Source organism: Dysidea avara, chromosome 12, assembly GCF_963678975.1.
Source record: "Dysidea avara chromosome 12, odDysAvar1.4, whole genome shotgun sequence".
Taxonomy (NCBI): domain Eukaryota; kingdom Metazoa; phylum Porifera; class Demospongiae; order Dictyoceratida; family Dysideidae; genus Dysidea; species Dysidea avara.
Window position 1 is genome coordinate 24251170 of NC_089283.1, and position 61206 is coordinate 24312375.

The window sequence follows — 61206 nt, forward strand, 5'->3', positions numbered from 1 at the left end:
TCAATCTTATCATCCTTGACTTTTGTTTTTGTAAAGTATTTGATGCAATCTCTCATTGTTATCTATACTACTCAAACTGTTATCCTACAGCATTTAATAGAACCAATACAAGACACTTTCTTGGATCAAATCATAGCTAACACAAAGAGTACAGAGAGTTGACCATGTTCTATGTAGTAAAATCTGTAAGGCACAGTATTGGGACCACTTTTATATATCGATATATCAATGATAGGTATTACAGAAGACTTATCTTCCAGTTTGCTGACAACTGTCTGTTGTATCGTGTGATCTCATGTGAGGAGGACATTGCTGAACTTCAACACTATCTCAATATCTTATTAAAATAGTCACAATTGTGGCAAATGAGATTAAAATTTTGAAATATGTTCCACTGAAGTATTCTAGAGTATGGATACACTTTTGTCAAGCAGCATTCCAAACAATGTCTTTTATCCACATCCAATTTCAATACATCACAGATGTATGTTAATTGTATATAGTGTCATTGTTATATACCAACTCTACATACAGAAGAACCTCTCATTAATATGCAGCGTGTACCACATGGCACAGTAGTGGCTCATGCTAGAAATGTATATAGCTGTATAAGACAATTGGAGTCCTTGAATGATATGTATGTATGGACAGGTTATTCCATAATATATGTGTCAATGTGCAATTTGGTTCCATTACAAGTTTCAGAAAGGTTGTAACAGGGTTTACATTTTATGGCTTTCCTTTTGAAACTATTGATTTGCCATCAAAGTATCAGACATTTGATTTTTAGCAGGTCAAGCATTCTTACAATAAACCAAATTTCGAGAACTTGCTTAGTTCCATCCTTGGGTTATTATCGAGGGCTCAGCTCAACGCATACATATTACAGGTAGAATACTACCAGTCCTGTTCTGCTGCTGGTTGGAGATAAGATCATATGATTCGATTACGCTGACATGAGTCATTCTTGCGATTCAGTGGTACATAGAGATGTTCCCAGGGACTTAAGATTTGAGTCTGTGGACAATTGTGAGTTGAGATCTGAGCTTCTCAACATATAGAAATCCATTCACCTGGAGTAGTTACAAGATAGTCACATACCTACATGTCTCAATATGATCATAACTAGTTGAAACTTTTTTAGTGGTACATGAGTCACGATTATGAAAACCATTAGACTGATACTGGCTAAACTCATTTTAATGGCATTGTATGATGAACAACTGATGGTGAAAATGAGCATGAAATATGGCATCTACCCAAATTAGGCATGCAATGATACCACAGGAGAGTAGATTGAAAATCAAAAGATCTGATTCATAAATTTTGTAAGTGATTTCAGAGTCATGAGTCAAGTACAGTGGCTACATGTTTTCTAGTTTACCATATCATACCCTAATGAACTTGTTTTCTTGTGCTTCATCTAGGTAGAATGTTACCATGGTTGGAGATAAACACAGTCATACAATTCAAATTCCCTAATTGGACAGTCACAATGCACATGCAAGAACACAGCTAACAATGCATGTGTATGTCATGAGGATTGTGACATACAAGAAGCTTCTACAGTTATCCGAACCCCTTGGAGCCAGGGGTGGTTCATAAGTCTGAAAAGTTCATATTTCTGAAACTGTGTATAAATAACCAATTAAAAACATTTTTAAATATCAATATTATCAACTACCCTAATAGAACAGTCATTTCCGTAGTTCAGTTAACTGAGAATCCGGATAAGTTGGGGGGTCCCACTGTATCAATTCTCAGCTTAAATAGAGTAATCATGTAAAGCATCTTGCAGCCAAAGTATCCCATACATTGAGCTATCTACATCACACACTAATTTCAAGTCTCCCAACAGTTTATAAAGTGATTCAGCATCTAAATCCATTGTGAGACCGATGCTGTACCTGTTTGGTGTTTGCATTTAACAAAGATTTATAAACAATTCAATGATGTGTAAAATGATGGTCTGTCATAGTAGATGGAACTTATGGTATATGGAATAAGTCTTCAGGCTCTCATCTTAAAGAACTGCCTTCCCTTATATTTGTCTGACTCATGATATTGTGCACAACAGAGTTGTCACTCCATAGACATTTTCAATCATCACCAGATTACATCCATGCACTGTCAACTATTAATCCTTATATTACTCTTTCTTTGTCAACACTCCTTTTCTCTAGAACACTATTCTCCTTCACAGTCTACAGCTGTCAAATCAAATTCCATTTTGGTCTGTTCTTTGTTGCTTTTCTTACTGTAACTTTAATTGGATATTTAATCTATTTTGTGGTGTATTTTGAACTGTTATTTCTGTGTATTTCGCAACTGTGTAGTTACTTGTACTGTGTATGTATATTGTTTTTTGTTTGCATGTGGGAGCACGTACACAAGCCTTGTGTGTACACGTTGTTTTGACAAAATTAATAATAGGTAACATACACAATGTTTAGATGAATGTCTTGTAAATTGAAGAGGTTTAATTTCAGCTGATAGAAGATTTTCTTTGTTCTTGTCTGAAAGCTGTGACCATGCACAATATTTCATGCTAACACTTGATCGTTCTATTAGAGTATTTGAGTGACTGTTCTATTTGAGTATATTGATCTTTAGTGGCTTATCAGTCCCAAACAAACCTTGGATGTATAGAAGTAGGGCTTGGTGCTCCATTCCAGATAGGAGCAACCTTAGTCACTTAAGAATGGCTTTCAGTATAGCCCCTCCCCTTTCTGCCAATCAGCATGCAGCCCTGTAATGTGGTAATACTGATAGTCAACCTGATGATGTGGACACTCCATCTTGACACGTGTAGTGTTACTGTAGGTATGGGTGTACCTGGAGGGTATTCAGGAATTTACATTTGAGAAATTGAAGCCATAACTTTCCAGCACATTAGCCTCTATCTTAGTAAAGTAATAGTTTTTCACATGATAGCATCACTTGTAGCATTTTTGATTGAACTATTCTAATAAAACAGTCAGAAATATATATAATTTACCCTAATATAACAGTCACTTAGCCCCCAGTACTACTGGGGGCTAAGTGACTGTTATATTAGGGTAAATTATATATATTTCTGACTGGTAGGGTCCGCAATCCGAAAAATCAACTTTTACAAATCGATCCCCCTACCATTGTGGGATGTTCATTGTGGTATCCCATTGCAAGATTCACCATGAAACCGGAGGCACGATTGTTGTCTTCACAGAAATATCGATTTTAGTATTTCGTGAGATGCAAATATTATTTTTTAAATTTCGTGCTCCACACAAAGAACAGGATAGAACTTGCTGCTTAACTAGATATTATCTAGAGTTAATGTAGTTAAAAAGTACGCATAGTAATAAGCAAATGATTCACTGGGTTCCCGGCACAGGGTCGCTTTCTCTCAAAAAGCAGAAAACGAAACACAAATTTTCAAATTCAAACTGCCCTACCAGCCAAGACAAGAAAAGCCAACTCTTCCTCATAGTGATGTGATAAGGTTGGATGCATAGTCTGTCTATGCTGTTAGTCTGGATAGGATCTGAGACTTCTCACCATCTGGGTGAAGAACGTCAAAATTTTCGTGCGTCATTTCAAGGGACTCTCTCAATGGTACCAAAGTGCTTTCCAGTACTTCTGATGCCACACTGGTCACTTAATTTTGTTTAGAATGATGATAAATGATGGATCAAAACGTTTGGTAGTAGTTGTAGTTGGTGTTTCTGTGATTTTATATGATGCAGTATACCAGCAGCTCACCAGGAGCTCCACCCAGCTCGAATCAAAAATGACAGATTATGTGCTTTTTTCGGTTTGTTTTTGGATGTTTTGCAGCATAATGGTGATGTGGGGTGATCTAGTGAAGATTTGAAGCCGCTGTGGAGCGTAAGAGGTGAAGTCAAATTTGGATGATTTTGCTGCCCAGGCTCCCTTGATGCATAGCTTAGAACGAGGCGTGGAAGCCGTGGATGAAATAATAATTGACAACGTCTGCTACCAAACGTTCAGGGACATCTTTTGCCATAGTTTTAGTTTATAATTGATGATTGTTGTGGCTGCAGAGGCGCTGGAATTGGCTAGAAAGCGCGACACAATTCTTTGATGCTGCAGAAAATTTTGATGTTCGTCACCCAGATGGTGAGAAGTCTCAGATCTTTTCCAAACTAACAGCATAGACAGACTATGCACCCAACCGTATCGAAACACTATGAGGAAGAGTTGGCTTCTCTTGCCCTGGGTGGTAGGGCAGTTTGAATTCGAAACGTCGTATCTCTTTGTCTGTTATTTCAAAGAAAGCAGCCCTGTGCCGGGCACCCAGCGAGTCATTTACTTATTTCTGTGAGTACTTTTCAACTACAACAACTCTGGATACCATTTGGCTAAGTAGCAAGTTTCCTCCGGTCCTATGTGTGGAGCACGAAATTTAAAAAAATAAAGTTTGCATCTTGCGAAATACTGAAAACAATATTTCTGTGAAGACAACAATCGTGCCTCCGGTTTCATGGTGGATCAAGCAATGGGATACTACAATGGACATCCCACAATGGTAGGGGGATTGATTTGTAGAAGTTGATTTTTCGGATTGCGGACCCTACCAGTAGTGAAAACATTCTTGTGTACACACCTGGTAGAGTTATTCTGGAAAACAAAGGTCATCAACAGTGTTGGGAGTAATGCGCTACTTATGTAACGCGTTACGTAATATTATTAGCTACTTTTGTGGTAACAAAGTAATATAACGAAATACGCTATAAAAACAGGTAATATAACGCAAGCTACTTTACTTACAAATGTAACGCGTTACCTAAGTAATATAGTTACTGTAACGAATCTAATATTACGTAATATTATTACTACAAGTAATATGTAATATGTAACTAGTTACTTTTACAAAGTAACTTGCCCAACACTGGTCATCAACACATGTGACTGGGTATAACCTGAGCACACCAGCAGGGCTGACTGCTCTGTAATAATTCCACAATCACTAGAGCAGGCTATTATTGTTCATAGCTTCAGATCAGGAAGAGTATATATATATATATATATATATTAGACGGATGAGATCAGGAAGAGTATATATATATCTTATTATTATTATTATTATTATTATTTATTACAGGTAATTTATAAGGCTAAACAGCCTGTTACACCTGATCAACAGGTAAAAAAAGTACAAGTAGACTAATTACATACATTTATACATAGTGTTAGATGAATATTGGTCAATCAATTTCTTAAAATCATCAACTGATGCTGCACATGCTACTTCTTGGGGTAAATTATTCCATGGTATATCCCATCCAAAATCCAAAAAACAGCTTATAGCTGTAAAAAAGTGCGCGTCCAAGTAAAGCAGAGTTAACTGCAACAAAAAGTAATGATATCATAATGCGGCCATGTACGAGGTGTGCAAGTTGTAAAATTCATATTAGCTAATCAGATAATACAATGTTATTGTTAAAGTGTTAATGAGAACTATGTGCTGCTAGTTTATAAGTGTGTGAGCATCTTCATAAATGCCATACAAATTTAATTCTCAATAAAGCAATCTGTATAGATTCTCTGATAGCAATAAATAGTTTGAGTTTGGCCACCTTTCCTTTGTTCGTAGCATTGCCGCATACAGGAAAGGCGGCCAAACTCAAACTATTCATTGCTATCAGAGAATCTATACACATTGCTTTATTGAGAATTAAATTTGTGTGGCATTTATGAAGATGCTCACTCACTTATAAACTAGCAGCATCACATAGTTCTCATTAACACTTTAACAATAACATTGTATTATCTGATTAGCTAATATGAATTTTACAACTTGCACACCTCGTACATGGCCGCACTATGATATCATTACTTTTTGTCGCAGTTAATGCTGCTTTACTTGGACGCGCACTTTTTTACAGCTATAAGCTGTTTTTGGATGGGACTTCAATACTTTTTGTTAGAATAAGCAATGCACTGTTGATAACAGTAGGTGAGTTTCCATGGTTTTGACAGAAACCCCAGATTACAGTGACAGAATATTAAAATATAACTGTAATTTTAGTGGCCAGGGCCACCCACATGGGGGTATTTTGCCCCCTGCCCCAGCCCGAAAGGGCCCCTTGAATACCTGTTTAAAGAAATATCGATATACTCTAATAGAGCAGTCAGGATCTAGACCCTTCCTTGCCCCTGGGCCCCTCTTTAACTCTTTTCCCTGGGCCCCCTAATTTCTTTGGGCGGCCCTGTTAGTGGCATACAACTGCAGTCAACTAACACCCATTTTAACTAGTAAACCCTTAATATCACTTTGCCTTTCATCTTGTACTGCATTGAAATACTCTATTAGAGCAGTCACAAAATAGCTGTAACACAGCAATCAATATTTAGCATAGTTACAACTTCTGCTTAGCATTGGATTGTATAGTTTAAACTACTAGCTACTAACACACTTTACAATATAAAAATATGGCACTTGTAGAAATGTGACTGTTCTATTAGAGTATCTCGATCTACTTCAAGCATTGACTAATTCAAGTGAAGAAGCTACGCCCCTGCCAAGAGATCTTGTGAAATGAAATGAGAATAGTAAAGAAAAGGCAAGTATGTACAGAGACAATAGAGGGGCGCGTAATTATGTCCTGTTGTAAATAAACGCCTTTAAAATTTATATTACTACTAAATAAGCGCACCAGAATAGGCTTGTGAGGCTGTTGTCTCCAAGGTTGTCTCATTACTTGTCTTTTCGTGTTGAAGGGATTTAGTCACAATTGGTGAGTTTAATTATATGTATTTGTGTTGTAAAACTTAATTGTAAAAAGGCGATTAGCACATATCATGATAAACATGTATTTGTCACTGTAGAGTCTCTCACGATTATTAGACATTGGACCAGGGTAAAAAAATTTACTGCTATATTTAGAGGTTGTAGCGTTTGTATATCTTAGTATCTTAATAAATAATCCTCCATGATCACTAATCACTAATAGTACAGTGAAAGCTGGTCATTATTCAGGCCATAGGGACAAAAATTTTCTGACCTAGCTTTTTAAAGAGGTGGCTGCATTTTGCGCCTTAAAAAAGGTAAGAAGCATGCTGTTCTAACTGGCTATAGAGATAGATTTAGTGTGTGACAACGTATGAGACAGTGAGTGCTGGCAGCAAGGGGGCAGCCAATCTGTTAGAGCACCAAAGGCACTGCTTCAGACTTAGGCAGTTGGCTGTCAGCCCAAAGTGTAAAAAGTTTCACTATTGGTCCTTATAAGCTCCTGATGAAGAAAGTGATGAAGTCATTATCCATAGGATATATTTTTCACATAACACAGCATTCCAGTGGTTTAGTGGTGACCACAACACTGCCTGAGTTAAACTGTGGTGAGATTTGAGACTACCGGAAGCCCTGGAATGCCTTCAACCATGAAATTCTAATGCCTGGCTTTCATCCACAGTGGACCTGTCTTGGTGGCCACTTGTACAGAAGGGAAACAGCTGCCACACAGTCTTTCAAGCAAGCAGCTAGTTTCCACACCCCTTAATTATCAATTTGTAAAATCTTGAGCAAAATTGTGTGTGCGAGCAAGTGCGATGTTGTGCATTGGCGTGTATATGGTTGCTGCCTAGCAGTGACACATCACGAGTATTGAAGTCACAATGCGTTACTGTATCATCCATCTAAATACAATCTCTGAATGTGTCATTTTGTGTAGAGAGCAATCTTCCGCAAGTGACCTGCAGGTTTCAGTGTATATTGTTAACCATTAATATTGTTCACCATTGTGAACTGTATGTACAGTGAAACCTCACTTAGCGGCTACCTCTTTAATAAGACCACCTTATTATATTGGCCACCTCTAGTAGATCCCAAATATAGCTAAGCAGTACTTTATGACCTCATTCATAAGGCCACCTCGTTATTCAGGCCAAATTTTTTGGTTCCATAGCTGGCCATATTAATGAGGTTTCATTGTACTTATGTGAATTTTTATTTTTCGTAACTTTTCTTCAGGTTTACTGATGGGCACTATGAAGCATTGTTGACTGGTCCGTACATAATGTGGTGACTTGAAATGCTAAAACAGTACGTAGCATGTCTTGTATGTACATGTAATGTGTTGTAATGTGTCCACACATCCACACATCTTAGAAATAAATTCTTTATACTCAGTTCCATTGTGCCACTGGGTCATAAGTGGGTTGAGTATGGATCATCCAGGACATTTGGGTCACATTTTGTCCTGGCCAAGAGGATCTCATCCACTGACAGAATATACAGATCAAATCACGTGTATAAATTACGGTGGAACTTGTTTATTGCCACCTTCACTCAATAAGCAGGTAACAGTGTATAAATTCTCAATTGGAATTGGCTTTTCAAGAGAGGTTGTCTTTCTATACTGGTGGCCATTAAGACAGGTTGTACTGATAGAGTGTACATACTAGAGATGCAACAATATCCTCCACTTAGTGTCGTTTGATAGTGATGCAATGGAGACTATGTATTGTTGCATTTAAATACTATACTATTATATTGCAACTCTAGCACGTATTTATAACAGGAATGTTTGTTAACTGTTTAGACATACTGGAGCCACACCCACTCATATGGATTCTACAAATGAAGTCATACCAACTTGTTATCGTACTTACTCATTACTCCCATTGTGTTTGGATGAATATACATGCCGTCATGTGAGACCTGCTACCATGGCGGGCCACTGGAGAAGATTTTCATAGCAGTTATATTACAGTCATTATTGTACAATTCTTACATTATTGTTGTGAAAAGTGTTTGGTATTCATGTGTCCTCTGTATGTTGTAATTACACGTGTAGTTTTTGTGTGGGGGTGCTATAAAATGCAATAATGCATGGTGACAATTGGCTAGCTACATGTGCTAATTACTCGCAGCTCGTGTCAACAACTGGTAACGGCAGTTGTACTCTGTGTCATTCTTTAAGCCACGCCCTTAGAGGACAAATTACGTCACGGTGGGGGCGACTAAATTCAAATTTAAAAACGAACGATGGTATGCAGCACCATAGATTATATCTGTGGACTACAATCTATGGCAGCACACTTCTTTGTGGCTATATGCACTGATTAACTACATAGAGCACCAGTTCATCAATACCCAGTGACCGCAGTTGTGCTCTGCGTCATTCTTTAAATTCCGAGTAAAATTCTTATAGAGAGCAAATTATGTGGGGGCGACTAATTTCAAACTAGCCATTCTCGAAAACATGTTTCAATCTGAACGAAACTTTTAGATCAGTTTAAAGACACATTGCACTACATGCCAAGCGAGTATTTCGGAAAACAACAATCTGGGTTTTGTATTTGGCCTCTAGGTCGACTGAGGACAACTGAAACTTTGTTTGGTGCTGAAATTACGACTGTAGAGTAATCATGTATGGTGAAATCGATGATGTGAATCTTGAGGCGATTGAGTGAATACTGAAGAGATAACAGGGCAATCAATGTTTGGAATGCACAAAGGAACGCAAGGCATACACCTGCGGTTACATCTAACCGCATGCGATAAAAAAAATAAACTTCCCCTTTGATGTCGGCAATCTCGATCACGAAACAATCGGCATGGATTTGCTTCACTGCTTGTGTGGTAGTTACTAGTGACACGATGAGTTCAACTCTAGAGTTTCAGAGGGATAGCGTAAGTGGCGGGTGAGTTACAGGACGGCCGAATTTGACAACGTTCGTTCCTGTAAAATCCTCACGTAGTGGTCGCGTCATTTGTCTGCGGCGCGCGTTTCTGCTTTACTGGCCGCGCGACTCACTACCGTGAGTCTTGATTAGATGGATGCTAAACAATATCATGGGTGAGCCTGAGTGTGAGATTTCCATGTTTGTTATGTAAACTTTGGGGAATAGTCAGACTGGGAGGCTCTCTAAGGCTCCCCAATAATACAGGCATGGCATTTGGTAAATTATGGAATCAAGTGATTACCACAATTAGCAACTTTTAGATTATTGCCAACAATTATTAGAAGTTACCACAAACTGCCAAATTTGGCAACCCAAGGATTTCAACAAACTATTTCAATATTTGCTAATTTAAGCAACTCTCTTATTAGTAGCCAAATGTGGCATCCTTTGACCTTGCCGATTTAGAAACATGTGCACACTTATATAGTATACCATAGACCTTTTGATTGTGGGTTAAAGTTTCCACTATTGGCAATAATTTATACAGAAGTACTTTAGATTTGACTTTCTTCACAACTCACTAACCCAAACCCTCCTAGCACATTTTCTAACATTATTCTAATAAAAAAGCAATTTCCTAGGAAATTTGCTAACCCTACTAGTAAAATTTCTAACTCTACTGGTAAATTTGCTCACTTCGCTAGCAAAATTTTCTTAAAGTACGTTTCTAACACTAACATCCAATACTGGAAACTGACACACACAATTGAATTTCCCTTGCTATGCTATATTAGCAGAGTAAACAACTAGCCAATTGTGGCAAGGCTTGGAAGACGCCACATTTGTTTTGTAAGTTTACAAAACTGGCCAAAAAAATCTGATTTTCTGGCTAAACACAATTTGTACAATAATACTTCCCAAATTTGCTAAATTATTGTTTGCCATAACTGGTATCAAATAGGCATACTGGAATTTGCATACCTGAAAATACTGTATATAACTGTTCACAGAATACTCTACTAGAGTATTTCAATGTAAATACAGAAACCTCTTCTCAATACTGTTTTGTGTATGTACAAATGATAATGTAGTTACAATATTATGTATACTGTATGTGTTGTAGTGTGTGTCTGTTAGTGTGTATGTTTACATTAATTATATAATTGTTACCTCACTTATAAGAGTTAACTATGATGAACAAAACACCAACCAGTGGTTTATGGATCATCAACAATCATAATCATGTTTTGTCACACAAAAGATGGTGTCATACAGATTTATGTTGAAGCCATAAAACAAAATATATTTCAAGTAATCACACTGTACCTAGTTTATAGTCTACTTGAAGGAAGATACTATCATCTTTGAGGTACTGACATGTGGGAGTGATCTTCTGGAGGTGTTCATGGGAAATGAATTTAATAGAGAACCACATGGCATAACTACACCTCTCCCCACTAGTGACCCTCTTATGACCATTATCCTGATACCTCCCATTCTCTAAATGATGTTCACTGTTACTGATCTGGTTCAACAACTTCATCTCACAATGTCCCTTCAGTGGCCACCTTAACTGATCATCATATGGACCCTCCATGAGGATCAGGAAGATTGTCATGTAACCATCATAGCCAGTAGCATAGACAAGCAAACACATTTTGTATCCCTTGTGATGAGTATAGAATGAGTCACTGTACCATCTAACTCCATCACTCTTCTTCGTGGTATACTCTGACATCTTCACAATCACTGGGACAACTTGATCACCTGATGATAACTTTGATGCTTGATAGTTAACAGTGTTGTACCAGAATATCCTTGGGTCAGATATTATCAGTTCAATTTGTTGTGTCTTCTGTTCCAGTTTAGTTTCCAGTTCAGTGATCCTCTTCTGAGCAGCAGTTTCAATCTCTGTGATCTTTGTTTGGAATTTGGTCTCCAGTTTAGCTAGTACCTCATCAGTATTGGCAGCTAGTGTGATGTGTTCCTTTTCAGCTTTTGTAAGATTTTGACAAGTTGTGGCTACTTGTTGTTTTGTAGTGTTAAGATCTCTTTGTGTGTTAGTCAGTTTTTGAGTGAGTTCATCTTTTGTCTTCTTTGCTTCTTGTTTAGTTACTGCAAGTTGTTGAGTAAGATCATCCTTTGTCTTCCTGGCCTCTTCTTGGGTAGACTTCAAATCAGCTTTAGTATCAGCTAGTTCTTTTAGTGCATCAGCAAAAGATACTTTAGTTGATCTTACTTCGATTTTAGTAACAGTTAATTCTTGTTTGGTTATTGTAAGTTCATTCTCTGTTCTTTGAAGCTTTAGAGTAAGATCATCTTTAGTGACTGCTAGTTGTTCTTTGGATTCATTTCGCTCTTGTTCAATTCTCATAGAAAACTCATCTTTATATTTCTCCAGTTGAGATACTGTATCTCTTTCTGTTTGTTGTAGTCTCTGTATGAGTTGATCAATTGTCTTCACAGCACTGCTCAGGTGTTGTTTAGTAGTAGCCAGGTCTTTTCCAGTCTGTGTAATCTTTGTTGTTAGCTTATCTTTACTGTCTACTGCCTCAACTTGACTATTAGCTAAATTGTGTTGAATGTTAGTAAGCTGATGTGTAGTAAAGGACAAGTGTTCTTCCATCTTCTCCTTATTGTGTTTCTTCTGATCTTTACGAGCCATCCTCTCCTCACAACCCACCACGTGATACTCACACTGGACTAGTTCCAGTGGGCACATCTTCATGTGTTCTTCTACATCATCTCTTGGGACACTACCAACCTCACACTTGTTGGGACAGGCTATTGGGAACTTGGGACACTGTTCCTTGTGTTCACTCTCAATAAACTGATGTTCTCCTGTAATGTGGCAATACTGACAGTCAACCTTGATACGTGGACACTCCTTCTTGACATGGGTGGTTAGATACTGTTGTTGTAAGGTCATTCCACAATCATTAGGACAGGTAACTTCTTCAAGTGGACACATCTTCCTGTGTTCATCAATATCCTCACGAGGTATGTTATCAGCTTTACACTTGTTGGGACAAGCTATGGGGAACTTGGGACACTGTTCCTTGTGTTCATTCTCAATAAACTGATGTTCTCTTGTAATGTGGCAATACTGACATTCAACCTTACGACGTACACACTCATCCTCAACATGACCAGTCAGATATTGTCGTTGTAAGCACTTTCCACAATCATTGGAGCATGTCACATCTTCAAATTGACAACCGTCACTGTTTCCAAGGTGATTGATGATGTTATTCACTTCACCCTGCCACTCACATCCTTTCTCCTTGTTAGTACAGAACACATGAAGACTCCTGATAGCTCGGTCAGCTTGTCTGTTGCGAATGGTAACGAATTCTTCATCTCGGCAAATGGGACAAGCTTTGGTAACAGTGGTAACTCTCCTTGCAGCCTCAAGACAAGACTTACAAAATGTGTGACCACAGCATTCACTAAGATAAGGCTCTCTACTCGGGTACTGACAAATCTTACACACAAACATATCCAATGGAGTGTCTACAAACTGATATTCGTACCCGCCCCCGCCATAGGGGGTGGTGGCTAGTGCCATTCTTTCTCTCCTCAGTACAATACCTGATAATGATAAACACGGTGTAATATTGCGATACAATAAGACGCGGGTACTTTACCGCTCAGTGCATGTTTTTCTATCGATGTTCGAGAAACAGAAATACACGTTGGGGCTGTGATCTCATGAGCACGAGGACTTTGCTAGTTTACGTACAATTACGAATTATGCGTCTCGTGCAGTGCACGTGGCATTGTTTATAGTTCAGTATGATCACAGTAATTTGTTATGATGTTGAAAAAGACAATGTTAGTGTATGGTACAATCACAATAATCCTCTTCCCTCCAGACTTAAAGTGGCTGCATGCATTTTGTTACGGTTGTTAGTAGTCTCGCGCAGCCAGATCACTATTTCTCCCCACGGCGCTTATCGATTAGAGATTATAAGCGCCGTGGGGATAAAATAGTGGTCTGGCTGCGCGAGACTAGGTTGTTAGCTGCTCGACTAGGTTGTTAGCTGCTCGACTAGGTTGTTAGCTGCTCGACTGTCCTTCACTTTCTGCATGTGTTTCTCATATCGTCCAGGAGCCTTCTTTGATGATCCCTACACCACATGAAATAGTTGTAACTATGTCATCATGTGTGTTAAACTGTGATACATACCTTAACACTCATTTCTTGGGATACAGCTGATTTTGGTCGCACCACATAATCCTTGTGGGAAGGCATGGGAATACGAGCCTTCCCCACCCAGCCTTTGTCACCCGGCTTCTGTGGACTGTTATATAACAATGTGATATAAAGTGATCGCTTGCAAGTTGGTGTTAATCACACAAAGGTTCCAAACATATACTTTATGATCTCATTATGGTACAGTCCCAGCAGCCTTACCCATCATCTTCCATTCCTGTTTTACGACTACTGCCATCTCCACCAGAACTAACAGTACAAGAAGCAAAATGATAATGAGAGGTGTTATCTAACTAACCTCAGTCTCCTACAAGCAGCTACAGACAACAGCTCATAGTCTCTCTCATTCTCTCTCTCCTCACGACTAAAAATCAGACATCAATCCAAATATCGGCCTCGCCCACTCATCTAATTGAGAACATTGGTATAACACTACTGACATGACAGGATTCACTAACTGATCAACTTTCCAGCCTTTTCCTTATTCTTGCGTGTTTCCTTAGGATGTTTGTACAACATCATCACTCCCTTACCAATACCACTTTGTTTTAGTATGTCACTATTTAATGTTGGTAGCTACAAGTAGAGTTATTAGCTTGAAAGTGTAACATGTTCGAGGGAGGTTACATACAGTACGAAGGACATCCAATATTCTCTCCCTTATTTGGATGTGTGGCAAGGAATGATCTGGCAACGGTTTCAACCATTCCTAGACACCACAACATGTTGTATATAATACCAGACCAATCAGTCCACCATGACAAGACCACTAGTTCACAGTGTGAGATAAGAACTCTATAGTCATTACATAATCTTCTTTGACCAACAAAGTGGTTAGCCAAGGGGAACATTGACAGCCCACAAACATAACTTTTAACTACTGACATATTTCTAATACTATAGTAGTAGTGGTCTTGCTATGCTAGACTACTAGCCATATATACTCACATTCAACACTGTTAACACACCACACTCCACAAAGGCATGTTTCAACTCAGCTCTGCAAGAACAACAATTATCATGCAGTTTAAAAGCAACCTGAACAGTACTATACTTTTGTAACTGGGCTAGCACAATGGGTAACAATTTTAGCTTCTTAGTTGCTGCCTTTTGGTCCAAGTTTAGTTGATTATCTTCCTACAGGAGAAGATATTTAACTGACACACGGTGTTAGGTAACCTCATGTTAGCAACTTGTCTCATCTTGTCGATCATAGCCATATATGATCTCATCATCATTAGTGGTGACATCATAATCCTTCCTTCTCCGATGTCTTGCATGCTGCATCTCCTACAAAACAATAACACACAAACCAATGAAGCAGTTAACACAAAACAATACTATACACAAATATGGCATAAGGTCACTAATACAAAACCTTATAGGACCTACACTGGAACCATTTTAAAAGAAGGTAGAATTTTACAAGTAAGGAAGAATAAGGACAGGTACTCTAGATTATACCCTGAAAAGCTCAACTGTCTTATATACTAGCCTTACCTCTTTCCTTCATTGCATCATCAAGTCAAAGTCAGAAACTCCTTGTGTATAATAGTGATGCATAGTAAGACCATAATAATTGTATGGGAGAGAATAACAGTTCTCTAGGATAGTATTCCACAGTTAGCCATTTTTATAATGGGGTCAGAAAATAAGGACCAAAAATTCCTTATTTCCCAATCTCAGGAAAAAGAAGCTAGTTACATAGATTTGATACAAAGTTAATACAGTGTTTGTACAGGTATATTGGAGATAATTAGATATACTCCTCACATACAAAATCTTCTTGTTAGCTCACATTGAACTGCTGGAATGAGTTCCTGCTTGTTTTTCCCTTACTCATCTTCATTGAGATCTGGTTCTTGTTCATCTTCTTCTTCATTAACCTCTGGCTGCTTGTACATCTCTACCTCCTCTTCTTCCTCCTATAACCCTTTCCCCTTCTTTTTGCTGAGCTCCACATGCACACTACATACAGTGCTCCCTCTATTATCCAAACTCATTGGACCCTGAGGGCGTTCAGATAATCGAAAAGTTTGGATAATAGAATCCCATTCATTTATATAGAGTCCTGTACAAATACTCTAATAGAACAGTCACCTCCATAGTTCAGATAAATGAAAATTCGGATATTCAATGGCCAGATAATCAAGGGACCACTGTACTCTTAATCAAGGTGTTGTCTCTTCTGAGCAACTAGTAAAATAGTAAGTTAAATACTAGCAGGAGCTAGTAACCATAGACTGTAACCATGTCAAGTGGGTCCCAAATGTAGCTAAAGGTGTACTTCATTAAAAAGACCACCTCATTATAATGACCATGTAAGTCCCAAATCCATGTCTAGTCTTGTGTGGCCAAACCACTTTTTCTTGGCACGGTGCTTATCAATTAGCCTGCTCAAAAAGGTTCTGGTCCAGAATTAATGTGCCAACTCATTTTCACACCCTGAGCAGGAGCTCGAGGTGTTTAATCAACTTTCGTCATAAAACAAATACTTCCTTTTATATTTCAAGCCATGTACGCACTGGAACTGCAATGAACAATTGCAGATTGCACTGGAACTGCAACAAACAATTGCAGGTTGCACTGGAACTGCAACAAACAATTGCAGGTTGCACTGGAACTGCAATGAACAATTGCAGGTTGCGGTGATGAGAGATGCTAAAGCAGTTTTTCTAATGGCTAAAAAGGGCACGGATCAATTCCTTGCTCAGTTCACCCTTAGCCTTATTTTTCACAAGGAAGCAATCTGTGTCCTTTTCAAATAACCTTAGTGTCTCTCATCACGTGCGTACATGCCTTGAAATTTAAAAGGAAGTATACGTTTTATGATGAAAGTTGATTAAACACCTCGAGCTCTTGCTCAGGGTGTGAAAACAAGGCAAATTGATTCTGGACCAGCCGGAGACCCTTCTTTGAGCAGGCGCTTAGGCCATCATTATTATATTGTTTGTTTCCCATCACCTAGTAGAGTAAAAACTGATGTGATTATATTGATTATTAATCATACAGTTGACTCTTATTATTTGAGTATGTGACTGCTCTATTAGAGTATTTCGATCTTGAAAGGTGTAAAGTCTGTGTACCCATGCACCCTGTTGAACCATAGATAATATAGGCTATGGGCAGTGGCGATTCTAGACCTGACCTACAGGGGGGGCCCAGTAGGGAACAGCATAACTATTGTTGTTTGGCTATAGTATAAAGTAGAATTTTCAGGGGGGTCTGGGGGTGCAACCCCCAGAAGCTGCAGGATTTTTGCGATTTAAAGGCTTGGAAACAGCCTAAAATTTGTTCTAAAAACATGAAAAATGCTAAAAATAACAATGCCAATCTATACAGCAACTTTCCCCGAAGATTTTTTAAAAGTTATTTTTTAACAGGGGGGGCCAAGGCCCCCCCTTAGAATCGCCTATGGCTATGGGTAAACACCTCGAACAGGCTCTGCCTTCTGTGTACACCCTCCAGTGCCTAACTGGTAAAGTAGATAATAACAATAATAATATACCCCCCTGGATTGAGAAACTGCGCCGCGCGCCCATAGACTTTATACAAGAACCAGTGTCCTTAGGCTGGTTTCGCGCCTCAACAAATTTAATCCTATTACAGCAGAACGGTGGCATAAACGACTTTATTTTGTAACGAGAATGACTTGTGGTGTTGTTATGATAATTGTTCTGGTTAGTTGGACCACTTCACGTCACTTGGTCGGAAGGCTTACAATGGCGGATTACATGCTTTTTTGGAAGCACATTCTTGGCTAAACTAAGTGCTGTAGATAGAAAAAGAAAGTATCACAAGGTTAACTATGCTATAAAGAATTGCTTCGGCTAAACAATATGCCTTCCCATAACTTCTTTGGTAGGTTTTTGAGATGGTATTTTTGGCAAAATTGGAAGCACATTCTCTCTGTGATTCTAAACAGTATCGCTACACAATTTATACTACGAAGTCATCAAATAATGCTCCATGGTATGGTCTGGGTGCAAAGGGCATACAGGGTTTTGGTGTTTTCCTTGAATGTGTCCAAACCAGCCGAAACCAGCTGATCTTGCGTTCAGTTTCGCCTCTACCGTTCGCACAATAAAGAGCCAATTTGCCTCGAAACTCGCTGTTGGCTTCCAAAACATCTTGAGAAAGAACCTTTTACCAGTAGTGAGTCTTGTTTCGCCCAGAGAAACTTGTCTTGTTATTGAAGGGGGCGCGAAACCAGCCTGTAACCAGGGGCGCTTACTAGTTTCCAATCCAGGGGGGTATATAGACCTTATTCACTGAATTAATTTCATAGCGCTTATAACTCGTTGCGAAGGAGTTGTCCGCCAATATTCGCCATTTGCAGTACCAAAACCATAGTAACATCACAATTCTCCGCCAAATTCGCCATTTGCAGTACCATATCTATGGTAACATGATAGCAACCGTCGTGCTCGCCAGTTTTTAGAACTCAAAATGGCGTCCGAAACACTATCGTCATGGTAGTCTCGTGCCCAGACCCCACCCACTGCGTTGAGTAGGGTCTGGTGACATTCGCAGGAGTTTTGGGCCCTACGCCATTTTTCTTTTCTGACCAATCGGACGTCTTGATTCAGGTACAACGCGATTTGATAGGCTGGAACTAGGAAAATGGCCGACTACAGCTATGGATACAAATGCGTAAACAATATGGCGGCAGGCCCAAAAACATAGCGTAAGTCACCAGACCCTACTCAACGCAGTGGGTGGGGTCTGGGCACGAGACTATCGTCATGGTGAATATGGACCCTTGTATGGCTTCGCGTGACATCAGAGGGCGCTTACTGTTCTAAATGAATAAGGTCTATTATCTATGGTTGAACCATAGATAATAGACACCCATACTGGATTGGAAACTTGTAAGCGCCACCTAATCTATCCGCGCTTCGCGCCCCTTATACTATACACAGTACCGGGAGTATATTTTATAAGAACATGTTTTGCTTACTGGTGAGTAGTAAACCTACCGCTATGGAATATAAGGTTTGGCCTATTCATAGTGGGTGTACTGATGTGTATTAGCTAGAAGTTTGACAAGCGCGAAAGGTGATACTTGACTAAACTGGAGCGAATATACCATGAAACACACACCAGTACACGTAGCATTAGTTAGTAATAAGCATCAGCCTTAAACTAAACTTGTTCACCCCGCCATTTTCACAAACATGTTCATATACTTTTTATACGGAAAGCGCCTATACCAGTAGTAGGCCAATCGCCACCCAAGAAACAATCTATTAAACTTACTAGTTAAAGCAACCAAGCTGTATCCAGACAGTAAAACAGGATCTTCGAATGAAAAAGAGTGTTTGAAAACTTCAGGCGCGAAACGCGGATAGAACAGTAGTTTTGTATGGGCACTATACGTGTGCTTCCAATCCAGGTAGGGGTGTCTATTATCTATGGTTGAACAGTCTCCAATCCTCTAGTTACTCTTTATATGTACAACTAATAGTACAACTAATAGAACTATTAGTTGTACATATAAAGAGTAACTAGAGGATTGGAGACTGTTCATCTCACGAAATACTAAAATTTAAAAATAAATTTTAAAAATAATTTTTGCATCTCACGAAATACTAAAATCGATAGTTCTGTAGCTGACCATTTGCAGTACCATATCTTTATATGTAAATCGATAGATCCACCATGAAACCGGAGGCACGGTTGTTGTCTTCACAGAACTATCGATTTTAGTATTTCGTGAGATGCAAAAATTATTTTTAAAATTTCGGGCTCCACACAAAGAACAGGATAGAACTTGCTGCTTAGCTAGATATTATCTAGAGTTAATGTAGTTAAAAACTATGCACAGTAATAAGCAAATGATTCACTGGGTTCCCGGCACAGGGTTGCTTTCTCTCAAAAAGCAGAAAACAAAACACGAATTTTCGAATTCAAACTGCCCTACCAGCCAAGACAAGAAAAGCCAACTCTTCCTCATAGTGATGTGTTAAGGTTGGATGCATAGTCTGTCTATGCTGTTAGTTTGGAAAGGATCTGAGACTTCTCACCATCTGGGTGAAGAACGTCAAAATTTTCGTGCATCATTTCAAGGGATTCTCTCAATGGTACCAAAGTGCTTTCCGGTACTTCTGATGCCACACTGGTCACTTAATTTTGTTTAGAATGATGATAAATGATGGTTCAAAACGTTTGGTAGTAGTAGAAGTTGGTGTTTCTGTGATTTCATATGATGCAGTATACCAGCAGCTCACCAGGAGCTCCACCCAGCTCAAATAAAAAATGAAAGATTTCGTGCATTTTTTGGTTTGTTTTGGGATGTTTTGCAGCATAATGGTGATGTAGGGTGATCTAGTGAAGATTTGAAGCTGTTGTGGAGCATTAGAGGTGAAGTCAAATTTGGACGATTTTGCTGCCTCCCTTGATGCATATAGCTTCAGAGCGAGGCGTGGAAGCTGTGGATGAAATAATAATTGACAACCGCTATTACCAAACGTTCAGGGACATCTTTTGCCATAGTTTTAGTCTATAATTGATGATTGTTGTGGCTGCAGAAAAGCTGGAAATGGGTAGAATTCGCAACACAATTCTTTGATGCGGTAAAACATTTTGACGCTCGTCACCCAGATGGTGAGAAGTCTCAGATCTTTTCCAAACTAACAGCATAGACAGACTATGCACCCAACCGTATCGAAACACTATGAGGAAGAGTTGGCTTCTCTTGCCCTGGGTGGTAGGGCAGTTTGAATTCGAAACTTCATATTTCTTTGTCTGTTTTTTCAAAGAAAGCAACCCTGTGCCGGGCACCCAGCAAACCATTTACTTATTTCTGTGCGTAGTTTTCAACTACAACAACTCTGGATACGATTTAGCTAAGTAGCAAGTTTCATCCAGTCCTTTGTGTTGAGCACGAAATTTTAAAAATAAATCTTGCATCTTGTGAGATACTGATAATGATATTTCTGTGCAGACAACAATCGTGCCTCTGGTTTCATGGTGGATCAAGCAATGGGATACTACAATGAACATCCCACAATGATAGGGGGGTTGATTTGTAGAAGTTGATTTTTCGGATTGTGGACCCTACTTAAGGTGGCGCTGAAGTAATTATGTGAAGCCGTACAATGCCATTTATCAATTAGCCCACGTGCTTAATTAGCTATTTTAGGGTGGTGGAGAACTCCGCTTGTGAACCATGTAGTCTACATTTAAAGGGTTCTTATGATAGTCTTTAATGTTGTAGCTTAGCATGCCAAGTTCTGTGAAATCACCCGCTTTAATTTCGTGGCTATTAAACTCTGAGAAAACATACATTGATGTTAAAGTCTTTAACCCACACGCTCCTAGTAATCGTATCACCAGTGCCAGTGCCATTTACAGAAGACACGAATTGTGTAAGAAACGTTCATACGAAGCTCGCATACGTGAAGTTGAACAGAGTTCCTTTACTCCTTTAATCTTTTCAGCCACAGGAGGAATGGCTAACGAAGCAACCATGTTTTACAAACGCCTTGCTTCCTTGCTATCAGATAAATGGGATTCAAATTATGCTGCTGTAATGGGGTGGATCCGGTGCTGCTTGTCCTTTTCACTTTTGAGGTCAGCAATTAGGTGTCTGCGGGGTTCTAGATCCTCAAAGGGCTCCTTTGGCCACTCTTTAGGATCAGCACCAATTGACCTCATTCAAGTAGAGTCAAGACTCCCATTAATTAAGCAGTAACTTATTGAATTTTTTTTTTCTCTCCTTTCTTTGTATGTTTAATTTGTTGTTTCTATTATGAATTTGCAGTACTTTACTGCAGCGTAGAGTGATTAAACTCTGAACTTACGAGCCGATTTTAAAAATAACTCACCCCAGAAACAACCTAGCGCTAAGCCGCCTTGGCTCTTAAGGTTTCTCACCTTGTAGAACAACTCTATGGAATCCTTTTTAACGATAACAACGTGGAAACTGGTTAAAATGCAAACCCGTATTTTTCAACAAGTGATATCACGCCCGTCAACAGCGAATCGCGAAAAATCTTTCCATAGCCCTGTAAAGAAACGCTTCACCAGTGCCTCTGCCAAATTTTGAGAGTCTATGGTAAGTAAATATGGAGTTATTTCACGAATTGTGAGACAGTGTAACTGGACAGGGTACGCTCCGTAAAGCAGTAATCACGCGATGACAGCTGGTGTTATTCGCTGTGAAGTTACAAGGTGATGAAGTCAGTACGTGAATATCGTTACTTGTATCAGCAATAGTAGCCTGACAGTCTGATAGAGCTGGTTCTTACAATATTTCGAAGCGCTTCGCTTTGTTCTATTAGTTTTTCGTGCATGACCACAAACGTGATGTCCCATTGGCCTTGTAAGGCTTCATTTGATTACTTCAGCACCACCGAAATAGTGCATTCACATGATCTATAATCAAATAATTAAACAGGTACTTTAAAAATTGATGCTGGCGGTGATGGGAAACAAGGAATAAAATAATGATGGCCTTATAATGATAAGTGCCGTGCTGAGAAAAAGTGGTCAGGCCACGTGAGACTACTTCATGATTTCATTTCTGTAATAAGAGACTATAATAGGCCTGTTGGGGTTTACAGAACTTGTCCTAGACTAATACAACACAAGATGAACACTCACCAAGTGCTCGACAGATCAAGCTAGAGTACCACACAGTGGCAACTCACCCCCTATCTTTGTCCTCCTTCTCTTTGCTCAAGACAAGACTTACAATGTGTGATCAAACACCCAGAGGCTCTCTGCTCGGGTTCTGACAAACCTTACACGCGATATTCATACCCTCCCCCGCCATTGTGTATAGCCGCTGTTGCCATTCTTTCTCTGCTTTGTCCTGCCACTGTCAGTATAGAGTAACAACTGATAATGGCAAAAATATAGTACAACAAGACTTACCATTAGTCTGACCTGGGGTGGTGCTTCTCATTAGAGATTGACCGTTAGAGATATATCATAGATTACACCAAGAGTTCATAATACAAGTAAGGGATTTACTCTTGATTACACCAGCTCCCCACGAAATCACCAGAGTAGTCTCATGCCCAGGCCGGCCCGCGTTAATAGTGCATGGCACGAGCCAGCCGGATGTACATGAGATTAGACTGTAACATCATTCTGTGAATCTATCCCACTAGAAGGCTTAAAGCCTGTGATACAGAGTCAGAAACATGTAACTAAAGTAAAACGTGAAGTAATGTAACTTTGAGAAAAATTAACTGTTTTACTGTTGTATAGCTACCTCACATGCCTAGCTTTCTTTATCATGCCCACACTGATCGTGGTCCTGTTGATATAGGTGACTGGGCCTGCGAAAACAGGGCATGTGGGTTCACAAAATTTGCCTACTTTTCCTAACTTTAACCACTTAAAGCTATGGCCACACAATTTTCAGCATTACCGACTTTAAAATTTAACTGGTAGCTATGTTATAGAATGTAAATAGTTTACTCCAATATGGAGATATGACCTGTTGTGTGATGAGGTGTAGTTTTTGCCCACATGTCCTGTTTTCACAGGCTCAGTCACATAGGTTGAGTGTGTTAGAGGACTTAACATATGTGATTTAGTATTTTTTTAATGTATATATTCTGTGACATCATTAATCAATGGTTGCAGGGTTTCGTCATCATAGCTGTTGGTTTGGACACAAAACTATAGTTTGGTTCGTCAATTTCAGCATCTGTTTTAGTGTTTGTGAGGGGTATTGGTTCTCTTGATATATCGGCTATTTGATAGTCTGGAATAGCCTGACTGTTGTTTTGTTTTTTGTTGTTGTGTGTGTGGTGAGGCCACCCACACACAAAAGGGGAAAACTAAGAGGTCTGGCTATATAAATTAGAAACTATGCACTAGCCTAGCTAAAATCAAAAACATCTCATGGTATACCTGTATAATATTGTAATGATCACAATAATCCTCTTCCCTGCAGACTCATCTGCATACAATTTGTTACGGTTGTTAGTTGCTCAACTGCTTCTTCACTTTCTATACATGTTTCTCATACTCTTCAGGAGCTTTCTTTGATGATCCCTACATCACACCAAACAATTTTATCACCAAAATACTGCACATATCACCTCCATTATGGAGTAGCTATTTAGGAACAGAATTACAATAGCTACAATCCTGCATGGTTAGCTGCTATAATATTATGTGACAAAATTTATCCCTTTCTTAACATCAATAACAGAAACTGGCATACTGTTCTATAAAAACTGAAGGAAAAGTGTAAAAACACATGTCATGTAGCTATTAAGATATTAACTTGACTGTAATACAACAAAGTATAGTTATTATATGATCAATTGCTACGAAGATATGCAGTTTTGTTTCAAGTGGGTCCCAAACATAGCTAAGGTGTACTTCATGACCTCATTAATAAGACCACCTCATTATAGTAACCATGTCAAGTAGGTCCCAAACATAGCTAAGGTGTACTTCATGACCTTATTAATAAGACCATGCACCTCATTATAGTAACCATGTCAAGTAGGTCCCAAACATAGCTAAGGTATACTTCATGACCTCATTAATAAGACCACCTCATTATAGTGACCATGTCAAGTAGGTCCCAAACATAGCTATAAGGTGCATGTACTTCATGACCTTATTAAAAAGATCACTTCAGTATTGAGGTCAAACTATATTGCTAGTCCAATTAATGAAGTTTCACTGATGATGATATACTTAGTATATGTTATAGTTATATCACAGCAGGAGCTTAGCTATTGATACGAGTCTGAGGCAAAGCCAAGGATGAGTGGTAATAACTAAGATATTGTACAACTGCTGTGATATATAGCTGGCTTATATCCAAGTAAAGACTGTAGGCACTTTGATGTATATTCAGCTTACTGATAAACAAATTAGACTGACACAGCATTTTGATTGCCAATTGCACATTAACTGTTTAACACCTTACTGGACAATGTGGTAGTTATTGCCCAGGAAATAGCTACCATATTGTCCAAGTAATTTCTTTAAGTATGGCTTTACTGATTGTTGGTAGTTACAAAAACGTTGATAGTTTGAAAGTGTCACATGTCACATGTTTGATAGTAGTGACTTACAGCACAAAGGACAACATCCAATAATATACCTCTCTTAATTGGATATGTGGCAGGGAATGATCTGGCAATGGTTTTGGTTTCAATTACTTCTAATGATACCACAGTGTGATGAAATAAACTGATGCTATCCCTGTTATTCAAGCATAACAAGACCACTTTACAGGGATACTGTACCAATGAGCACCCTTGAAAGGGTTCGCAGAATTCTGGGAATGGAAAGCAGTAATGTGAACAACTAATGGAAAATGTCTGATAAAGATTAAAGTGTCAATATACAGGTTAGGCTTTACAGCACAATGCATACTTCTTTGCAGCATTGCTGGATCGTTACACTGAACACTCTAATAGAACAGCCACTGTGCACTATAATATGCTAATAGAGCAGTCAAGAATATTAAGGACTTGCATTGACAGCCTGTGAAATTGATGCTGGCAAAGATTAGTAGCTAAGCTGTCAACATTGAAAGTTAGTTACTCCCTTACTAATCACTGGCCCATCTGCTTACTTCAGTATTACGGAGATTGTTTTATTTGTTTAAACTCCAAGTACTCAACCAAAGGTTGGTCTTCCATACATAGAACATTACAACATCTATACAGTGATCACATGCAGCATACAAAACTAATACAACCAAAAATACAACAAAACAAGCAAAATGAACAAAAACAAACAACAGAATTAATTAACAGCTTCTTGTAAACATTACGAAAGTGTAGAGGTTGCCATAAAATTCATTGATATCCTGAAATATGCTAACAGGAGTCTAGTTTTGTAAAGAACGTATGCATCTAAGCTGGAAGGCAGGGTTGAGAGGAATGCCACCACTAAAATAATGGTGTCAGAAAAGCATGTTATTAATTATACCACCCAGTTATTGGAATGAACATCAGTCTTCAACAGCATCAAATATTAAATCAGTTTTAGTATGGCTTTAGACAGGGTTACTCCTGCTAGCAACAGTAGAAGAAGACATTTCACATAATTTAGAGCACCAGAAGCAGACCAATATTATATTCCTTGACTTTTGTAAAGCATTTGAATACAATCCTTCATTTGCTGTCTACTACTAGCTCAAACTGTCATCATACAGCATTGAAAAAAAACAAGACACATTCTTGGAGCAAATTATTATATGGGCTACACAAAGAGTACGGTGAGTTGTAGTTAATAGGTATTTTCTTTCTACATGGTTACCCCTAAATCCTGGAGTACTGCAAGGCACTTTCTTGGGGACACTATATTGTTTCTTAAATATATCATTGATATTACAAAAACTTATCTTCCAGTTTAATACCGTTTGCTGCTGTCTGTTGCATCATATGAGGAGGACATTGCTCTCTTCACAACATAATTCATATGTTCACACTTGTGGAAAATAAGATTTAACATTTGAAACATGTTACAGTGTTGCTCTAAAGTGTTGTAGAATATTATATAGAGTATGGAATCCAAATTAACAGTTTCAGTAACACCCACCCAAAGCATCATCCATATCATGGTATACCAAAGCCAAAGAATGTCTTTTATTCAACATTGAACATTCAATTTCAGTATATAAATCACAGATTAAATTTAATGTTTTGATTGTTGTAGTATCATTTACCAACTCTATACAAAGAAGAACCTCATAATAAGTTGTGATAAATGCCACGTCATTGCTATTCATGCATGAAGTGTGTGCTTTTTAGATTCTAATAAATTGGTAGGTTATAATACCTTGATATTAGTCATCATGGTTTACTACCAGATTTCTTATGTGTAGCACACTTTCATCCCAGCTACCATCCTTTTGCTCTTGCAAGACTGACTGCATTATACAAAATTCCGAGCAAAATTCTTTCTATATAGCTATAGTGACATATTTGCTATGAAGGTTTTTTGATCATTGCAATATTGTTCTGCAGAATTCTGATTGGTAGCTACTATCAGTGCTGAAGGCTGCATTAAGCTGTGACTGGACTGTGCATGCACACACATGGACAGTGTGTGCTGTCATCATTTTATTTCATTTGCTGTATATAGCTAAAGCTGTATTACAAGTATACATGTACAGTACAACTGAAAAATCCGAACACATGCTCTTCAACAGATTAGCTGTATAAGACAATTAGAGTCCTTTAATGATATGTATGTACACACAGGTTATTCCAGAATATATACAGATAGTAACTAGCATCACTACATGATAACATTTTCTTATCTGAAGCAAGGTGGAAATTTTGTGTTCTTGTAAATGTAAAACTTATTACTGCGCCGGTAATTAATTATTGGAACAACCTACCAGGCCACTTCAAAGATGCTAAACAATAATCATGCTGCAGCAGTGGCGGATCTGGGATTTTTTAAAGGGGGTTTCTGAAAGTTGGTGTTGCTGAATAAGGCATTTCTCCGGAAAATTTTGAGGCTTTAGAAGTTCTGAGATTGGATTTTAGGCTATTTTTAGTTACCAATTGCAATAAATCCCGCAATGTTTTAAATAAATGTTATATAGCTAACTATATAGGGCAAAGATGGTGACTACAAGCTGTAGCTTTGATTGCTCTGTTAGAGTAGTTTCTCGATCGTTTTTAATGTAGTGAGAGATGAAAAGTGAAGTGTTGTTGAGGGTTTAATAGCTATAATTGGTGTCAGTTAAGTGCAACTGCATGCATGCTACTGAAATACAGTGGTATATAGTCTAGTTGTTTGCTATGACAAATTGTCAGTGCAACAATGTTTATATAATTTAAACTGCCACTGAGCTAAATTTAAAAGGGGGTTTCTGTCGAAACCCCAGAAACCCCTCTAGATCCGCCACTGTGCAGCTAACAATCATGTTATGATTGTATATTGATTGCTTTACAAAGTTATATTAGCACAGGCCTCAACATATAGTTATCACTAATGGTCTTATCTGCTGTATCCCGGCAATCTCTCACTTTGCATGAGCTGAGCTCAGAAACAACTAAAAATAAAGGTAGATTGTTTTCTTAAGAGAATAATTATAGCATTACAGCCAACCTATACAGATAAATGATGACAGTAAATGTGTCAATGTGCAGTTTGGCTCCATTACAAGTTTGGGAAAGGTTGTAACATTACATTTTATGGCTTCCCTTTGTGAAAACTTTGATCAACGTACACAAATTATAGGTAGAATACTATACGTGTTCTGCTGCTGGTTGGACATACAAACAATTCAATTACTCTAATTGAGCAATCAGTCTTGAAATTTGATGGTAGATAGAGATGTTTCAAGAGGCTTAAGATCAACTTCCAAGGAGTACTTACAAAACAGTTACATATACTTGTCTCAATAATGATAACTCACAAGTCATGATTATGAAAATGAGTGGTACTGGCCAAACTCTGCCAATTATTATGATGACACTGCATGATAAACTGATGGTGAAAATAAATATGGAGCATAGTAGCTACCCAAATTAGGTAGTGATACCACAAGAGAATAAGATCTGGATTTTAATAAGTGACTTGAGAGTCATAAGTCAAGTACAGTAGTTACATGTTTCCTAGGTTACCATATTATATCCTAATGAACTTGTTTTCCTGTGCTTCATGTAGGTACAATAATTACCCTCTTATGTGGTTGGAGATATGCACATACAATTTAAATTCCCTAATTGAGCAGTCACCCTTATGACTTGAAGTAAGTTTCCAGTACATGGCTACAGATAACTCTATACCCTTTTATGGTAACTGATTACTAACTGTGAGTTGAGCTTGAGGTTACAGTAATTTCTCAATATGTCAATATCTTAGGTCACATGTAACTTTCAGGTATAATTTTGGTGGTTGCTGCTGGACTGATGTAACTGTTATACTTTTAGGCCAGGGACTAAGTAAATTTAGTAGGTACACAATGCATAATTATGTATGTGTAGGTCAAGAAGATTGTGACATGCAAGAAGCTTCTATGCATAATAAGTTTCATGTTTTTTTTATGTTTCATAAACCCAGCAATTTAAATATTGCAAGTGTTAGACAAAACGATTCTTCAAGAGTACTAATCAATAACAGTGAGGCAAAATATAATGGAAGAACTTTAGCCTTAGTATTTTTCAAAACCATCTCAAGCAAAAGGTGTTGTCGCATATTCATAGTTCAGATACTAGGAATTGGGTTATACACTTTACTGTAGTATGTATAGCTAACATTTCATGTCGTAGCAAATAGTTTAGAATTTAATAATGGTAAGAGCTGAGACTATAATTTCCTGGGTGGCCAACTTAAGATCTAGTAATCTTTATTAATTCTCAGCTTAAATAAAGTGATCATGTGAAGCATCTTGCAGCCAAAGCATCCCATACATTGAACTATCTACATCACACACTAATTTCAAGTTCCCCAACAGTTAAAGTGATTCGGCATCTAAATCCATTGTGAGACCGATGCTTCACCTGTCTGGTCTTTGCTTTTTAGCAAAGATTTAGAAACAATTCAATGATGCGCAAAATGATGGGTCTGTCATAGTAGATGGAACTTTATATGTAGAATAAGTTTTCAGACTCTCGTCTCAAAGAACTGCCTTCCCTTCTATTTGTCTAACTCATAATATTGTGCAAAATAGAGTTGTTATTCCATTGACATTTTCAATTTTCTTCTACCATCACCAGATCACATCCATGCACTGACTCTTTCAATTCTGTTGACTATTAATCCTTATCGTTACTCTTTAATTTCTTTGTCAAAATTTCATTTTTTTCTAGAACACTATTCCCCTTCACATTCTACAGCCATCAAATCAGATTCCATTTTGATCTGCTTTTTGTCGCTTCCCTTACTGTAACTTTAATTGTGTACTTTGATCTATTTTGTGTTGTATTTTGAACTGTTACTTCTGTGTATTTTGTAACTGTGTAGTTACTTGTGCTGTGTATGTATATTGCGTCATTTGTTTATGTGTATTTAATTTAGGTGTGTGGGGAACACACTTGCAAGCTATAAGCCTTCTGTGTGTACCCACGTCTTTTTGACAAAATTGATAACCTAATCTAAATAATAGGTAGTAGGCACAATGTTTAGATGAATGTCTTGTAAATTGAAGAGGTTCAATCTCAGCTGATATAAGATTTTCTTTGTTCTTGACTGAAAGCTGTGACCATGCACAATACTTCATGCTAACATTTGATTGTTCTATTAGAGTATTTGAGTGACTGTTCTATTTGAGTATATTGATCTTTAGTGGCTTATCAGTCCCAAACAAACCTTGGATGTATAGAGGTAGGGCTTGGTGCTCCATTCCAAATAGGAGCAATCTTAGCCACTTAGGAACGGCCTTCAACACAACTGATGGTACATACATGCTCCCATACATGCACACAATACTTTGTCAATTGTTCGATCCAACAGTTTCCACACATGTATTTTAGTCACCCTTAGACGAGCCTGACTATTCAAGTGTACACACAATTCATGTGGTTTGCTACCATATCCTCAACATTAGCACATCATGCACTACCAAAAATTAACCTCATACATAGTTCAGCCCTGTAATGTGGTAATACTGATAGTCAACCTTATGATGTGGACACTAACATCTTGACATGTGTAGTGTAACTGTAGGGATGCCGGAGGGTATTCAGGAATTTACATTTGAGAAATTGAAACCACAATTCTCCACCACATTTAAGCCTCTGTCTTAGTAAAGTAATAGTTTTTCACATGATAGCAACGCTTGTAGCATTTTTGATTGAACTATTCTAATAAAACAGTCAGGGAATATATAATTTACTCTAATATAACAGTCAATTACCTGTAGTGAAAACATTCCTGCGTACACAGCTGGTAGGGTTGTTCTGGAAACAAGGGTTATCAACACATGTGACTGGGTATAACCTGAGTACACCAGCAGGGCTTACTGCTCTGTAATAATTCCACAATCACTAGAGCAGGCTAAAGGAGTCTTCTTAATAACACTTATAGCTAGATCAGGAAGAGTATATATATATATTAGACGGATACTAAACAACACCATGGGCTAACCTTAGTGTGAGGTTTCCACATTTGTTATGTAAACTTTAGGGAATAGTCAGACTGGGAGGCTCTCTAAGGCTTGCCAATAGTATAGGCATGGCATTTGGTAAATTATGGAATCGAGTGATTACCACAATTAGCAACTTCTAGATTATTGCAAACAAATTAGAAGCTACCACGAATTGCCAAATTTGACAACCCAAGGATTTCAACAGACTATTTCAATATTTGCTAATTTAAGCAACTCTCTTATTAGTAGCCAAATGTGGCATTCTTTGACCTTGCCAATTTAGAAACATGTCCACACTTATATAGTATATCATAGACCTTTTGATTGTGGGTTAAAGTTTCCACTATTGGCAATAATTTATACAGAAGTACTTTAGTTTTGACTTTCTTCGCAACTCATTATATTTAACCCAAACCCTCCTAGCACATTTTCTAACATTATTATAATAAAAAGTAATTTCCTAGGAAATTTGCTAACCCTACTAGTAAATTTTCTGAACAGTACATTTCTAACACTAATATCCAATACTGGAAAGTGATATCCACAATTTCTCTTGCTATGCTATATTAGCAGAGTAAACAATTCACCAATTGTGGCAAGGCTTGAAAGATGCCACATTTGTTTTGTATGTTTACAAAACTGGTCAAAAATCTGATTTTCTGGCTAAAAATGCTCTACAATTTGCACAGTAATACTTCCCAAATTTGCTAAATATTATTATTGTTTGCCAAAACTGGTATCAAATAGACGTACTGAAATTTGCAAACCTGAAAATGTTGTATTTAACTGTTCACAGAATACTCTATTAGAGTATTTCAATTTTGTGTAAACACAGGAACCTCTTCCCAATACTGTTTTGTGTATGTACAAATGATAATGTAGTTACAATATTATGTATATTGTATGTGTTGTAGTGTGTGTCTGTTAGTGTGTATGTATACAGTAATTATATAATTGTTACCTCACTTATAAGAGTTAACTATGATGAACAAAACACCAGCCAGTGGTTTATGGATCATCAACAATCATAATCATGTTTTGTCACACAAAAAATGATGTCATACAGATTTATGTTGAAGCCATAAACAAAAATTATTTCAAGTAATCACACTGTACCTAGTTTATAGTCTACTTGAAGGAAGATACTATCATCTTTGAGATACTGACATGTGGGAGTGATCTTGTGGAGGTGTTCATAGGAAATGAACTGATTAGTGTACCACATGCATGATCTCTTGTACCCACTAGTGGCCCTCTTATGACCACTATCCTGATAATTCCCATTCCCTAAATGATGTTCACTGTTACTGATCTGGTTCAACAACTTCACTTCACAATGTCCCTTCAGTGGCCACCTTAATTGACTATCATATGGACCCTCCATGAGGTTCAGGACCACTGTCATGTAACTACTAGCATGGCGAACACACAAAAACATTTTGTATCCCTTGTGATGAGTATAGAATGAGTCACTGTACCAGTTAACTTTATCACTCTTCTTCGTGGTATACTCTGACATCTTCACAATCACTGGGACAACTTGATCACCTGATGATAACTTTGATGCTTGATAGTTAACAGTGTTGTACCAGAATATCCTTGGGTCAGATATTATCAGTTCAATTTGTTGTGTCTTCTGTTCCAGTTTAGTTTCCAGTTCAGTGATCCTCTTCTGAGCAGCAGTTTCAATCTCGGTGATCTTTGTTTGGAATTTGGTCTCCAGTTTAGCTAGTACCTCATCAGTATTGGCAGCTAGTGTGATGTGTTCCTTTTCAGCTTTTGTAAGATTTTGACAAGTTGTGGCTAGTTGTTGATTTGTAGTGTTAAGATCTCTTTGTGTGTTAGTCAGTTTCTGAGTGAGTTCATCTTTTGTCTTTTTTGCTTCTTGTTTAGTTATTGCAAGTTGTTGAGTAAGATCATCCTTTGTCTTCCTGGCCTCTTCTTGGGTAGACTTCAAATCAGCTTTAGTATCAGCTAGTTCTTTTGCAAGAGATACTTTAGTTGCTCTTACTTCGTTTTTAGTAACAGTTAATTCTTGTTTGGTTATTGTAAGCTCATTTTCTGTTTGTTGAAGTTTTAGAGTGAGATCATCTTTAGTGACTGCTAGTTGTTCTTTAGATTCTTTTTGTTGCTGTTCAATTCTCATAGTAAACTCATCTTTATATTTCTCCAGTTGAGATGCTGTATCTCTTTCTGTTTGTTGTAGTCTCTGTAAGAGTTGGTCAATTGTCTTCACAACACTGCTCAGGTGTTGTTTAGTAGTAGCCAGGTCTTTTCCTGTCTGTGTAATCTTTGTTGTTAGCTTATCTTTACTGTCTACTGCCTCAACTTGACTATTAGCTAAATTGTGTTGAGTGTTAGTGAGCTGATGTGTGGTAAAGGACAAGTGTTCTTCCATCTTCTCCTTATTGTGTTTCTTCTGATCCTTACGAGTCATCCTCTCCTCACAACCCACCACGTGATACTCACACTGGATTACCTCCAGTGGGCACATCTTCATGTGTTCTTCTACATCATCTCTTGGGACACTACCAACCTCACACTTGTTGGGACAGGCTATGGGGAACTTGGGACACTGTTCCTTGTGTTCACCCTCAATAAACTGATGTTCTCCTGTAATGTGGCAATACTGACAGTCAACCTTGAGACGTGGACACTCCATCTTGACATGGGTGGTTAGGTACTGTCGTTGTAAGGTCATTCCACAATCATTAGGACAGGTAACTTCTTCAAGTGGACACATCTTCCTGTGTTCATCAATATCCTCACGAGGTATGTTATCAGCTTCACACTTGTTGGGACAAGCTATGGGGAACTTGGGACACTGTTCCTTGTGTTCACCCTCAATAAACTGATTTTCTCCTGTAATGTGGCAATACTGACAGTCAACCTTACGACGTACACACTCATCCTCAACATGATCAGTCAGATATTGTCGTTGTAAGCACTTTCCACAATCATTGGAGCATGTCACATCTTCAAATTGACAACCGTCACTGTTTCCAAGGTGATTGATGATGTTATTCACTTCACCCTGCCACTCACATCCTTTCTCCTTGTTAGTACAGAACACATGAAGACTCCTGATAGCTCGGTCAGCTTGTCTGTTGCGAATGGTAACGAATTCTTCATCTCGGCAAATGGGACAAGCTTTGGTAACAGTGGTAACTCTCTTTGCAGCCTCAAGACAAGACTTACAAAATGTGTGACCACAGCATTCACTAAGATAAGGCTCTCTACTCGGGTACAGACAAATCTTACACACAAACATATCCAATGGGTTGTCTACAAACTGATATTCGTACCCGCCCCCGCCATTGGGTATGGTGGCTACTGCCATTTTTTCTCTCCTCAGTACAACACCTGATAATGATAAACGCGGTGTAATATTGCGGACAATATGACGCGTGTGTTTTACCGGTCAGCGCATGCTTTTCTATCGATGTTCGAGAAAGCTGTAATCTCAGGAGCAAGAGAACTTTGCTAGTTTACGTACAATTACGAATTACACGTGTCTCGTGCCGTGCACGTTGCATTGTTTGTACAATAAGTTTCAGTATGATCACAGTAATTTGTTATGATGTTAAAAAGACAATGTTAGTGTATTGTACAATCACAATAATCCTCTTCCCTCCAGACTTAAAGTGGCTGCATGCATTTTGTTACGGTTGTTAGCTGCTCGACTGTCCTTCACTTTCTGCATGTGTTTCTCATATCGTCCAGGAGCCTTCTTTGATGATCCCTACACCACATGAAATAGCTGTGACTATGTCATCATGTGTGTTATTAAACTGTGTTACACACCTTAACACTCATTTCTTGGGATACAGCTGATTTAGGTCGCACCACATAATCCTTGTGGGAAGGCATGGGAACACGAGCCCTCCCCACCCAGCCTTTGTCACCTGGCTTCTGTGGACTGTAATATAACAAGATGTGATATAAAGTGATTGCTTGCAAGTTGGTGTTAATCACACAAAAGGTCCCAAACATACACTTCATGATCTCATTAATAAGACCACCTCAATATTGACACCATGGATGGGCCCTATCATGGTACAGTCCCAGCAGCCTTACCCATCATCTTCCATTCCTGTTTTACGACTACTGCCATCTCCACTAGAGCTAACAGTACAAGAAGCAAAATGACAATGAGAGGTGCTATCTAACTAACCTCAGTCTTCTACGAGCAGCTACAGATAACAGTTCATAGTCTCGATTCTCTCTCTCCTCACGACTAAGAGTCTTAAAATCAGATGTCAATCCAAATATCGGCCTCGCCCACTCATCTAATTGAGAACATTGGTATAACACTACTGACATGACAGGATTCACTAACTGATCAACTTTCCAGCCTTTTCCTTATTCTTGCGTGTTTCCTTAGGATGTCTGTACAACATCATCACTCCCTTACCAATACCACTTTGTTTTAGTATGTCACTGTTTAATGTTGGTAGCTACAAGTAGAATTATTAGCTTGAAAGTGTAACATGTTTGAGGGTGGCTACTTACAGTACGAAGGACATCCAATATTCCCTCCCTTATTTGGATGTGTGGTAAGGAATGATCCGGCAATGGTTTCAACCATTCCTAGACACCACAACATGTTGTATATAATACCAGACCAATCAGTCCAGCATGACAAGACCACTAGTTCACAGTGTGAGATAAGAACTCTATAGTCATTACATAACCTTCTTTGACCAACGAAGTGGTCAGCCAAGGGGAACACTGACAGCCCACAAACATGACTTTTAACTACTGACATATTTCTAATACTAGTAGTAGTGGTCTTGCTATGCTAGACTACTAGCCATATATACTCACATTCAACACTGTTAACACACCACACTCCACAAAGGCATGTTTCAACTCAGCTCTGCAAGAACAACAATTATCATGCAGTTTAAAAGCAACCTGAACAGTACTGTACTTTTGTAACTGGGCTAGCACAATGGGTAACAATTTTAGCTTCTTAGTTGCTGCCTTTTGGTCCAAGTTTAGCTGCTTATCTTCCTACAAGAGAAGATATTTAACTGACACATGGTGGTAGGTCACCTCACGTTAGCAGCTTGTCTCATCTTGTCAATCATAGCCATGATCTCATCATCATTAGTGGTGACATCATAATCCTTCCTCCTCCGGCGTCTTGCACGCTGCATCGCCTGCAAAACAACAACAACACACAAATCAATGAAGCAGTTAACATAAAACAATACTATACACAACTATAGCATAAGGTCACTAATACAAAACCTTATGAGCTACACTGGAACAACTTAATAACAAACATTAACCACTCAATACAAGAAGGTTGAATTTTACAGGTAAGGAAGAATAAGGACAGGTACTCTAGATTATCCCATGAAAAGCTCAACTACTTTATACACTAGCCTTACCTCTTTTCTTCGTTGCATCATCAAGTCAAAATCAGAAACTCCTTGTCTATAATAGTGATATATAGTAAGACCATAATAATTGTATGGGAGAGAACAATAGTTGAACAATAGTTCTCTATCATCAACAGAGGACAGTATTTCACAGCTAGCCCTTCTTTGATTGGGGTCAGAAAATAAGGACCAACAATTTCTTATTTCCCAACCTAAGGAAAACAGGCTGCTATACATTTGATACTTAACACAATGTGTTTATACAGGCTATATAAACTGGGGGTAATTAGATATTACAAAATCTTCTTGTTAGCTCACAATGAACTGCTGGACTGAGCTCCTGCTTGTTTCCCTTCCTCATCCTCATTGGGATCTGGTTCTTGTTCCTCTTCTTCTTCGTTAACCTCTGGCTGCTCGTACATCTCTACCTTCTCTTCTTCCTCCTCTAGACCCTCCCCCTTCTCTTTGCTGAGCTCCACCTGCTCATCATCAGACACTACATACTCTTCATCAAGGTGTTGTCTCTTCTGAGCAACTACAAAAAGTGTGGGAAATAGTAAGTTAAATACTAGCAGGAGCCAGTAACCATAGACTCCTTTTCTACCACCTCTCTAAGACCACTTCATTATAGTGACGATGTAAAGTATAACTAAGGTGTACTTCATGACCTCATTTTTGTAATAAAGGAGGCTTGAGACTATTGGGACTTACAGAACTTTCCCTAGAAAGACATTGAGGGACTAATACAACACAAGGTGAACACCAAGTGCTCTAGGCTCCACGGTGTACCACTCACCCTCAACTTCATCATCATCATCCTCTCTTGATCTCTTATGAGGAACGTTCTGTTGATGGACAATGTCAAAACACATCAAGGAAGCTACGACAATGTTACTACCTCAGTGTCATCTTCATCTTCTATTATTTGATTTGTTGGAGAGTTCTCCTCATGTTGATGGGCGTCTTCATCAAGGTGAAGGCTGCTATTAACCGAGTCATCTTGTCCGAACACATCACTGACTTCAGCAAATAGTTTGTCCTCATCCTTGCCGAGTTCAAGACGTAGTTCCCCAACATCTTCACTGGCAGCTAGCTCCTTCTCCAAATTCCATTCACCAGAGAATGTCCTGCTGGTGTCCCCTATAACAAGCAGTAGTACAGATTGGTTGATTAAAAGTAACATATAGAACTCTTCAAACAGGATATTCTAAAGTGTGGAAACCATTATAATCAGAACACTTGTCCATGGTCCCATTTATATTAGTGTATTGTATACAATTATGTAGATCGAATGTAGCCAGATTGGTTTTGTGTATGGGTGGGAAAAAGAAAGCGTCTGGTAGGACATGTCATAACGTGTGCGTTTCTGCTGGTAATTACATAATGAGACTAATGTAGCAGACAGTGTAGACGCCAAAGTCGATTGCATTTATTGACTTAGCAACTAAGAATACAGTGAAAAATAACACAGGCACATGAAAATACGATCAGAATTTACTCTAAATAATGTGCTATTGCAAATTTCACCATAAAAACAATGGAGCTCAATGAAGCTTAATGCATGAAATGATTTCTACACTAGTGAATAACTATCTCTGACAATAAAGCCAACGCTAAACTTTACGATTTACTAGAACTACACCTATGGTAAAATGTACAGTATGCACATGTCATGCAATTATTGTTACATGATGGGGTCTGATTAATATAACTTGATCTGTAGTCCACAGATTCTGGGGTCTCTATTGCGCTGCTTCTGATTGGTGATGGATTGCAGCAGAGAGGCTCTTTGATTGGTGAGCACATTACTCACTATTATACAAACTGGTAATAAATCAAACCTCTGCTGCAATTTATCACCAAGCAGAAACCTAGTCTCACATGGTCACTTTTTCTCTGCCATAGCGCTTATTGATTAGAGATTATAAGTGCCTGCTCTGAAAAAGGGTATGAGCTAAGTCTCAAGTCCTATTTATTTTTGCCACTGACAAGGTGAGCCTTTAATCCTTTGAAACAAAGAGAACAAGGCAATCAACAGCTTCCTCAAGTGTCATGTGAAATGATCAACACCCACCATCCTCCAATGGCCCCAGTATGAGAGGAGCTTGTGACTTGGCCCAGACCTTTTTTTGGAGTAGTCACTTATAATCTCTAACTGATAAGTGCTGTGTTGGAGAAAAAACAGTCTGTCCATGCAAGACTAGCAAGAAATCATGCAACAATGCTCCCAAAATCTGCTGGACCCTTCTCTTTTATTGCCATAAACAAGAGAAAAGGCTCCACAAGGCTAACTGGTAATGCAGTTTATTTCCAATTGACTGTTGGCCCTGGCAGAGTTGCAACAGTCTCTTTTTAACACACCATAAAACACTGGGACATGTTGTATTTGTGCACAAAGTTCACTCAAGGGACCAATGGAGGAACTCTGATAACATCTATTACAGCATATAGAGGATTAACCACATGAATAATGTTATATAACACTTGAATATCAATATACTTGTATCAGGTTAGAACCTAGATTACTTACTAAATAGTTGTAAAAAGCTGTATGGTTAGTGGAATAGGAACTGACTGGACAAAAAAAAATCTATTCTTGGTGCAATGTAATTTACAAATTACAATGTAAATTCCAGAAGAAACCTCGCCAAATTGTATACAAGTTAAAACTCTACCCAACTCATCACACACCGTATTACGTACGAGACGTGTGCGTTAACAATGCTAACTCACCAGAGAAGTCGTCAACCTGATCCTCCATAACTCTATACCACAATCGAACCTTTTCTACAGGTTTGTTTACAGTTTTGTTGTTAGCGCACCGTATAATAAGTTGCTCCCTCGGTTGCTCCTCTGCTCCTCATGAACCTGTGGCGATCTGGCAGACTTTGGCGTCACTTTAGTGATTCTGGTCATCAGTTATCCCGCAATACCGGGTTTAACAAGTTTGTGTTGCGTGTTATGAGGAAAGATCCTAAAACAGCAACGTGAGTGTGTAGCTATAGTGATGAACAGGGATGCTGTACAGTACCACAATTGAGGATCATTATAAATTATGCTACGGGTCTGCTAGCAACCTGTGCTAGCAGTCAAATTAGGCTTTAATATATGGTTTAAATGTCTTGCAAAAGTTGTAACTCAAAATCTCTGGAATATGTTTCCCCGTTCACTGCCCACATCTATTTAATCTCAGCACTACAATGTTTCATTCCGTATTCTTCCTTTTTTTCCTGTTTTTGCATATTGTATGCATTTTCAGGAGAAGGGTAGCAGCTCACATGTCAATGTGCTATCAAGGCACAAATTCCAGCACATTTGTACAAGCCTTAGGCGTGTTTATACTTTTATTTATTTTATTTATTGCTTTACAACACCAGATGTGAAATTACAGAATTAAACTAGCTATGTTCAAAAATAGTGTGGTGTGGTGTTGAGGGTCATATGGCAACATGTGCCAACTACCCAAACTAATTGCTTATGTTATTCAACATACACAAAGAGAGAGACGTCTTATTTACAATTACAACATAATTACACAGGTCTAGACTCAGGGGTACCATGCACTGGGTGGACAGTACAGGAGCCCTGGTAAGACTTACATTACTAAATTACAATACAAAAATAATAATTATAACATGCAGAAAAGTTCAGTTTAGGCAAACCGATAGATCCCAGTCCGGGGAGGTTCTAGAATTAAAAATCCTGTATGAGCGGGAGACAGCAATGCAAGCAGCCTGTACAAATAGGAATCGTATAGTCTTCTTTGTCACTTCACAAGCATTGGCCTCTTGGGCAATTGTTTCTGGCATACAATGCAGATTAACAGATAAACTGAAGGTCATATTGTAAACAGCCATACCGATCTTCTTTCCAAGCTCTAGCAGTCAAAAAATGTTGCTGGGTATTGGTGGGGATAGTTAGTTTGAACAAACTGATGGAATAATTGGAAACCAGTACCAAGTCGCTAAAGTCAGGTCTGCTAAGGGTGGAGGAAAGATTGGTTGGAGTGGTGCTAGGAGGGCAGACTTTAGCAAGATATCCTGGAAGGTCAGCATAGAGTTTTAAAATGTCAGGTAAGTGCTGTTGAAGAACCTGTAAGACTGAATCATGTCTCCAAGTATACTGCCTTGATCAAGAGCAACAGGACATCCAGTCAAGATATGGTTTGTTGTGGGCTGGGTAGCTTGACAAAGGGCACATTTAGGGCTAGTAATGATGTTCCACCTAGCCAGGTTCAAGGGTATCACAACCAGCACGTGGCTAGAAGGACAGCTGTTTCTCAGGGAGGCCATACATCAATCTCTTCCATAAAAGACAAGCTTGCTCCAGAGTAACAATGTCTAAAAGTTTATTTTGAACAGTTAATGACTCAACCAATAATCAACGTGGGTGCAACATAAATCATGGCATGGTTCTTGAATGTAGCAGAATGGACGTTGGCAACTGAAGTACATACTTAGCTACATAAATGATTAAGATGTACAGAGCAGGAGAGTTTAGAGCACTTACAACAGGGACACAAGTAATGGAGGGTACAATTGTTGTTTACATAAAAAAATTGAATTCCAAAGTTACATTTCAACTTTCAAGTTGCCTTTTGATTTGCTACAGCTTATATGGTTGTGCCAGACAAATAATGGCTTGAAAAGCTGCCATAGGTCAGGAAAATTTGATTAATTCCTCCCCACATCATTTTTATCCTACCACCTCAAATTTCCTTTTTTACTGCTATTAAAGTATCAATCACGTGTATACACATATTTTGATGTTAAGTAGACTGGCTATCATTTTACAGCCAAAGAATGTATCTGCACCTCAGAAAAGGGTGGTAAGGACTACGTTCTTTCAGGCCAAAGCTTACAAACAGAGTGGCAGGTTCTATATATGTTTTAAGACCCAGTGGATTTCTGAAAGTACTGATTATAGTAGTTAAGTGACCAGTGACAAGGTTTAGTCTGTCCTGCATAGCCAACAAATGCTATAACTATAGATATACTGTTATATGTGCTTGTCTTGCTACCTTAGTGTTGAAGATATAGATGATGCAAGATCTAAGTTCAGGATAATCACTACCACTGGAATGATGTTATTTGCTCTTGTTGGTTCCTACATTTACATTCGAGAAGGCAAAAGAGTAAAACGTGACCACAGTGAGAGCCTGTATACTAGGAACAAGGAAAGATATCAGAAACATGATGCAGATAAATAACTAAATTACAATATCTGTGAACTGTGAAGTAAAGTAGTAATGTAACTGCGTGGAAAATCATAATTTAGTTTTTTAAATAATTTTTTTGCACTTGCCTACCACCTAACCGCCCCCAGCACACAGGGCAAGTGTTCTGGTCACATCTGAGAGTGGGCGTGGACAGGACCACTTGTAGGGTCAAGCATCATCTGATTACCTGTACATTGTGTAGGAGATACAATGGCTTCCCTGGTTAATTGTCGCTGGCTTCGATAAGGAAGAAGACACAGGCCCCACTACAAAGGCACTTCATTTCATGGAAAGCGCGGGCCGCCGATAAAAATCACGTGTGTATGTATATTCTAGCCAATCAAATGCTACAAAGGTTGTTGCCGCTGACAACAATTAACTTGAGAGACGAAATCGGAAATGCGAACGTTATACTGTATACTTTATACGTTATCTACTTTTATTGCTACAAGTTTTTCGCAGGTTACACTACTTGCTTCTTGTAACAACAACTATGAGTTCACTTTTCAATGGAACCCGTTGACTCCTGGTAGCGGAAATTTAATAGGAAGAACTCTTGGATGGAAACATCAAGTAATGACGCCATTGTAGTCACTATTTTGTACATTTACTGTAGATGATAGCTGGTCTCTGCCAGCTCACGTGCGAAGATGGCATCACAATTTATAACCCAAACAGAACAGTAGTATTAGAATGGGTAAGTTGACTTATTAGGTTGGTTTTATTTTTGTACAATTGGTACAGAAAGCTGGCACAGAAGTGTCATTTTCTCTGCAACATCTCAACATCAACAAGAAACAATATCACTGTAGCTTGAAATATTGCCCAACAAGATTAGGAATTGCACACTGTTCTGAAGACTGGCACAACTGGTGTGATATCACAATTCCTGCACATGTAAACCCTCCCCCTGACATCATTCTGAGAAAGCAGCTACAGTTTCAGTGGCTACCAGCAAATGAACAGTCAGGGAGTCTCATTATATCAGGGTACGAACAACAAGTGAGTTGATGAGGAATGATGACATAATTGATTTCTTTAATTATTGGCTTGTGAAATAGAATGCCACCAATTATCAATACGAGTTATTATGTGATGGATTTGAAGTCGAAAATTACACATTTGAGACACAAGTGAGTAGTGTTCTGCAATACAGTGAATTTTGTGTATCGCATATCACCATCAATAAACTGTTCAATGCGATACTGTGTCACGATACTATAATGAAGTGTATTAGCTAATAATTGTAATAATATCCAATTTATCTATACCTTAAAGAGCTGACACTGATTCTACATTCACTGTGTATACAAATTTCTTTATTCAGTGAAACTACAGTATTATACTGATGTGACATATAGCTAGTGTGTTCTGATATTTGAAAAACCAGAGTTGCTGTTAAAAAGAACATCTGTACCCAGATACCTGCCTCTACCAGACAATTAGCTACCACAAACATTTTAATACATGCTTCCACTAAGGCTTGTCCGGATTACTCATGAGTTGTCAACATGGCTACAGCAGGTTGTTTACTGCTTGATGGTGCAGTTCTTTATACTTATACTTAAAGTGTAACAGCTACTGTTTTTAGAAGACCCGGGTAAGAATATTTTAGCCGTAATAACAGCACTTATACATATGTATTTGTATGGCTTCTCATGACGTTGCATTTTATAGCACAGGTCAATAGAAGGCTTTCTATTGAGTATCTAGATCACTGTTATAGTAATAGAACAATCACTGACTGTTCTACTAGAAAACTTGATATATCGATATTTACTAAGTACGGTATCGTATCGTGATACTTATTTGCCGTATCGATATATTGCCGTATCGATATATTGCCGTATCAATATGTATTGCAAATCCCTACAAGTGAGCCTTATACCCCTAGTTACTGTTATTTGTTTAATTTGTTTACATATAGCAGAGAATGTCTGAATCCCTGAAGGCTGATCTGTTGGCTACTAGCACAGTTGTGGATAGCCAATACGCTTGCTTCCTACACATCTGTGCTAACCTCCCAACACTTAACACTTGTAGCAATGAGAGAGGCAAGAGGACCTACCTGATTGTTATTCCAGATGTTAGCAATGGAGTAGTTCTGCAACGACCAAGTGTATTTTATCATCATCGACAATGGCTTAACTCTACTGTACAATTTCAAAGCAATTCAAGCTGTGCCAACATCAAATTTTATCAGTTGAATAATGCTGATTACAAAGGTACACAAGTTATTGTTACCTATAGACCATCATCAGAAATGGTAAGTTCTGTTAGAGAGTATGACTACTTGTATACATGATGTTTACGCATATCATACAGTATGGTAGCACTGTGTAGTAGGGACCACAGAGGTTTGGGCGTGGCCCATGAAAAAAATCACCAGCCTCACTTTTCCCTGACAGCGATGAAGTATTATTATTGGTTAGGTAAAACTAAGCCTTCAGATCGACTTGAAACACTTTCAACAAGTTACTGAATTTATAATTAAATGGAATTTTCTACTGACTGCCTAAGTGACTGACTGATGCCTTCAAACAAGCGTAACTTAAGGCTACGGGCTTGATTTTTCACTGTTCGACATCGCTTCAGTCAGATACATGTTCACTGTACTACATACAATGCATTCTTCATGGACTTACCAGTGTCCTCCTTTGTGTCCATTCATCTTTGCTGATAGCAAAAGGTGTCGATTTGGCGGTAGCACATGATGGCTTCCCTTCATAACAGAAATTGTCAGCATTTTTCATAGTGGCTACTTCAATTGCAGAGGTGCTTTTGAACAGTTCTTGATTTGCAATGCTGTGTAACAAGTTAAACATGGCTGACAGCGAAGTGTAATGGATACTTCACTTTTCAGATGATAATTGATAGCTGAGGCGCATGGCACCTTTTGATGTGGTATGAGTGGGTTCACTAGTCTTAACAATTTTTTTTACAAAAAATGTTAACAAACAAGTTCACAAAAAATCAACTAGAGTAGAGACCATAGCACACAGATAAAAGTACTGAAACAAGCTGGAGTAGTGCACGATATTAAATCACAGTAAAACAATAAGAAGTGTTATATCCCTACTGTGCGTTTCCATTATGATATCTTGAGCACAAACACTTCTTATTGCTTTACAGTGATTTAATATCGTGCACTACTCCAGCTTGTTTCAGTACTTTTATCTGTGTGCTATGGTCCCTACTCTAGTTGAAAATTCCTGTGTACTTGTGTTAGTAAATCAACACTTTACTAGAGAAGTCCCAAATGCCTCTTAAATCAAGACTCATGGTAGTGAGTCGCGCGGCCAGTAAAGCAGAAACGCGCACAGCAGACAATAAATGACGCGACCACTATGTGAGGATTTTACAGGAACGAACGTTGTCAAATTCGGCCTTCCTATAACTCACCCGCCACTTATGCTATCCCTCTGAAACTCTAGAGTTGAACTCATCGTGTCACTAGTAACTACCACACAAGCAGTGAAGCAAATCCATGCCGATTGTTTCGTGATCGAGATTGCCGACATCAATGGGGAAGTTTCATTTTTTTATTATTATTCTTTTTTTATCGCATGCGGTTAGACGCAACCACAGGTGTATGCCTTGCGTTCCTTTGTGCATTCCAAACATTGATTGCCCTGCTATCGCTTCAGTATTCACTCAATCGCCTCAAGATTCACATCATCGATTTCACCATACATGATTACTCTACAGTCGTAATTTCAGCACCAAACAAAGTTTCAGTCGTCCTCAGTCAACCTAGAGGCCAAATACAAAACCCAGATTGTTGTTTTCCGAAATACTCGCTTGGTATGTAGTGCAATGTGTCTTTAAACTGATCTAAAAGTTTCGTTCAGATTGAAACATATGTTTTCGAGAATGGCTAGTTTGAAATTTGAATTTAGTCGCCCCCACGTAATTTGCTCTCTATAAGAATTTTACTCGGAATTTAAAGAATGATGCAGAGCACAACTGCGGTCACTGGGTATTGATGAACTGGCGCTCTATGTAGTTAATCAGTGCATATAGCCACAAAAAAGTGTGCTGCCATAGATTATAGTCCACAAATATAATTTTAAAGAATGACGCAGAGCACAACTGTGGTCACTGGGTATTGATGAACTGGCGCTCTATGTAGTTAATCAGTGCGTATAGCCACAAAGAAGTGTGCTGCCATAGATTATAGTCCACAGATATAATCTATGGTGCTGCATACCATCGTTCGTTTTTGAATTTAGTCGCCCCCACCGTGACGCAATTTGTCCTCTAAGGGCGTGGCTTAAAGAATGACACAGAGTACAACTGCCGTTACCAGTTGTTGACACGAGCTGCGAGTAATTAGCACAAGTAGCTAGCCAATTGTCACCATGCATTATTGCATTTTATAGCACCCCCACACAAAAACTACACGTGTAATTACAACATACAGAGGACACATGAATACCAAACACTTTTCACAACAATAATGTAAGAATTGTACAATAATGACTGTAATATAACTGCTATGAAAATGTTTTCCAGTGGCTCGCCATGGTAGCAAGTCTCACATGACGGCATGTATATTCATCCAAACACAATGAGAGTAACAAGTAAGTACGATAACAAGTTGGTATGACTCCATTTGTAGAATCCAGATGAGTGGGTGTGGCTCCAGTATGTCTAAACAGTTAACAAACATTCCTGTTATAAATACGTGCTAGAGTTGCAATATAATAGTATAGTATGCAACAATACATAGTCTCCATTGCATCACTATCAAACGACACTAAGTGGAGGATATTGTTGCATCTCTAGTATGTACACTCTATCAGTACAACCTGTCTTAATGGCCACCAGTATAGAAAGACAACCTCCCTTGAAAAGCCAATTCCAATTGAGAATTTATACACTGTTACCTGCTTATTGAGTGAAAGTGGCAATAAACAAGTTCCACTGTAATTTATACACATGATCTGATCTGTATATTCTGTCAGTGGATGAGATCCACTTGGCCAGGACAAAATGTGACCCAAATGTCCTGGATGATCCATACTCAACCCACTTATGACCCAGTGGCACAATGGAACTGAGTATAGAGAATTTATTTCTAAGATGTGTGGATGTGTGGACACATTACAACACATTACATGTACATACAAGACATGCTACGTACTGTTTTAGCATTTCAAGTCACCACATTATGTACGGACCAGTCAACAATGCTTCATAGTGCCCATCAGTAAACCTGAAGAAAAGTTACGAAAAATAAAAATTCACATAAGTACAATGAAACCTCATTAATATGGCCAGCTGTGGAACCAAAAAATTTGGCCTGAATAACAAGGTGGCCTTATGAATGAGGTCATAAAAGTACTGCTTAGCTATATTTGGGATCTACTAGAGGTGGCTAATATAATGAGGTGGTCTTATTAAAGAGGTGGCCGCTAAGTGAGGTTTTACTGTACATACAGTTCACAATGGTGAACAATATTAATGGTTAACAATATACACTGAAACCTGCAGGTCACTTCTTGTGGAAGATTGCTCAAATGACACATTCAGAGATTGTATTTAGATGGATGATACAGTAATGCATTGTGACTTCAATACTTGTGATGTGTCACTGCTAGGCAGCAACCACATACACGGCACTGCCAATGCACAACATCGCACTTGCTTGCACACACAATTTTGCTCAAGATTTTACAAATTGATAATTAAGGGGTGTGGAGACTAGCTATTTGCTCGAAAGACTGTGTGGCAGCTGTTTCCCTTCTGTACAAGTGGCCACCAAGACAGGTCCACTGTGGATGAAAGCCAGGCATTAGATATTTGGTATTTCATGTGTTGAAGGCATTCCAGGGCTTCCGGTAGTCTCAAATCTCACCACAGTTTAACTCAGGCAGTGTTGTGGTCACCACTAAACCACTGAAATGCTGTGTTATGTTCATCTTATGCTTGGCTACTATAATGACTTCATCACTTTCTTCATCAGGAGCTTATAAGGACCAATAGTGAAGCTTTTTACATTTTGGGCTGACAGCCAACTGCCTAAGTCTGAAGCAGTGCCTTTGGTGCTCTAACAGATTGGCTGCCCCCTTGCTGCCAGCACTCACTGTCTCATACGCTGTCACACACTAAATCCATCTCTATAGCCAGTTAGAACAGCATGCTTAGCTTCTTACCTTTTTAAGGCCGCAAAATGCAGCCACCTCTTTAAAAAGCTAGGTCAGAAAATTTTGTCCCTACGGCATGAATAATGACCAGTTTTCACTGTACTATTAGTGATTAGTGATCATGGAGGATTATTTATTAAGATACTAAGATATACAAACGCTACCTCTAAATATAGCAGTAAATTTTTTACCCTGGTCCAATGTCTAATAATCGTGAGAGACTCTACTGTGACAAATACATGTTTATCATGATATGTGCTAATCACCTTTTTACAATTAAGTTTTACAACACAAATACATGTATACTCACCAATTGTGACTAAATCCCTTCAACACCAAAAGACAAGTAATGAGACAACCTTGGAGACAACAGCCTCACAACCCTATTCTGGTGCGCTTATTTAGTAGTAATTTAAATTTTAAAGGCGTTTATTTACAACAGGACATAATTACGCGCCCCTTATTGTCTCTGTACATACTTGCCTTTTCTTTACTATTCTCATTTCATTTCACAAGATCTCTTGGCAGGGATGTAGCTTCTTCGCTTGAATTAGTCAATGCTTAAAGTACATAGATCGAGATACTCTAATAGAACAGTCACATTTCTACAAGTGCCATGTTTTCATATTGTAAAGTCTGTAAGTAGCTAGCAATTTAAACTATACAATCCGATGCTAAGCAGAAGTTGTAACTATGCTAAATATTGATTGCTGTGTTACAGCTATTTTGTGACTGCTCTAATAGAGTATCTTGATCGTTTTATTGCAGTACAAGATGAAAGGCAAAGTGTTATTAAGGGTTTACTAGTTAAAATGGGTGTTAGTTGACTGCAGTTGCATGCCACTAACAGGGCCGCCCAGAGAAATTAGGGGGCCCAGGGAAAAAAGGTAAAGAGGGGCCCAGGGGCAAGGAAGGGTCTAGATCCTGATTGCTCTATTAGAGTATATCGATCTTTCTTTAAACAGGTATTCAAGGGGCCCCTTTCGGGCTGGGGCAGGGGGCAAAATACCCCCAGTTACCCCCCATGTGGGTGGCCCTGGCCACTAAAATCACAGTTATATTTTAATATTCTGTCACTGTAATCTAGGGTTTCTGTCAAAACCATGGAAACTCACCTACTGTTATCAACAGTGCATTGCTTATTCTAACAAAAAGTATTGAAATCCCATCCAAAAACAGCTTATAGCTGTAAAAAAAGTGCGCGTCCAAGTAAAGCAGAGTTAACTGCGACAAAAAGTGATGATATCATAATGCAGCCATGTGCGAGGTGTGCAAGTTGTAAAATTAATATTAGCTAATCAGATAATACAATGTTATTGTTAAAGTGTTAATGAGAACTATATGATGCTGCTAGTTTATAAGTGTGTGAGCATCTTCATAAATGCCACACAAATTTAATTCTCAATAAAGCAATGTGTATAGATTCTCTGATAGCAATGAATAAATTGAGTTTGGCCGCCTTTCCTGTATACGGCAATGCTACGAACAAAGGAAAGGTGGCCAAACTCAAACTATTTATTGCTATCAGAGAATCTATACACATTGCTTTATTAAGAATTAAATTTGTGTGGCATTTATGAAGATGCTCACCCACTTAAAAACTAGCAGCATCACATAGTTCTCATTAACACTGTAACAATAATATTGTATTATCTGATTAGCTAATATTAATTTTACAACTTGCACATCTCGCACATGGCCGCATTATGATATCATTACTTTTTGTCGCAGTTACTCTTGGACGCGCACTTTTTTTTACAGCTATAAGCTGTTTTTGGATGGGTTAAGATTAATAATTACATGGCATCTTTAATGATACCCAAACAAATTGATGTAGTGACATATTCTCCTGTCATCCACTAGACTACTAGTTTGTTATACTCCAGTAATTGACTCTGCTATTTTCAATAATGTGCTAACAGTTTGAGTGCTGACTCAGCAAAAATTGGGAAATATGTTGAGTGTTTAGCTTATAGGTGCCTATATAGATCTTATGAGTTAATTGTAGTCTGGCACTGCCAGTCCCTTCACAAGAAATAAGGCTCACAAGATATAAGGCTCACAGGTTCCACATCAGCTCAAAGTAATTCCATTAGACAGCCTAAATTATGTAACTGCTGGTTGCATCAGATGATTCCCCTCAAATTCAAATAAATTGCATTGCAGTGTCAAGGTGATTTGTGTGTCAATGTCAGTGGACTTATTAATTGACTAGTACAGAATTTCAGTGCTAGAAATAATTCACCAGATCCTTACTTTTTGTGAAGGGATGGGCGATGCCAGACTATATAAAGTTAATCATGATAGTGAAATAATATTTTTACTACATACAGATCAGGCCAGATGTAGTACACTTCAACATGACTTGTGGTTCACAGTCTACACCAGTAATAATCCCTGATGTGCTAATACAACCGGTAATATTGGGGGTTTGTTTTCAAGTTTTTAGTTGTTTATTTCAGTATGTTGACATCACACTACAATTTTTATTACAACAAGTTCCTGATGCAATGTTTTGCTCTTTGGGATTATGTATGGGTGAAGTACTGGGAGACAATTGCTCTAGTCATTGTGGAATAACCATCAGTAATGTTAACTATATACCATCATTGGAATCAGATACTTCTAGTGAGAATGGAGTATCAGAACTGGATTTATATCCTGCCGATGAGGAATCAGATGACATTGAGACATCAGAATCAAATGATACAATGATTGAAGACTCTGAACCATGTCCCTCCTCCAAATGGTTGTGGGTAGCACACAGTGTCAATGAGGGTGAAGCACATTTTCTCATAAGAGATGACATTGCCACTGCTGTAAGTGTGAAGGTTACATGTTATCCATACTGTTATGAGTTCATTATGAACTCTTGATACTGTCACCTTATTGTTCAATTAGAGTGTTTGAGAGTAATATTTTTATCAGAGTATCTGAGCAGAATTCTTCAATTATTTGAACAGTTCACTACTTATCTGAAAACACTTTTATCATTCCTGAGACCAGGGGTGCATTTAGGGGTTTTCTGGGTTTCCGGAAACCCCCTTCTGAAATTTTAATTCGTGGGCTTGCAGCAGTAACACCAGACTATCTTAGCACAGAATAAATGGAAACAGGACACAGGACAGTATAGACAGGACATAATGATGCCTAAAAGGATATGCATTGAAACACTCTTTATAAAGATCGAAATACTCTAATAGAGCAGTCAAAGTACTAATACTCTAGTAGAATTAGAATGTTAGACTAACTTGCATGATTTATTAGCTAAATTTTGAAAGAATCACTACAAATGCTCACCGGCCATAAACATTAATTTAAGGACAAAATGAAACCAAGCACATAATTTAATTTTATTGAAAATAGTAATTACAGCCAGTTTACTATCCATGAAATCATAATCTAGTAAAGTTTGATGCTCAAAATGCACCAGTAGCTGGGGACTGTGCCCCCAAACTCCTGCACTTATAACTCATGTTCCAAGGGTCTGGTATATATGTAGTATCAATATTTCAGATGACTCATGGAGAGGCCCATCTGTCTTGTGACAACCTTGATGTAGTCAGTGTCAACTCTCAGCCATTGTATAGTGTCATGGTAAGTTGGTAAATGTGACTAGATTTGACAAAACCAGCTTCCACATACATCCAATTGTAACTTGACCACTCAGTATGCTACTAACCTATATATGATTTTCGCACAATACTATTATGCAATAAAAGTCAATATTTGAAAGTGTTAGCTCACTCTTACATTTTATGTCTGGATGTGTGTGGAAGCCTGGTTTTGTCAAATCCATATTCTTGGGTGAGTATTTAATGAAATACTGAATTATCAGATGGATGGGTATGTTGCATCATACGTTGTACACACCAGAAAAAACTCACAAAGATTTGAGAAATGTGTATTAAACGTGTGTGTTGAGAATGATGGTGGTTGTGAGGATATGTACAGGTGTAATATCATGATTGTCTTACGTCAAGGAGAATTTGTATGGGGAAGTTAGTACTACACCTAATACCTACACTAATAAAACTATCCCATGTTTAGATTATGTGAGAAAATTTACGATCTGTGCTAAGAATTTGTGGCAGTGGAGTGGAACTGAAAATGGTGGAACACTTAGTGTGAAGTTTAGAACAAAGAACAAGGTTAATACATATATGTGTTGTGTTAGGTAATAATTTGTTATAGGAAAGATCATCCATTTCAATAGACTGTACTGGGATTGATATATTAGGCAACAATGAAATAGTATGTTATAATAACATAATGATTATGCTTGTTAATGTTATGTTGTCTTTTGTCTAGAATAATTCAGATATTTCAAGGTTTAAGTTACAGTTTAATAATCATCAGGATTCTCCTCAATGTAACGTAATGATCTGTGTTACACAAAAAAATTTCATTGGTTGTAAGAAGTCACTGTATTGTGCTCTAATGATACCCACCATTAAGAGAATTCCTAGAAGTGTGGTAACCCCTAACTATGAGGAGCCTCTAGAGGACTTGCTACAAAATTGTAGACATCAGCAAAACTTTGAGTCTAATGGAATTGTTGAATCGTGCTCGGACAAGATGTGGGAATTATTGTATACCAGTGGATATTCTGAGGGTGAAGTTACCTTGCAAATACACCTTCAAGGAAACAGCATGGTAAAAAGGAGCTATTTGTTTGAATTGTATTACTATATTATAACAGGTTGATGAATTCTTAAAAGTTACAGTGTATTGCTCTGGACTTGATCTCAAGGGTCCTTCAGAACAAAAGTTGATCATTCCTAGGGTATGATCCTCAATTTATAATAATAACTCACATATTAACTGATAGACTCAAGACAAGTCATCAGCACAGTTTAACATTAGCTTACCAGACTCAGTCAGTGATCAGCCGAGAGCATACCAGTGTGTAGTGAAGATACAGAGGAAACAGATACCTCACTTGGTGAACAGACCAATGTCTCAAGATAATGATACCATTTGTCCCTCTGCACAATTCTGTAATGTTTCAATACAAGCAATGTTTGGAAGGATTCTTCCCAAATGTAACATAACCAAAGGTACAAAACTAGTAGGCCTGCGTCAAATATGCTTGTATAATAAAAGTATAACTAGTAGGCTTGAGTGTTATGCCAGCATAATGCTAGCATATTTGGGGGATATTTCATATAATTCCTTGAAAATAGATCAATACTCCCTAATAAAGCAGCAGTCAGTGGAAAATGCTAACTCCAATAGAGCATTTAATGCATTGTACATAGCTCCTTAGATAAGTAGTCCTAATCTTTGTAGTGAAATATTCTATTAGGGCATTCTCTGATTAAGAAAATTTTGGTAATCTAGCAGCATAATGCAGGCATAATGGGAACACTGAAATTTTGAGCATATTTGACTCAGGCTTAAAAACTAGTATGCCTTGTATTCATTATTACCCTAACCCTTTATACAGGTAAGAGTTCTGTACACAAGTTGGACATACAACATGATCGAGCTGCAGTAGAGATCATGGTAGCACCATCCCCAAATGTGAGACACGACATACTCAATTTCATCTCACTGATGTTGTTATTGTATAGGATGTGTACACGGTAGATGCTTACTGTACTGAGAATAATCCATTTGGTTACAACAAGACTAAAGAGATGTTGGAAAATGCCTTCCCTTCCAACACAGCAGATGTTGGACAATTTGCTGTATCAATATCATTTTATCCTGAATGGTGAGAATATTATAGTATGGGGGTCATATCCAGTGATGTATTTTAGTGAAAACCAAACCATCTCTGACTATTTTACAAACAAGAGGATGGAAAATTGTACCATGGACCTATACTGGTATTGTCAACGTGGAGAACAACTACTAGAGCATATTAAGAACTTGCAATTCTCTGATGGTAAACAAAATTATTCAATGTCACTAGTATATTGTACACCAACAGAATCAATGTATTGTGAGACACCATCAGTGATGAGGTCAATGGTGCAGTCATTGGAGAGATCATTTGGAGTAGAAAGTGAACCAGTTGTTGTCCTACTAACAATACTACTAGGAGTAGCAGGTCTTTATACAGTGACCATACCAACTACAATTGTGAGTGATAAGTTATACTAATTCTAGTCCTCTATCTGATCCCCTCTAGGTTATAGCTTACATTAACTGCAAGAGGAAGAAGCTTATTCCAGGCACTCACATAGAGTGTAAACATCATATGGAAGATGATAGTACAGACTCAACTACATTACACAATGAGATGACTGCCATGGATGGCTATGATGATGTTGAACTGATTCCTGATGTCCCACCACGAAGACAGTCACTATTCTACAAGAATTTAGTTGTCATTGATGAAGATGATAAAGATGTAGTAACTGCTCCTGTTCCTCCTACAAGAAGAGAGTCCATTAAGCCAGACATAATTGAGATTCCAGCCCTGCCTTCCCTTCCTGCAAAGATTGGACCTGTTCCTCCAGCCTTAGCCCCTCCCCTTCCACCACTGCAGAGAAAAAGAACCACACCTACAACAATTTCTGAAGACATCATGTCCCAAACTCCTCCCACATCAGAAACTGTTCCCCTTCATGAGATATTACCACCTCCATTAGTACCTTCACCTCCTGCAACACCACAGAATAACAATGTCTCCTTAATAATAGACACACCTCCTTCTCCTTCCTAACTGTAACCTGTCTAGTGTGTAACTGGTGAGTATTTGATGTGTACAGCATTTATCCATTAGTCTGTGATTTACTCTAATAGAACACATTCTACCCATAGTTTGTATCACTTCATGCATAAATTACTTACATACGTTAAAATTTGAAACAGTTACACCAAGAGTTAAATGTACAAATTTTTTCATTAATTTTAACAATGGCACATGTACATTCAACATACAGATTTCTGCAACAGTTTGATAATACTTGACCACCCTTGTACATGTGCTGTGCCCCTATGCCTAATTTTCAGTGCCCAGATACCAGGAATAGTACCAGTAAACTCCCAGCACCTGAATAACTATAGAGGATAACAACAGTGAGTCACCAGTTAAATTTCTCAACCTATAAGAAGGAGTAGTAGGAGCAGCAAAGATTGTAATGGTCTACGGCCAAAGAAATCCAATAATTTAAGTAATCCAATAGAGCCAGTCACACAGCGAGAGTGCAGTATAAGAAACATACATTCACACTATCATCTTCTGTACCATGTCAAACTTTGATAAATAGGTAGCTGAAACACCCATAAAAGCAACACTCACATACAGGCCTGACAAAGTACTTGAAAGCAATAACAAGACCTTTTGGACTAAATAGTCCTTCGCATGATATGGAGCTTTCATCTGCTAGCGACAACAAGTAGATGTTATATCATAGTGCTCCAAGTTACTTTAAGGTGAAAATGAAATCCCAATGTTTTCAACCTCCTCGATAGGAACAAAAGCCATAAATAATGGAGGATGACAATCAATATCACACTTCAGTGACACACTTAATAGCAGGCTCAAAATTTGTTCGAGGGTCTACCCCATAAGTATACACGAACATTTATCTCTTCAGCCTTAATCTGTTTTTTTCCTCTTTTGGTCTAACCACCATCATAAGTGATGAGTCATCAGCATATTGGAATAAATCACAATAATGATTACTGAGGTGACGGATATACGAGACCTCCCTGCCCCTGGCAAACATCAGCTGTAAATTTCCTACAAGAAGGTGTGTTACCATTAGCCACTACTAATAAACTGCTATCAGATAGATAGGAACACAAGTAAACTTTACTTCTCATTCCAATACTCCTTAGATGGGTTAAGCAAGCCACTCCACCAATGCCCCACAGATGCATATGTCCAAGGATATACAATTTGGCAACGGTAGTAAGTGCAGTTGCAGTAGCATAGTCCTGAGCTCCAGTGCCTTTTATAAAGCCAAACTGACAAGATGGAATATATATAAGGTTAAATGAGATGGTATAAATGACTCGTTCAAACATCATAGGAAGAACAGCAATTGGATGATAAAAAATACCAAGTGTATCCACTCATATTCTCCACAATACCCAACACCTTGTTGCTACAGAAGGACAGTTCTCTTCTTACCAGAGCCACACCCTACATGATCACATGAGAACATCATGTGAACAAAATGATGACATCACTACAGCTCAGTGACCACTACTGCTTTGTTTGGTTTTAGCTGTTTTAATTAACTTCTCAACTACTGAAACGTGTTCATTGCCGGCTTGTATCTGGATAACAATTAATAGCATGGACTATAGCTACTTGTAGGGCCAAGCATCTGATGACCTGTAGGAGATGGAATGACTTCCTCAGCTACACATTGCTGCCAGTGGAAAAAGAGAGTGCAGGGAAGTCATGCCAAAGTGCTATGGTGCATCAAGGCATTAATTAGTCTCGGTTCAGGCTGCTTTTCTCCCTTTGGGTGGAGGGGGGGAGCCTTTTTCTCCCTCCCAAATACAAAAGGAAAAAAAGCAGTTTGGTTACAAGATTAACCATCAACTTCCAAAAGTTTTAAATGTTCACAAGTTTTAATCATTATCTTTATTCTGTTTTTTTTAAAAATATTCATTAATTGGTATGCTTGTTGCCATAGCAACGACCGCATTTATGCCACGATATAGCTAGTCCTACACACTTTTTAGCATTGCCAAACAATTATTGTAGTTGCTGAATGCCTTAACAATTTGTGATGATGGTTTTTTAACATCTAGTTAGTCTTTGGTTTATACATAGATAATAGTTTATGTAAAGTCATCGGCAATATAATGTACCAAAATATAAACATGTATCAGTGTTGCAACAAGATTGACTGTAAAAACTAGTACCAATAGCTGATATAATTTAATTTAGTACTGCCTACTCTTTTACCCCTGTAGAAAGGAGCATCATTTCCAACAACACCTAAAACATCATAATTATCACCAGGGCCGCCCAGAGAAATTAAGGGGCCCAGGGCAAAGAGTGGGGCCCCAGGAGCAAGAAGGTTTCCATTCTGAATCACAACTTCACCCAAACTGTAAGTTGAAGACCAAAAAAAAAAGGTCATTACATGCTGACAATGACAATAGCTACCCCTCACTAACCATATCTCCTTACTCATAAGCTTGCTACACTGCTGCTCTGAAGAATACTGTGACTGCTCTATTAGAGTATATCGATCTTTTAAACAGGTATTCAAGGGGCCCTTTGTGAGGCCTCCTGGGGCCCCTTTCAGGCTGGGCCCAGGGAAAAATGCCCCAGTTCCCCCCCCCTCCGTGGGTGGCCCTGATTATCACAAAAGCTTTTTTCCATATTATCTGATGTTAATCAACTCTCATGTTAAGTATTTACCTTCCACCATAGTGAAGATGTTGATAGAATCCTTAGTCTTTTCATGATACACTTATGCTTTACCTGTGTGGGAACCTGCTATTAGCAAGGACTCTATGTCTTGGTTGCAACGTATACAAAATAGAGCTGTGCGTATGACTTGTGGTTTGCGGAAGTATGACCATGTGTCACAGTATAGAGCAAACCTTGGGTGGCTTCCCATGTCTGAGTTCGTAAAGTACCGAACTATTCTCACCATGTTTGGTCAACACTATCTTGGTGAAGGTATCTTACTTCAGCCACCAATAGACTTTGGTCGTAAACATTCCTACAGAACTAGATGTTCACCTTGGTTTGCAGACATTTTTCGATTCAAAAAGAACTTTAGTCAGCACTTCTTTTGGCATCAGGCTACAGTGTGGTGGAATTCACTGCCACCTAATTTATTTGATGACATTACTAATTTTCATGATGTACCTACATGACTTGTCTTGAATTGTTTGTTCTTTTAATATGGTTGTAATAGTTATTTATGTATGCTTGTTGAATGTAGTTTTGTTTGCTGTGTACTATGTGTTGTGTACGATTATGTGTACTATGTATTGTGTACGATTATGTGTACTATGTGTTGTGTATTATGTGTACCACGCGTTGTGTATTATGTGTACCACGCGTTGTGTATTATGTGTACCACGCGTTGTGTATTATGTGTACCACGCGTTGTGTATTATGTGTACCACGCGTTGTGTATTATGTGTACCACGCGTTGTGTATTATGTGTACCACGCGTTGTGTATTATGTGTACCACGCGTTGTGTATTATGTGTACCACGCGTTGTGTATTATGTGTACCACGCGTTGTGTATTATGTGTACCACGCGTTGTGTATTATGTGTACCACGCGTTGTGTATTATGTGTACCACGCGTTGTGTATTATGTGTACCACGCGTTGTGTATTATGTGTACCACGCGTTGTGTATTATGTGTACCACGTGTTGTGTATTATGTGTACCACGTGTTGTGTATTATGTGTACCACGTGTTGTGTATTATGTGTACCACGTGTTGTGTATTATGTGTACCACGTGTTGTGTATTATGTGTACCACGTGTTGTGTATTATGTGTACCACGTGTTGTGTATTATGTGTACCATGTGTTGTGTATTATGTGTACCATGTGTTGTGTATTATGTGTACTCCAGTACGGAAGAATGGCCTTGCCGAGTACTGCGAGTTAAATAATCAATCAACCAATCAATAAATAAATAAATTTTTTTAAATACTGCTTGGAAGAAAAAAAATCAATCAATCAATCAATCCAGCACAGTACAAGAATGGAACTCATTTAATACCACAAGTCCTGACCCGGCTCATTTTCTATTAACATTAATTTCAAACTACTGTACCAATGTAGCTAAATGTATGATTTCTTGGGTATTGGTAAAACCGGGAGGGGGAGCGGGAGATTTCTTGGTAAAACCGGGACCGCCGGAGCTGGGAGATCATGTGCACAGGCAACTGTTATTTTTGCACTATAGATGGTTTATTCATGCAGAAGAGGACTCATGCAAGTAGTCTCCCCTCCTTTCAAACATGAGATATTATACGAACTAGGGAATTGCAATACTTTTTACAAAAGAATCGAGATACTCTAATAGAGCAGTCAGCCACTCTTATAGAACAGTCTCATAATATCATATTCTGTCTCTTAACTGCCAGTAGCTTGTTGATTTATTTGTAATAACAAGTGAAAAGTCTAAAAATAGCTATAGCCTTAGAGCAACTTAAAAAAATTATGTTGGGTGGGAATCATGCTCCCAGAAAGTCACCGATTGATTGATTGATTGATTTATTATTTAAACTCGCAGTACTGGGCAAGGCCGTTCTTCCATACTGGAGTACACATAATACACAATACATAGTACACAGCAAACAAAACTATACTAGACAAACATAAATAAATAACTACAAAATAACAAACAATTCAAGACAAGTCATGTAGGTACTTGAGCAGACCATCATGAAAATTAGTAATGTCATCAAAAAAATTAGGTGGCAGTGAATTCCACCACACTGTAGCCTGATGTCGAAAGAGGTGCTGACTGAAGTTCTTTTTGAATCGAAAAATGTCTGCAAACCAAGGTGAACATCTAGTTCTGTAGGAATGTTTATGACCAAAGTCTATTGGTGGCTGAAGTAAGATACCTTCACCAAGGTAGTGTTGACCAAACATGGTGAGAATAGTTTGATACTGTACAAACTCAGACATGGGAAGCCATCCAAGGTTTGCTCTATACTGTGACATCCATCGCTGTCTGCATTTTGTAGCTGTATGCTTCAAACTCCATATGTGACTTTCATTGCTATAAGACTCTTTGACCTGCTCCACCAGTCCACCTCATGCTTTGCTGCTCAATTGTTCTACTAAATCAACATTTATCTTGGGTCTCATCTTGAGTTCTGTCCCCACACACAGTCCCTGAAGTGATGCATTCCAATGTGAACACTATATTCTATAAGTCCAATCCATTAGTATTGTCAGACTCACTGTTGTCCTTCTCATGCTATGGCTTGTTCCACTGACTTAATGGTGGTAGCTATACTGTATTAATTAATTAATTATTTTTATTACTGTGTAGGCCTCCTGGGGATGCATGTATGCACAAAGTAGTTACATTACAAAAATTAAGAATTAAAATAACAGTCCTGTTATTCCTTGTTTGAAATGACTGAGGTCTGAAATAATTACAACATCATCTGGTAAAGAGTGCTTGGAAGAAAAGAGTTTAAGTAGGCATTATTTCTTGCTGGTAACTGTAAGAATCTCTTTGAGTGTCCGCGTGTAGAGTAGGTACAAGTGTGTTTAATGCATTTTCCTGGCAACATATTCACTACTCATGATTTTTTAGGTGCATGCATCCTTTTTCAATTTGGTTCAATGATCATTTTTTCTCTTTTGCATGTAGCTAAAATATAAGGCACTGAATATTTATCTATATCTTGTGTTAAATATTAACTTGATACCTTGAAGCATTCCAGAGATGCGGCCAATGTATATAGACGATGATACATGGTATTTATTTAAGAAAAAAGGACGAAGAACGTAACTATCAGAAATCTCTTTTATATAATTATTAGATAGTACAGGAATGGAAATTTGTCCTCAAAGTCATGGTACCTACACCAAGCCAAGATAGAACATTTTCAGTCATCAGTGTTGCAGAGCAAGAATTGTCCATCTTATATGTAGTCATGTGTTAATAACATAATTGGAAGAATCGATACCATAAAAGCAGCATTGAATGATTCATTTACTTCAGACTCTCTTAATAAATATTTTAAAACTGTAGCAGTGATGTGTCACTTCATCACATCAATCTGCTAGCTGACAACCTTGCAATACCTGCTACTTCATGTGACACTAATTCATCACTTTTGCTAAGATTTCTGAATCTTTGGTCCTGTCTCATCTGAACTCTCCGGATCCTAGGAAGTCAGATGGCTAGCACTTGTCTTAGGTTCCCGAAAGGGATATGCTGCTCCATGCATTGGCTACCTTATACTGTTAACGTTCATTGTAGAGTGGAGTTGTTCCTTCAGACAGGAAGTGCTCACATATACTCCAAGGTGCATGGTGCTTGGACAGCTTCAGACCATGTGATCTCTGTTGTGTCTGTTCTTGCTGTTTGTTTGTTTTTGTGTATTTGTTCAATCATTTTATAATTTGCCTTAAGTTGATTGTTGCATTTTTATCCACGTATATTTGTTTTGTATGCATGTGTTAAGTTTTGTACTTGTTAGCTAGCTATGTTCATTAATTTTGTCTGTATTGTATGCTGTGCTGGCAAGGAAGAATGGTAGTGGCTAATTGTCAGAGACTCAGAGGGTAATTTATAAATCAATCAATCAAATCAGTCTGATAATTTTAGAACTTTTATTGCTAACTCACAAAGAAAATTTCTTGCTATACAAACTCCAAATAGTTATTGAATTCATAAACTGACAATAACTAACTGTGAAAGTTCACACACCGTCCGGATCTAGCAACTGTCTACACAACCAGAGCAACAATAACTTGGTAGAATAAAATCAGTGAAGCAGGTCAAAGAGTCTGGGTAAACTTATAGCAATGAAGGTCATACATGGAGTGAAGCACACAACTACAAAAGGGAAGACAATGACATTCTGGGAGCATGATTCCCACCCAACAAGAATTTTTTTTAATTTGAAAGCACTAAGA

General features: G+C 38.3%; 4 protein-coding genes, 1 long non-coding RNA gene and 1 pseudogene across 10 annotated transcripts; 2 read left to right on the forward strand and 4 right to left on the reverse strand.

Moving 5' to 3' along the window:
* The first annotated feature begins 6472 nt into the window (after positions 1-6472).
* LOC136240442 (uncharacterized) lies at positions 6473-8849 on the forward strand. Its single transcript, XR_010693798.1, has 3 exons — positions 6473-6743; positions 7976-8047; positions 8547-8849. It is a non-coding gene; the product is annotated as an uncharacterized lncRNA (long non-coding RNA).
* Positions 8850-10686: 1837 nt separating this feature from the next.
* On the reverse strand, positions 10687-13374 carry LOC136240411 (TNF receptor-associated factor 5-like). 2 transcript variants are annotated; one of them, XM_066031390.1, is made up of 3 exons: positions 13281-13374; positions 12752-13224; positions 10687-12502 (listed from the first exon to the last, which is right to left on the reverse strand). In XM_066031390.1, exons 2-3 carry the CDS (start codon positions 13199-13201, stop codon positions 10949-10951), a joined length of 2004 nt encoding a protein of 667 aa, XP_065887462.1. In that variant the 5' UTR covers positions 13202-13224; positions 13281-13374; the 3' UTR covers positions 10687-10948. The 2 variants fall into 2 exon arrangements, with proteins under 2 accessions (XP_065887462.1, XP_065887461.1); XM_066031389.1 differs by having other exon boundaries at positions 10687-13224.
* A 290-nt stretch (positions 13375-13664) lies between these two features.
* Positions 13665-15731, reverse strand: LOC136239958 (protein IWS1 homolog; annotated as a pseudogene).
* A 16174-nt stretch (positions 15732-31905) lies between these two features.
* LOC136240412 (TNF receptor-associated factor 3-like) lies at positions 31906-34397 on the reverse strand. The gene is made up of 2 exons (XM_066031391.1): positions 34306-34397; positions 31906-34250 (listed from the first exon to the last, which is right to left on the reverse strand). The coding sequence occupies exon 2, from the start codon at positions 34225-34227 to the stop codon at positions 31993-31995; it is 2235 nt and encodes a 744-aa protein (XP_065887463.1). The 5' UTR covers positions 34228-34250; positions 34306-34397; the 3' UTR covers positions 31906-31992.
* A 41-nt stretch (positions 34398-34438) lies between these two features.
* LOC136240426 (protein IWS1 homolog) lies at positions 34439-39096 on the reverse strand. Its single transcript, XM_066031412.1, has 14 exons — positions 39011-39096; positions 37176-37417; positions 37074-37122; positions 36596-36812; positions 36287-36332; positions 35951-36052; positions 35821-35903; positions 35715-35766; positions 35400-35477; positions 35227-35344; positions 35062-35176; positions 34965-35012; positions 34692-34806; positions 34439-34629 (listed from the first exon to the last, which is right to left on the reverse strand). Exons 1-14 carry the CDS (start codon positions 39036-39038, stop codon positions 34501-34503), a joined length of 1422 nt encoding a protein of 473 aa, XP_065887484.1. The 5' UTR covers positions 39039-39096; the 3' UTR covers positions 34439-34500.
* On the forward strand, positions 39062-54563 carry LOC136240401 (uncharacterized). 5 transcript variants are annotated; one of them, XM_066031369.1, is made up of 20 exons: positions 39062-39264; positions 41303-42068; positions 42112-42192; positions 42240-42497; positions 42557-42628; positions 43423-43761; positions 49978-50061; positions 50107-50463; positions 51161-51241; positions 51483-51645; positions 51695-51795; positions 51839-51898; positions 51956-52300; positions 52347-52430; positions 52476-52704; positions 53094-53170; positions 53221-53363; positions 53410-53734; positions 53784-54345; positions 54401-54563. In XM_066031369.1, the coding sequence occupies exons 2-19, from the start codon at positions 41895-41897 to the stop codon at positions 54318-54320; spliced, it is 3510 nt and encodes a 1169-aa protein (XP_065887441.1). In that variant the 5' UTR covers positions 39062-39264; positions 41303-41894; the 3' UTR covers positions 54321-54345; positions 54401-54563. The 5 variants fall into 5 exon arrangements, with proteins under 5 accessions (XP_065887441.1, XP_065887444.1, XP_065887440.1 ...); XM_066031372.1 differs by having other exon boundaries at positions 53410-53537; positions 53583-53734; positions 53784-54563; XM_066031368.1 differs by having other exon boundaries at positions 53784-54563.
* The last annotated feature ends 6643 nt before the right edge of the window (positions 54564-61206 follow it).

Excerpts from the sequence above, each read along its gene's own strand:
- LOC136240412 (XM_066031391.1), bottom strand. The coding sequence starts at position 34,227 with ATGGCAGTAGCCACCATACCCAATGGCGGGGGCGGGTACGAATATCAG.
- LOC136240401 (XM_066031368.1), top strand. The coding sequence starts at position 41,895 with ATGCGAACGTTATACTGTATACTTTATACGTTATCTACTTTTATTGCT. Across the intron at positions 42,498-42,556 it reads TATCAGGGTACGAACAACAA|AATGCCACCAATTATCAATA; the intron begins GTGAGTTGATGA and ends CTTGTGAAATAG. Across the intron at positions 52,301-52,346 it reads ACCTTCAAGGAAACAGCATG|GTTGATGAATTCTTAAAAGT; the intron begins GTAAAAAGGAGC and ends ATATTATAACAG.
- LOC136240426 (XM_066031412.1), bottom strand. The coding sequence starts at position 39,038 with ATGGAGGATCAGGTTGACGACTTCTCTG. Across the intron at positions 35,478-35,714 it reads GTGTGTTAACAGTGTTGAAT|GAATGGTTGAAACCATTGCC; the intron begins GTGAGTATATAT and ends TGTGGTGTCTAG. Across the intron at positions 34,807-34,964 it reads ACAGGAATGGAAGATGATGG|TCCACAGAAGCCAGGTGACA; the intron begins GTAAGGCTGCTG and ends GTTATATTACAG.
- LOC136240411 (XM_066031389.1), bottom strand. The coding sequence starts at position 13,201 with ATGGCACTAGCCACCACCCCCTATGGCGGGGGCGGGTACGAATATCAG.